We start from the raw sequence: 72,089 nt of genomic DNA, 5'->3' as shown, positions 1-72,089 counted from the left end.
CCCGCCCAAACTTCAAACACAGCCACACCCACCAATGGATCAATAAAAAGGGCCTACACACACAAACCATGAGCCTTTGCAACAGACTCACTGCTGCCAGACACCACAGACAACCTACAGCACCATACTACAAGCTTCACCACACCTTACACTTGCACACCTTCACACAACCACCTTCACAAACACCCACTCATCACATTCACACTAGTGGTGGGCGGAATTCGCGTAATCGCGTTACGCAAATCTCCGCGAAACGGTAAAAAATCTCCGCGAACACGCAGAAATTCCGTGAACACGCGGAATTGCTTGTTCGAGATACTTTTTTCCTGTTCGCGATCGCTGTTTGCGTGCTCGGGGTGAAATATCTCGCGAACACGCATATTGAGAACACGAACAAGCAAAAAATTTCGCGAAATCGCGGAACGCAGATTTTTGGGCAATTTCGCGTTCTCCGCGGAACGCGAAATTACCCAAATTCCGCAAATTCCGCGAACGGAACGGAATTTACCGCCCAGGCCTAATTCACACACACACACACCTGCACAACCACACCCACACACCCACAACCATCCACACACACCTCCCACCATCCACACCCACACCGCTCACCATGCCCACCAACAAGAATCCAAAGTTCAGTAACCGAGAGTTGGAGGTCCTTGTCGATGAAATCCTCAGAGTCGAGCCACAGCTCTTTGGAACATTGGTCAGACAGACCAGCATTGCAGCAAAAACAGCCATGTGGCAGACCATCGTCGATGCTGTGAATGCTGTTGCGGACACCAGAAGGACCAGGCATGAATTCCAAGCCAGGTGCTACGATCTGCGGAGGAGGGTCTGAGCCAAGATGCTGGAGGAACACAACCAGGCCAACGCCACTGGAGGAGGGCCCTCCCGCAGACCCGTACACTACCAGCCCTGGGAGGAGAGGGTGATGGCCATACAGCCGGTGGAGGCAGTCGAAGGATTAGGAGGACTCCGAGACCCGGGTGAGTACACAAACAACGCACCTCACATGGGGGGAACGTCATCCACAACCAAAATCACTAACAGCCAAGCAACCACCCCAAGCTATCGCATGACTCAACCACACTCCATGAACACGCACATGCCACTGGCGCCACCATGGCCCATGCACCCAGCTGGACAATGTCAAGTCACAGGCCACAGAAGACACCAACACATGACACGGTAACCCGGATGGCAGGAGGGTGGGCCCCAAAATTCACATAGTGCAACTCAGAAGCAGACAACAATGCCCTCTGCCCATATGGCCTAGGTCACAGCCATACAAACACTGTGTCCCCACACAGGAAAGACTCGCCAGCAAATGGCGGACGCCTTCCATCAACACATGGGGGTGAAGGCACTGTTTTGCACATGACAGCAGCTAATGAACAGCCAACATTGTGAAAGAGTGGCAGCACACACCACCACAGCAGCAGCGCAGAGACAGACACTACACCCAATGGGTGCCTGGAGATCAGAAACAAACTCACATCAACAAGCCAAGGGCCATTCAAAGATCTGCTAACAGTGTGTGCCCAGGAAGCTGGGCTGAGGTGACAGAGGGTGACACACAGAGGGAGGGAGAGGGGGACACAGAGGGAGGGAGAGGGGGACAGAGAGGGAGGGAGACACAGGGAGACGGACAGAGGGAGGAGGCTGACACATGGAGGGAGGGAGAGGGTGACAGAGAGGGAGGGAGACACAGGGAGACGGACAGAGGGAGGAGGCTGACACACGGAGGGAGGGAGAGGGGGACAGAGAGGGAGGGAGACACAGGGAGACGGACAGAGGGAGGAGGCTGACACACGGAGGGAGGGAGAGGGGGACAGAGAGGGAGGGAGAGGGGGACAGAGAGGGAGGGAGACACAGGGACACGGACAGAGGGAGGAGGCTGACACACAGAGTGAGGGAGAGGGGGACAGAGAGGGAGGGAGACACAGAGAGAGCAAATCAGCCGTGTGGTGTGTGGGAATGTCTGCTCGTCAGCAGGTAGACTGCGTGCATGTAGCCAAGGGTGGCCAGTGCCAGAACCCCCCCTCTTCCCCATGGCAAAACACAGGGCCATGTCACAACCTGTTCACGAGCACAACGACAGCTACCTGCATTATATAAGTGTGTGGATCCACTCCATGTGCACATGTACAGTGCTACACGGAAGGCGCCAATGCATGGCTCGCCACACCTGCCCACTCCACTGCTGACTGCAGTCACACTTGACGCAGCAAGTAAGACTATGCCACACATAGTTAAAGGGGCCAAAGTGGTGCCCAAGGGACACACCCATGCACAAGTGCACTGTGAGTGGAATGCAAGACAGATCCTAATTCCAAGAGGAAATGTGCCAACGTTGAAACATGGATGTTGCATGGACCAAAATTAACATTGTCTCTCTCACACACAGGTCAACGTCGTGGTTCACCCCCCAACACTGGGGGGGAAGACTCACAGGACCCGGATCTGCAGGAGCCCGATCCCACCGGCAGCGACGACTCTCACCACTCTGTGGACGACCCCGACCAACCTGGCACCTCTGGTGTCCAACCACCTGCAGCACCTGCGTCAGGTACAACGGGGCAAACCACCACCCCCACTCCTGCCACATCCCAGGAGACACCCAGGATCCCTGCCCCACCACCACAAAGCAGCCAGGTGGGACACGGTGTCCCGGGCACCCAGGAGGAGGCAGGCGACAACGCCAATGCCACCCCTCAGGAGTCCCGGAGACCCGATGTGCCCACAAGGGCAGGCCAGGTGCAAGTGGGCAGGGGTGGTGGGAGTGGAGGACGGCGGAGGCGCCAGCCTGACCAGTTGGCTGGGGAACCGGTATATTCCCATGTCTGTAACATCCTGGACACATACCGGCAGGACACCACGGGCATGGCCCAGGTTGTGTCCACCCTCAATGAGATCAAGGGGACCCTCGATGAGATAAAGACCCAGCAGGCCCAGCAACATGCGGAGCAACATGCCTGTCTACTGCAACACCAACGGAGGATGGAGGACAGACAGGCTGAGCAAGTGACGGTGTTCCAGGGGATTCACAATACACTCCGTCGGATGGCCGACAACATGGGCAACCCTCCCTGTGCCAGAAGGCGTAGAACATCACCACCCACAGTGAGGGATCAGGAGGAGGAGGAAACATCCGATGGAGCATCCCAAACATCGTCACGGCCTGCTTCTGAGGGTCCCCGCAGGAGGCCGGGTTGTCCACGGAAAGGACCGTGAGGGTCGGCGCTACATCACCATCTCCCAGGACACCTGGCCTGGCACCTGGCCCACTGGAGCAACAGCATCACAGCATCAAGAGACATTCTCTGCCACATGGCCTTGCTGGTCACTGTCTGACCAATGTGGACAAAGACTGTGGCATGGACTCTGAGGATTTCCAATGGCAAGGACACCAACTCCCCTACTGAACTTTGGATTCCAAACTCCCGGAAAGCCCCTCACGTCATACCCCCCCCACCCCCCCACAAAAATAAAAATTCACACCATGAAGAGAAGATGCCTGCTGGTTGCATTATTACCTTACATGTGTCTTGTAAAGTCTAAACATGCCTGAGTTCTCTTTTGACTTCAACCATCCACACCCTGGGGCCTGAGTCTGGCACAGGACACACGGGCCACAGTGTATTAGGCAAGACAGACATGGAGCACCATACACACCCGTGATGGGCCCAACCAGCTGAGAGGGTGGCCGCACAACCGTGCTGACAGACACATTGAGTACAGCAACAGTCATGCGCAGAGGTCAGGGATCCAGTCCAGTGTCCTGGGGGGCACCCAGGTATGTGTAGACAGGTGGCAGAACCATGTCCTGCAAGCTTGAGTCCGGTGGATGCAGAGAATGGGGGCCTGGCCAACGTTGGATGCATGGGGATGGCACATGTCACAATACCCACACAGTCATGGACATCATGCATAATACACAGTCTCAGCCCACACACACAGCTTGCATCTTGCTACTCGACACATAGACATATAGCCACTATCAGGGGAAACCATGCCAGACATGCTGGATGCACCGTGGCAACACACCAGCATTGACTGAGAAGAGGCACCTTGGAGGCATAGGGACACCTTTATTGGTCATGTTTTCGGGATTGCAGAGGCAACTTGAAGTACACATGAGCACTTCATGTGGAGTAACATGTGGGTCCAACACTGGCACCCCCCTTCTGCGGCACAAATGCGTGATAGCCATGGAACTGGCACACAATTGTCGGCCAACAGCTAAACACCCACAGCTGCTCACGGAGAGACTGCCATACACCATTGATCCGCTGATGTAGAAGTCCCACACCATGTCAAGCCAATGCAAACCGTATGTGTCCGAGGGCAGTGTTACACACAATGATGCCATCATCACAATCCACTATCCCATCACTGATGACTATCAACCAGTCAGACCATCTATTCAGGTGTACACAGCTGCATGTCGTGTCCCATGGTGATGCTACATGGCTGCAGAGGAACCAAACATCGACAGGGGCAGTGTGCATACATCGTGAACAACTGCCACACCCAATACACCCCTGATGAATCCCTTACCCTAAGGAGACTTCCAAACTTGTCCGTGCGTGTAACGCTGAGTCAGCACACGATGACGTGTCCATGAGGAATAGCAGTGCCACAACAATGCAACCAGCAGACGGCATGCGCAAGTACCTGGGGATGAGAGACACACAAGAAGTCAGCCACAAAAAGCACAGCCACTTGCATGTGCATGTACTCGACACATGTATGGATGACAACATGCTAGGTCACAATTATGACTGGGGAAATACAACCATCACTGCCACCATCACTCCAGTGACACACCCACACACACCTCTGACTCACGTGCCATACATGCAGGTGGAGACACACATCACAACACATGCCACACGTGGAGCAATGTGTGCACACTCAGACACTGGTACTCACCACTAAGCAAAGAAGTCGCGTATGAGCCGAGTCCGGATGTCCTCTTGCGGCTCCACATCCTCCACATCACTAGCCCCATTGCCAAGCCCTTCGTCCTCCACGGGTGGATGGTCCTCGTCATGTTGATCCAGGATGAGTGGCACAGCTTTCTCAACTGCCATGTTGTGCAGCATGCAGCAGACCATGAATATTTTGCAGACCTTAGCAGGGGCATATGGGAGCGCGCCGCCGGTCTTGTGGAGGCACCGAAATCGGCTCTTCAGCAGGCCAAACGTCCTCTCTATCACTCGCCTTGTCCGGCCATGGGCGGTGTTGTAGCAGAGCTGGGCCGGCGTGATGGGGTTGCGGAGAGGTGTGAGCAGCCATGGCATGTTGGGATAGCCAGCGTCCCCTACATGGGAAGCACATGGACATCGTTAGAACTGGTGAAGCGGTCGTGCTGGTAGGCTATGCAAAATACAGGACAGACAGACTGTACCCACCAACAACACATGCTCGTTCGTTGCGCAGCTGCATCATCATTTCAGGCACCCTGCTACGCCTCATGATGTAGGCATCGTGTGCTGATCCTGGAAAACGAGCACAGACATGTGAAATCACCATGTTGGACAGACACACCACAAGGGCATTGATGGAGTGGTAGTGCTTCCGATTGCGGTACGCTACCTCCCGTGCGTGTGGTGGTACCAAAGCTACATGTGTCCCATCTATGGACCCAATGACATGGGGCATCCCTCCCAGGGCATAGAATCCACGCTTGACCCCAGTCAACTGTTCAGGGGTTGGGAACTTGATGAAGTCATCCAGGTGAATCGACATGGCCTCTAAGAAATCATGCAGCACACGGCAGAACATGCTCTGGGACATGCCACCAACATGAGCTATGGTATTTTGAAAGGTACCCGTGGCTAGAAAATGTAGGGCTGCCATTACCTTCAGCTTGGGTGTCAGTGCCGTAGGATACCTGTGCAGCGGTTGCAGGTGTGGTGCCAGTCTCGCCGTCAACTCCAGAATCAAACGTTGGGGGAAGCGGTAGCACCGGATACGATCATTCTCCCGCATGGCAGCCAAGTCCGGAATTGATTGGGGAAGAGGCGGCGCTCTGCAGGAATTTGGAAGTGACACGGAAGAGTGAGTGCCCCACAACAACAAATAATTTGTACTGAGCACATGTTAATCTGTCTATACACATATGCTACATACGGAGTCAGGTATGTGCCACATGCCCTAGACACGTATGGCTGCCAGGTGACACTCCTACCAAGACCCAGCTACACACAGAGATTGAGAACCTCCACATGCCATGCCATGGGATTAGCTGTGTCCCAGTGCAAGTGAACAGCCAGACGCAACACAGGAGTGACATACACCCACACATCAGCAGAAGTAGGATGCCGATTGCAGAGACTGGTAGCGGAACACTAGAGCCACAGGTCACATGACATTACACTAGGACAGCCCACACAACTTGCCATGAAGGTGCACATGTCATGACTCACCACACCTTCATTGAGAGGATGCAGACATGTCCATGTCCTTGTCACGCTACTCCGTGTCCCATGCATACATACGCACCTCACATCCGATACCACATGTGGCATGGTGTGCGGAACAGTGTCCAATGTCAATCTACACACATACACATGTTGGTTGCTGCAACAGCTGCAGCTTTTGAGGGTGCTCCAACATCAACCTAATGGGAAGCCCCCACACATACATGACATAGTCACATCGTGCACCGTGGGTAGTGACAAGTCAGGTGTGGTAACCCCTGTACCGGGCATCAGGGGACACTTCCGTGTGTTGGTGTCCGTGCCATGCCAGTGACGCTCATCCCAAGTGTGCAGTACGACATGCACACATGTCAAAGGAGTCAAGGGCATGCCTGGCACACATTGCACCGTCACACATTACATCTGTACACATCTCATCATACATCTGGTGCCTTCTCGACTCAGGAGTAATGTGCCACATCACAGCCTGTCACACCTGTGCCCCACACATGTAGTAATGCACAGACAATGCCTTGATGTCCATCCATGGACAAGTATGTCCGCCCTATTCCTTCCTGTGTGCTGCCTGTCACCACTGTGATGTGTGAAAACCGCCGTACTGCTGCTAAGAGGGCCTGTGTACGTGCCAATATCACTATGGGAGTGCTGCCGTATGTGTACCCATCGTGATGGTGAGCGTACAGGCATGTTTACGGTCCGTACCACTACGAGTACGCATACGCAAGAACACCCATAGTGATATGGAGCGTACAGGCGCGTGTACGGCCCTACCACTATGGGTGTTCTTGCGTATGCGTACTCGTAGTGGTACGGACCGTACACACGCCTGTACGCTCCATATCACTCTGGGTGTCCTCGCGTATGCGTACTCGTAGTGGTACGGACCGTACACACGCCTGTACGCTCCATATCACTCTGGGTGTCCTCGCGTATGCGTACTCGTAGTGGTACGGACCGTACACACGCCTGTACGCTCCATATCACTCTGGGTGTCCTCGCGTATGCGTACACGTAGTGGTACGGACCGTACACACGCCTGTACGCTCCATATCACTCTGGGTGTCCTCGCGTATGCGTACACGTAGTGGTATGGACCGTACACACGCCTGTACGCTCCATATCACTCTGGGTGTCCTCGCGTATGCGTACACGTAGTGATAGGGAGCGTACAGGCGCGTGTACGGCCCGTACCACTACGAGTACGCATACGCGAGGACACCCAGAGTGATAGTGAACGTAGGCACGCGTGTACGGGCCGTTGCTATGCATTTGAGGTGCCCTAGGGCCCCGGAACGCGCCGTACCTGTGTGTGAAGCTCCAAATTACATAGGGGACACATGAGGGACAAGTATTAAGGCCTACATGCATGCTGGTTGTCATGGAGACCAAGTTCACATTTTGAATTTATAAGGCAGCCAGGTCCCATGAGGGAGCACTTGCCTGCACATCTTTGTATTCCACGACCCAGCTGCTGCTACTGATTCCCTGGAACCATGTCAAGGGCTGTTGAGAGGTCACAGCCATTCACCCTGGAGGAGAACATGGCTTTGGTGGATGTGATCCTCCCACGGTACCCCATGCTGTATGGGCGACCAGGTTATCAGGTGAGTGCAGTGTCCACTGGCACAGACTGTGTCCCTTTTTAGTGACTGTGACTTCTGCCATTGTGTCCAGGTGTGACACACATGCTATGTACTGTAGGGGGGGTCCCAGGGGGGGGAATGCCTGATGTCTCCCAGCAGTGCCCTGAGACAGGAGGGGTGGGGGCCTATCACTCCCAGCAGTGCCCTGAGACAGGAGGGGTGTGTGCAGAGTCCTCCCAGCAGTGCCCTGAGACAGGAGGGGTGGGTGTGATGCACAGTGTGAGCCTGGATCATTGATTGTGTAGTTGCCCTCATTCCACCTGTGTCCTTTCAATGGCACGTACTGCTTTTGGCCTTCCCCCAGAGGATCATGTCCCTATGACAAAGGTGCAATGCGTTGGATGCATACTATGCCTTGTTGTAAACAGCAAATGTGTTGTAATCTGTGTCCCTGTGACATGTGCCAGGTGTATTGATGTAGTGTCACTTGTCCATCCTCACAGGTAGACGCCTTTGCCAAGGAGCAGATATGGCTGGACGCCGTCAGCGCCGTGAGGAGTGCGGATGGTCGGAAACGGCGCCTGTCCCAGGTGAGGAAACGCTGGCAGGATATCCGGTGCTAGACGCGGAGGATCGCACGGGTCCTGCTGGGGGACTCACCTGAGAGCCATAAGAACCGCGGGCGCCGCCGTCTCTCCCACATCCAGAAACGTGTGCTGGCGGTGGTCTTTCCTGACTTGGACAGGCGCCTACAGGAGATGCAGCAGCCGGAAGGGGGTAGGTACATGTGTGTGTTTGTTGTGTTTCACCAGCATTTGTAAGTGCACTGTTCCATGGATACACTTCCAGGGTTTATGGTGCTGTGCAGATCCTGTTACCCACAGTGTTGCAGGCCTCTCCTGCCTCCCTTCCCCACCTTGCAATGTGTTCACTGGTCTCTGTGTAGTCACTCCATCACAAAGTTATGTAGCCTGACACCTTCTCCAAGTGTACAATGCCTGCAGCATCATGTGTGGGGGTGGTGGTTTAGTGACCTTGCCTGTGCCCTGTCCAGTTCTGGACTTGTGGGTTCCATGTAAGTTGGCACTAATGCTGATTCCAGACATGAGAGTTAATCATTCGAGTGCGAGGCCTTCCAGCAGGCATCTCCTGGCCACATCTCCCCCAAAGACTCCTTCATGACCGCTCTGTCCCTGAGCCCCACAGTGACACCACCCCGCAAGCGGTCAAGGAAGTCCACGGTCAGGGTGCTTGAGTCCCCCCCCTGTCCACACCCTCCCCCAGTGGCGCTGCGACCCATCCCTCTGACCCCCCCCCTCCTTGGGGCCTGTGGTTCCTTCGGGTGCAGGGGAGTCCCTGGAGGACCCTGCCGAGGTGTGCAGCGCGCTCCTAGAATCCACCTTTGGCCCTGCCCCACCCCCTGTGGTGGAGTCCTCCATCCCTGCACCCACGTCGCCTACCCTTCGCACTCCTGTCCCTGCGGTGCCTGTTCATTCCCCCCACTTGATGCCCTCACCCCTGTGGAAGACAACGGCTTGTAACTGTGCAGGCAAGCTAGGGGACACGCATCCCACTGTGTCCCCCATCCAGCTGTGACTCCTGGACTGCCCTATGGGCTTTGTAAATATTGAACTTTCTACATACCAGTTTTTGGATCATGCTGAATAAAGCTTTTTATTTTTTGCCCTTGGAACACTCCTGCTTTGCTGGCATTGCTGTCGGTGGGGCTGCTACATGGTTGTGGGTGGTGTTCATGTGTTGGGTGTGTGGGAAATGTAGTAGTGTGCTGCTCATAGGGGGGACCATGGGATCTGTGTGCCATCACACGGTGTTAGCTAGCTTTCTCAATTCATGTAAGCAGTTGCTGCATGTTGCAATTGTCCCAAGGTGTTTTCCTTCCTCTGTGTACCCTGACTTCTTCCCTGCAGGGTGTTCCCAATATTTAGCGCCGAGCTGTGTGTACATTAGCTGGGTGTGTGACGGACTCCTTCAACTTTGCACATGCATGCTGAGCCATTCTCCACCTGCATCATTCGTGGCATCCTTGGTAGTCATTGTACTTGTGTATGTGGACTATTGACATGACTTCATGTGTACATGTTATCTTTTTGGCCCTATGCATGCGTATACTCCCAGCCTCGCACACATGTGGTACATGTACTGCAGGGTCTTTGTGCACCTGACTGACATTTGTGGGCATGGTATCTGTGGCTACTCCACCCTTTGCGTTCCATGGGCACTGCTGGGAGTGTTAGGCACCCACCCCTCCTGTCTCAGGGCACTGCTGGGAGTGATAGGCCCCCACCCCTCCTGTCTCTGGGCACTGCTGGGAGGACTCTGCACACACCCCTCCTGTCTCAGGGCACTGCTGGGAGTGTTAGGCACCCACCCCTCCTGTCTCAGGGCACTGCTGGGAGGACTCTGCACACACCCCTCCTGTCTCAGGGCACTGCTGGGAGTGATAGGCCCCCACCCCTCCTGTCTCAGGGCACTGCTGGGAGTGATGGGCACCCACCCCTCCTGTCTCAGGGCACTGCTGGGAGTGATAGGCCCCCACCCCTCCTGTCTCAGGGCACTGCTGGGAGGACTCTGCACCCACCCCTCCTGTCTCAGGGCACTGCTGGGAGTGATAGGCCCCCACTCCTCCTGTCTCAGGGCACTGCTGGGAGGACTCTGCACACACCCCTCCTGTCTCAGGGCACTGCTGGGAGTGATAGGCCCCCACCCCTCCTGTCTCAGGGCACTGCTGGGAGTGATGGGCACCCACCCCTCCTGTCTCAGGGCACTGCTGGGAGTGATAGGCCCCCACCCCTCCTGTCTCAGGGCACTGCTGGGAGGACTCTGCACACACCCCCCTGTCTCAGGGCACTGCTGGGAGTGATAGGCCCCCACCCCTCCTGTCTCAGGACACTGCTGGGAGGACTCTGCACACACCCCTCCTGTCTCAGGGCACTGCTGGGAGTGATAGGCCCCCACCCCTCCTCTCTCAGGGCACTGCTGGGAGGACTCTGCACACACCCCTCCTATTTCACAATATATACGCTCATGACATACACGGATGTGGGTACGCTCCATGCATTCGAGGTGAGGGTACGGGTCGTACTTACACTGTTGGGGTGGGGGTACGCTCCATACGTACGCGGGTGGGGGTACGTGTCGTACTTACACTGTTGGGGTGGGGGTACGCTCCATACGTACGCGGGTGGGGGTACGGGTCATACTTACACTGTTGGGGTCGGGGTACGCTCCATACGTACGCGGGTGGGGGTACGGGTCATACTTACACTGTTGGGGTGGGGGTACGCTCCATACGTACGCGGGTGGGGGTACGGGTCGTACTTACACTGTTGGGGTGGGGGTACGCTCCATGCATTCGAGGTGAGGGTACGGGTCATACTTACACTGTTGGGGTGGGGGTACGCTCCATACGTACGCGGGTGGGGGTACGGGTCGTACTTACACTGTTGGGGTGGGGGTACGCTCCATACATACGCGGGTGGGGGTACGGGTCATACTTACACTGTTGGGGTGGGGGTACGCTCCATGCATTCGAGGTGAGGGTACGGGTCGTACTTACACTGTTGGGGTGGGGGTACGCTCCATACGTACGCGGGTGGGGGTACGGGTCATACTTACACTGTTGGGGTGGGGGTACGCTCCATACGTACGCGGGTGGGGGTACAGGTCATACTTACACTGTTGGGGTGGGGGGTACGCTCCTTGCATACGCGGGTGAGTGTACGGGTCGTACTTACACTGTTGGGGTGGGGGTACGCTCCATGCATACGGGGTGGGGGTACGGTCCATACATATCCGTCCCCACGCTATGTGATGCTTGTGCGGCCTGTACCCAGGCCTTTGCCACGTGGGTACGAGCCGTCCCGCCATTGTTGGGGTGACGTAGGTGTGGGCGTGGTATGACTCGTACCCACGCTCTTAAGGCGTGGGTACGGGACATACCTGTCTGGTTATGTTGCCGGTTCGCGTCATCAAGAACTTCCGTTGTGGCGGTCGCTGGCTTAGCTGGACACGCCCCCACCCCCTCGTAGTGACCAGGGCCTGGGAGTCAGGTATGTCCAGGGCATGTGTGCTGTGTGACTTTGGTGGGGGTTTTGTGGCCTGCCCCTGGTCCTGCAACCCCCCCCACTTTCCCCCCTCCCTTTGTTGTTCTGACCTTCTACGGCATATGCGTCATAACCTGTAGAGGAGGTCGACTGCTATGAGGGCCGGAATGACAAGTAGGTTCGGGTCCATGTCTGTCCGTCACGTACGGGTACTCCTTGTTTGCGTCGTCCTGTCTGTCCGTCGCGTACTGGTACTCCTTGTTCGCGTCGTCCTGATTTCCCGGCAGTTTTTGGCTGCCGGATAATATTCACCGTGCGGGATGACGTCGGTGCGAATCGTAATTCCTGGTTCGTGAATGGCAGGCTGCGAGCGTCCCGACGTCAGGTCGGCGCTTTCCCGGATCGCATTTGTAGGTTTATTTTCGTCGGTCGGGGTTTTGTACGATTCGTACGGAAATGGTGTTTCCGTGCGAATCATAATTCCATGTTTGTATATTGTTACGACCGGGTACGCGTCGGACGGAGAATATGCTCCGTCCGACGGTTCGTACCCGGTTTTTACAGGATCGTGATCGGCGCCTGTGTCTTTGAGCGCCCCAAATGGTTCTATAGTTGTAGGGCCTAATTCCGGAACCCCAGTTAGGATAACTACGTAATCACACGCTTCTGGGGGTAGATTAATGTTCCTACGTTTTTCTGTGTGCGTTTTATCATCATTATGTGTAGGTATAGTGTGAAGAACCGGTTTTTTAACTACTGTTTCATGTGCCAAAGGAGACTTTGCACTGGCTTAACCTACGTCAGTATTGGTAAAGTTAGGTGTAGAGACCTTAGGTACTGAATTTCTGCTTTTTTCCCTTTCATTATCAGATGTTTTTGATGTAGGCACTTTGAAAGAAACAGCTTTATTCGATTTTAAAAACAAAACCATAAAAGCATACATATATAATGATACATTCTTGATAAAAGACAATAAATTTTAAAAAGACAAAATTCGTACCATAAAAGGATAATCTAATTCATGGAGATCCTAAATCTTAAAATAGTTTTAAGAAACAATGACACAGAGGAAATAAGAAATTCATCATCTAACATTTGCAGTTTGACCAACGCCACTCTGCATTGCCTCAACCCTAATTTTTTTAAAACCGGTCGAAGCAAACTTTTCCTTGGTTCTGAGTAGTATTTACAGAAAAGGATGCAGTGGAGGGATGATTGGGCAGAGACCTGATCACAGGGGCAAGGAATAAGATCCTTTGACCAACAATTCATCTCAGGATAGGTAACTAATCTAAAAAAGACATTTATCCTAAAACGGGTCAAAAGCATTCGAGAGTAACAGCTAGAGACTAGTTTCAAGTATGGCTGTATACCTTGATTTTGGATAAGTAGTTGATTAGCCATAACAGAGCTCTTACATTTCTCTGAATGCCAGCGTTTCTCTGTTAGAAGGTGCAGGCAGGATTTCTTGAGATTCTTTCTTGACAAGTCCGCCATGCTCTCTGGGGAGTCAAAGAATTCCGGGTGGCCCATCTCGATAAAAAAACTTTTGAGATAATTGAACCAGGAAATTTTCGAGGCCCCATCGAGACTAAGACAGTCCCTGATTATATCCCTGTTCAAGCCTGTCTCGATTCCAGACCAAACTTTGTGCCACAGCAGAATGGGCTCCAACTTAATAAGGTCCGATATGTATAGTACACCCAACTCTTGGTGACAGACATAAGAAGAAGTAGTCCTGGGCACTGCCAGTAGAAAGCGAAGAAAGGCATTCTGGCAAGTCTGAATACTCGAGGTATTCACAATCCCCCAGATTCCTGCACGGTACAGTGCTGTAGATACACATTTAGATCTATAAATATCTAACAGCACTGATACTGGGCGGCCTCCTACCTTGTTTGAAAAGAGCTTGACGGCCCCTATAGCTCGTGAAAGTGCTAATTTTCGTGATTCCCCTGCTGCTATCCAAGTACCCTTTTTGTCAAAGTTAATACCCAAATAGGAAAAGGTATTAACAGTCATAATTTTTGTATTATATAAAAAGGAGTTACAGTGGAGGTTCTTCTTTTTTGTGCAGCACATAGTAAAGGTTTTGCTTATGTTAATCTTTAGACCCCTATTAGCCATATATTCCGAAAAATTGCTAATCGATCTTTGAAGACCGATTTGAGTCCGAGCCATAATTACAGCATCATCTGCGTATAAAAGAATGGGGATGTAAGAGTTGCCAATTTTAGGGTAATCCTGCTTATCTTCCAGAAGGTGAGATGCAGCTGAGTTAATGTATAAATTAAACAAAAAAGGGGCTAAAATACAGCCTTGTCTCACTCCCTTACCTATGGGGAATTTGGAAGTGCAGTCCCCCTTGTCCCCAAAACGGACCCTGGCACCTGCATCTCGATATAATTCTCTGATGAATATTAAAAGGTTTGGGTCCACACCCATGTCCTGCATAATTAGCCATAGTTTGTTGTGATTAATGCAATCGAAAGCCGAACTTAAGTCCACGAATGTAAGGAATAGGTTCTCATTTTTGGCCTCGACGTATTTGGCTACTAATAGTGCTAGGTTCAGACCTTGCTCAGTTGTTCCCAAACCTTCCCTAAAACCATATTGGAACTGGGAGAGAATACCTCTTTCATCTGCCCAAGTTTGCAGTTTATTGAGTATAACTCTCCCCGCGATCTTCATGAATGAATCAAGTAAGGAGATCGGTCTGTAACACTTAGGTATATTGCGATCTCCTTTCTTGAAGATGGGCACCACGATGGCTTCCTGCCAAGTCTGTGGAAAGCCCACTTTTGTAAAGCTGTTAAGAACGTTAGTTAAAAGAGGAGCCCATAACTTATTATTAGCCTTAAATATATCCACGGGTATTCCATCCGGTCCCGGTGCCTTTCCCGCTGGGCTCTTATCAATGGCTGTCGAGACTTCTTCCAAAGAAAAGTCGACATTAATTGGATAGGGCAGAACATCCTGAGATGTTGAATTTAGCCTCCCTTCTATAACTACCTCAGGGTCTTCTTGATAGAGCTCCCGAAAATAGGTCACCCAAGTCTCTTCTGTGATGGCTATTTCAATGGAAGCTGATTCATTATCAGTAAAGAAAGGAGCATTTACAGCTTTCCAGAAAGCAGTATTATTTTTGGAATGGCAGGCTTCCCGAAGGGTGTGCCAAGCATCCTGTTTAATTTGTTTTTTCCTTTTTTTGACTGCCTGTTGGTAAGCAAATCTGGCAGATCTAACTTCATCCATTACCCTGGGGACTCGCTTAAGTTGGGTCATCAAAAGGGCATGGGTCTTGCTACACTCTCTGTCAAACCATCTCTTACTTCTATTGGCCCCAGGATGCGAGGGTTTTGTAAGTAACTTTCCAATTTCCTCAGTAATACTAAGGAATGCATCGATCGCTTTGCGAAATTCTACATTCTCTGTGAGGCAGATATTAAATTCCGCTTCCTTGGAACAAATTAAATTTCCAAGGAAGGTCACTGGTTCCACTTTGTCCCATTTTAAAGTATAGCCATTCTTCCTGGCAAGTTTTAATCTATAATTATATAGGTTCTGGACCGTAGAGTCGGTAGTACTTTTACCCATCGGAATGGCAAAGGACATACTTAGTGGTAAGTGGTCGCTCATTGCTACCTCGCATAGTTCAAACGCACAAATGTGGTGAGAGTATCGTTTGGATATTAGGAGGAAGTCAATGACTGAGTTACAGCCTCTTCCTATAAAGGTAGAATTAAACGGAACTGGTGGTGAACAAAGTTCATTTGCGAAGCCTAAGTCCAGGGAAAAGAATATGTCATTTAAGTGGTTTCCCAGAAAGGTATGAGAAAAATGAGCTGAAGGAAGGCCTTCCCTCTCCCCCAAATCGCATATGTTTTGACCACTAAATGAACATAAAGTGTAATTAAAATCGCCCAGCCAGATCACACAAATATCTGAGGGTTCATTTTCATCTATATCATTTAGGGTCTCGTGTAGTTCTTTTAAAGTCGAGGCCCATAAATCTTTTGGGATATTATTATAGAAATTTATCAAGTTTATATGTTGTTTGCCTCCAAACGTTATGTGCAAGACTTGATAAAAAGCAGAAACTGGTAGGAAAGATATCTGTGTTTCCGTTAAGCAATTTGAAACATAGGTGCATAGGCCCCCTTTATTTCTCCTTCTTAAAGTGTGTGTTGCTGGCGTATGGTATGTGCGATAACCATTCATATGAATGGGATCTATTGACCAGCATTCCTGGAGGCAAATGATCGAATACTTTTTTAGGAAAGAAGTACAATTTATGTCTCTTAGCCTAAGAGACAGGCCTGCAATGTTCCAGGACAAGAAAGTAAGAACAGAACCTGTATCGCCCTCTGGCAAAGAGGGAGCAATAGTAGTTTCACGGGGGACGGCCCTTTCAGATGTTCCTCTGTTAGGTCGTGTGGAATTGTTAAGTATCTCTTCACCTGCGGTGTTTATAGTGGTAATTTCAAAGTTGTCCCTAGGGGAGTCTAACAATTGTACGGGCCATTGATCAAACAGTGGTGATGAAACGTCATCATTTGCAACCTCCCCTACAAGGTCAGATACATGGGGTTTTAAGGGTAGTCAGTCGACCATATCTAGGCAGCTGTACCTATTTGTTCTTGGGAAGGACTCCAACCAGCCCTGTTCTGTTGGGACAAGCCCACCTCTTGCACGGTTAATATTAAAATTGCCTCTCCCTACCTTGATCCACATATCGTTATTTGCTTGGTAAGGGTAAAAATAAGCAAGGGGTAATAGAGTAATGTTGGTGTGATGCAGTGAAGGTCGTGCCTGTAAGATATATTTTACAGCCTGTATGTCGTTAAAATTAACAACAATACAGTCCCCCGATGTATCTTTATTACTTCTGCCCACCCAGCTAACTCTCCGGACGAACAAAATCTTAGCATGGGTACAGGGAGGGAGTGGTCGATTGGTATTGAGCCAATGCATTGTTTTGCTCTTTAGGTCATGGTAAGACTCAGTAGTTTTTTCATCAAGACTAGGTACCCCCGTCAGTACTACATATGGTGCAGATTCTGGTGGAAGATCTATGGTGGGTAATTTATAAACATTACCATGGGAGTGATCAGTTCTGTTCACCTTTACATTTATATTCTGTGCCATAACATAGTCAGCTTTTGCATTGACATCAGAGGATTTCTGCGGGGGCATGACTCCTGTGTGTGGGTTTTGAGTACTGCTGGTATTTGTGATATTTTCAATGCAAGCAGTAGCCTCGCCTTTGCCCCGAGATGTTCCTGACAAGGGGGAGGAGATTATCTCTTTATGATTGCTTACAGTGTTAACAAGAGGAGGATATTTACAATGCTCTCTATGTGAATCTGTTTTCATCAATTGATTAAGTTCCAGATTTGTTAGAGCAGTTTGTTCTAATTTCTTAAGACGCTCCTCTATCTTAGTGAGTCTATCCAAAATTGGACGGGTTGAATATTCAAAGACTTCCCTTATTTTTAGAAAAAAACCATCATCTATTTGCCTGGGTAGATCTAAAGTAACTTCGGTCAAGGGTGGGTCAACAACCCCCAGGATATGATTAGGTGGAAGTTTGACACTTTTTGGTTTGGTCGGTCTTGGCTGATTCCCCTTTTTCCCACGCGGGGCAGCCTTCTGTTTTGGCTTAGCCCCTAAGATTGGGGCAGGGGAGGATGAAATAGCCTCAGAAGTTGCGTGTGTTTGAGCTCGGGTAAATACACCTTCTGGTTGATTAGTTGCAACATCAACAGAAGTAGATTCAGACCTGATAGTGCTTCTAGTGCCTTTGTCCCTTTTCCTTTCCGAGGTTAAGACCATAGAAGAGTCAATACTTTCCCCCTCACTAATCGTACAATTGGTTGAAGTAGAATTTGTATTATTGGCCACTGGTGTAGCAACTAGAGCAATTTTCCCTAAAGAGGAACGTTTGGCATTAAGAGGATCCAACGAGAGACGACGCTCTGTAAGATCAATTTCACGTTCTAATAAATTAGTAGCTCTTACGATGAAATTGTCCAAAGTTCCTGCCATAGAGGTGCCGGCAGCGGTACTCTTGGTCCTGGGCATTCCTCCCGCAGTTTTCATAATGGTTGCCTCTATCAAATCAATTACAAGCGTGAACAGGGGATGGCCCAGCCCAGCGTCTCCAGTCTCGAACGGCCTCAAACGGCCCGCTCTTTGCCCGGTCTTCGCCCCGGCTCTCGTCCCGCGCGCGTCCCGCTTGTGCGCGGGAGTAAACTGTACTCTTGAGAGTAGGGGCCGGAAGAGGAGGAGCCGGGAAGAGGAACCAGCTGCGGTGACCAGCGAGCAGCCTGGTCCTCGCAGTCCCGGCTCGGCGCAGTCCAGGTAGGATTCGGTGTCCCCCAAAGCAGCGATGCGGTCCTTGAGTCACCCAGCAGATTCCAAATGCAGCGATCCGTGGAAGTAGAGGGCAGTGGCAGACCCACGAGCGGCTCCCGCGAAGCGGGGGCCGCGAGGCTTAAGTACTATCAGGGGGAGGAGCCGGGAAGAGGAACCAGCTGCGGTGACCAGCGAGCAGCCTGGTCCTCGCAGTCCCGGCTCGGCGCAGTCCAGGTAGGATTCGGTGTCCCCCAAAGCAGCGATGCGGTCCTTGAGTCACCCAGCAGATTCCAAATGCAGCGATCCGTGGAAGTAGAGGGCAGTGGCAGACCCACGAGCAGCTTTCGCGAAGCGGGGGCCGCGAGGCTTAAGTACTATCAGGGGGAGGAGCCGGGAAGAGGAACCAGCTGCGGTGACCAGCGAGCAGCCTGGTCCTCGCAGTCCTGGCTCGGCGCAGTCCAGGTAGGATTCGGTGTCCCCCAAAGCAGCAATGCGGTCCTTGAGTCACCCAGCAGATTCCAAATGCAGCGATCCGTGGAAGGAGAGGGCAGTAGCAGACCCACGAGCGGCGCCCGCGAAGCGGGGGCCGCGAGGCTTAAGTACTATCAGGGGGAGGAGCCGGGAAGAGGAACCAGCTGCGGTGACCAGCGAGCAGCCTGGTCCTCGCAGTCCCGGCTCGGCGCAGTCCAGGTAGGATTCGGTGTCCCCCAAAGCAGCGATGCGGTCCTTGAGTCACCCAGCAGATTCCAAATGCAGCGATCCGTGGAAGTAGAGGGCAGTGGCAGACCCACGAGTAGGCACTTTGTTAATTGGGGCTGGTACCTGAATTACCTTTTTTGACTGGCTAGTGTAGTCATATTTTATCTCTTTCTTCAAATCTATAAGTTGTTTTTCTATCCCATCTAATCTTACTTCTATAGGAGTGAGTAGGGCCTTAAATATTTTTGTCAGGGATGGTATAAGTAGATCTTCATTCCCTATACTTATACCTGTACTATCAGCTGTTGGACTATCTGATAGAATGTCAGCTAGGGAATTGTCTATAAGAATGTCATCTGTAATATTCAGCGATAATACTTTGGGGCCAACCCCTTCTTTCCCAGATTCATGGCCCTGAATTTTCCCTACCGCTCTTGCATTAACTGTATCATTTACATTACACTCCCCTATCTCTACAACTTTGGTGGTTTTAATAGAGGGATATTTTTTGTAAGTCCACTTACTTTTTTGGGGGGGGATTGTTCCCTCCCTTTTCCCTCTTGTTAAGATATTATTACTATCTGCCTGGATATCTAGCTGTGGGGCTAACAAGGTGCTTCCTGTGGTTACCAAACCCTGCGAGTCAAGAACACTACAGTCTTGGAGATCAGAATGTGCACCGATAGAACTATGGACCACCGCGTTTATATGTGAAATGTTACAATTGCTTAAAGTATTATCAGGGGTTCGGACTGGGGTTCGAGCTTTAGCAATGTGACCCATAGAGGACCTCTTAGCTAAAGCGAGGTCTTGAGAAACCCTTCTCTCCATAAGGACAATACCCTGGTCTAATAGTGTGTTGGTGCGTACTATAAAGTCGTCTAATGTTCCTGTTAGTTTCGAGCTACCTGCCACAGCTTTAGTACTTCTTGTTTCGCGTGAAGTCATATCAATATGATCTAAATAACAAATACACGAAATTTGGATCTTTTCAGCTAACAGCTGTGCCAATAACAATAGTAGCAATGGGATCCCTTTTAGAAGAATGATGGTGTTACACCAATATCTAATATCCTCTAGACAATTCTTACCACATTGAAATATAGGCACTAGTGTAGAAACAGTCCTATAATAAGAACAGAATATTAAAATAAGCTTGCTTACAATGTCCGAAGATCATATGATGGAACGACCAGAGTCCATGGCCCAGTCCAGTCTCCTCGGGCCTCTGAGGGCCTAAGAGGGCCCGCCCTTTGCCCGGGCTTAGCCCGGCGTGTCCCGCGCGTGTCCCGTGGTACGCGTTTCCGGTGCAGATTTAAAGCACCTGGTCTGCTCTGGGCATTGCCGGCGATATTCAAGGTGCCCCACTGCCTTATGGGAGATGTAGTCAAGTTACAATGACTACTCGCTGATCACGGTGCGAGCGTTTCCCGAGAAGCGGGAAACGCGAGGAGTAGCTGCTTGTGGCGTCTGGTGGAGTTTTTGGATTCGGCCCCTTTTCCAAAGTTCTGCTTTGGCCACTGCTTTCACGATGTATCGCGGCAAAAAGAGAAAGTTCCCCAAAGGTTGTTCCTTCCGGTGCAGATTTAAAGCACCTGGTCTGCTCTGGGCGTTGCCGGCGATATTCCAGGTGCCCCACTGCCTTATGGGAGATGTAGTCAAGTTACAATGACTACTTGCTGATCACGGTGCGAGCGTTTCCCGCGAAGCGGGAAACATGAGGAGTAGCTGCTTGTGGCGTCTGGTGGAGTTTTTGGATTCGGCCCCTTTTCCAAAGTTCTGCTTTGGCCACTGCTTTCACGATGTATCACGGCAAAAACCCCCTTGGATGTGTTAGGCACACCCACTTTATTTGCTAACTCACCAGCACAACAACTTACATGTCTGGGATTCATGTGATTCAAAGGTACCATCAAATAGATTCCCACCTACATCCATTGCCCTTCAGGCACTTCAGTGGGCTGCAAAGGAGTAGTGCAAAGGCATAGCGTGCAAGTTAAATCCCTTCTCATTATTCACAACCGCAATTGTGAGAAATTGGACAGTTAGTTGACTGGGGTGACAACCCAAGCCCTGTCTGAGTAAACCACAAAAGTCAGTAAAGTAACCTGTGCTTAACCTTCTGGTAGCTTGACAGAAAAGTAGTCAGGCTTAAGTTGGAGGCAATGTATAATGTATTTATTAACCCTGGGCATAGTGGGCGTAGTGGGGCTACGTGGAGCATCGTGTAGTGTGGCCAAATCTACGCACACTCATGCGCTCCGCGTAGCCCCACTATGCGCTGCTCGCCTCCCGCCCGCCCTCATTTTAAAATAAGTAAAAGTATTTTAAAAGTAAGAGAAATGCCATACCTGTGGTGCGGCATCCCGGGGGTCCCTCATCCTGGTTGACGGCAACTTCTTTTCACAAATGCGCATGCGCAGACGCCTGCGAATGCACATTTCTCGTGAAAAATGCGCATGCGCGGATGTCCGCGCATGTGCATTTGTGAGAAGATGTTGCCGTCAACCAGGAAGAGGGAGCCCCGGGACGCTGCACCGCAGGTAAGGCATTTTACTTACTTTTAAAATTCTTTAAATTATTTTAAAATGAGGGCGGGAGGGAGGCGGGTGGTGGGCAGCTCTGCTTCGTCGTGGCGTGTGCGTAGCGCTGCCTGCTACGCCTACTCCGTAAACCACGAAGCAGGCAGCGCTACGTACACTCCGTGGGCGGAGCGGAGCACTACTCCCGAGCTTAGTATTTATGTAGCACTCAAACAGTAATAAAGTGAAAACACAACAGAAGACAAATCCCACCCAAATGTAAAAAAAGAGAGTGCTTTTTAATAAATTATTCGACACCAAAATTCCAAAAATCCAATCCGTTGAACTGGAGTTACAATATCGTAAAGTTTAAGGTAAAAAATAGCTCCTAAAAGATCAAAGTGCCAACCACTGACATCTAGTTGCTTGAGACCGGGACAAAGACAAAAACAGTGGATTGGGCTTGGTTGGTGCTTACCTTCGGAATAATATTCCAAGAAGACAAAATTCAGTGGGACAAGGCTGTAAGCAGTGTTGAAGGAGAGCGTGTCTGAGGAGGAGGCGTTGTTGTCGGAAGGCTGCTGAATAAGTTGCGATGAAGATTCTTTTGTTCAGACTTTGGGGCACATTTATTATCTCCTTTGTGTCCTTCTTTCACCACGCAACATGGTGCTAGAGCGATGAAAATTAAAAATTAGATTTATGAAGTCTTACATTAATCTGCGCCAGGGAAGCATTACCATGGGTGTTGAGTGGGTGCTCCCACACACCATCCATGGATTTTGATGCATTCCCAGATTTACCATAAGTGGTAGCCCTAGGAATGCACCAAAAACCTTTGGCTTCCCAGGTGAGGCAAAATGAGGAGGAATATATATATATTTCTCCTAAGTTCTCCTCTTTCTATGTGTGCTACATTCTGCAGCACACAGAGAAAGAGGAAAACCCCTCAGTGGATTGTTTTTGTGCAGGAAGGTGCCCCTTCCTGTGCAAAAATAATCCTCCTCAGAATGCCGACACCTTTGCACCATGGTCCAATGGTGCTTGCACTAGTGCTAGGCAACTAAAAAAGGGGTGGCAGTGCAGAGGAAAATACAGGAATGCGCTATATTGCCTTAAATATGGCTCATTCCTGCCCTTTCACTGTCACGCAGCACAGCAAGGTGACTAGCTGAGCTGCACTGTGTCACTTGGCCATAAACATGGGCCTTAGCATCTTTTTTGGAAGTCGATAATCTCAAGGGGATGAGATTCCAATGAGGCTAGATACCCCTTGGGCAAAGGACCTTTGAAGAGATTTTGCAGCAGCAGAGAAGAACATAGCGGGAGCTGCCGCAAAGTCAGGCCAACCAGCGATGCACCTTGGGTGGATAAACCTACATATTTGTCTTCTCTCAGAGCAGTTTTTAGCAAAACAAGTTTTGGCTTTTGGCTATTTGTTCACTATTAGCACCACCAAAAAAGGTCCAGGACTGGAGGGGCTTCACTTGGGGTGGTTAAGATTCATGCAGGCTGGGTCCAGGTGCAGGATCACGATAGCTAGAGACTTTTATATCCATGAGGTTCTATCAGGAGGCCAGACAACTAGACCTTGGATTCACTCTTGTAGGTCCAAGTGTTACAGCAGAACAGGGCTAAAAAAGCAGAACAGGCATCTGAGGGTGCAAGGCAAGCTCCATGCAGCAAGACTTGTGAAGTGCATCACTGGCCACAGCAGTAGGCAGTCCTCTGAGAGTCCTTCCACAGGTCTAGAAAGTGAAATGAAGAGTGGGTGTGAGGGTACTATTTTTATATCTGTGCCTTCTTTGAAGTAGAAGTATCTAGATATTTGTCTTTGAAGAGCAAGTTGACTTCTTCCACTGCCCTCCATGCTGTCCTTCAACAATTTCAGTCCAACAGCTGAGCAGTTAGACAGCATGGGGAGATTAAAGGCTAGATAAGATTTCCTTGAATACAGGCATAAGTTAACATATATTTGTATTTAATACTAATATTTGTATGTTGTTTAGTGTTTTGGTATTTTTGGATGCTTGATTTGCTAAAACAAGACAGGCATCAAAGTATGAGTGCATGTTTATTGGGTAAATGTTTGTGGAAATATAGCATTTCACTACTCCATTTATTCACAAAATAAATAATGATAAATCACACAAAGATGGCCCAAAAATAAATATGTAAAAATACAGTTGGAAATGGTAAAAAAAATAAAGAAATACCATAAAACCGAAAGCCCTATTCACAATTGAATACAGTGTCTCAACTTCCAGAGGCTGTGAGAGGCAATGCTATTTGGGTACTCCTCAACAGAAACCTAATGAGTAAGAAAAGCCTCAACCCATTGCTGGGCTGGTGGAGCAGGATCCTATTTTCTGAGGTCTTCAGCACTATTGAGCTCATCTTTAACCCGTCAGAATACATCTTCACACTCCACATCCCACATAAATTTGAATATCTCTCCTCAACATGTTTGTAAGACAACGAGTATCCTGTTTGAAACCCACATCTTATCTCAATGTGTCTGAAAACACCTTGGGTACTGATCAAATAGTTCCTGTATCCACCTTTCTTCATAAACCACCATGACGTGTTCAATTTTTCCTGGTATCAACACCATACCAGATAGTAACTGGTAGAACAAACCCCCTTTGGTAGCAACATATACATTTCCTTGAGTTCACCTATGTTTGAATTCCAATATGTCCTCAAAAAACCTCTGGTGTCCTGTCTGGAGGTTGTAACACACTTCCTGGAAAAAATCGTTCAAGCAGTTACCCTAGTTACCATTGATATCTTAGCACCAGACCCCCGAATAACCAGAAAACCTTTTTGCCGTCTTTTACTTCTATGTATTCTCAAATCAATTCATTCAATCACCATTCACTACATCCTGTTCTCCCTTAACTATTACACAGTCGTGAGGTTCCACAGCTCAACAATTCATTTGCTTTTCTTACTTTGGCACACTTTTGCAAAATATCCTTGCTTTTTGCACACCCTACACACGGCATTCTTGACAGTACAAGGTCCCCTCTCCTTTGGGATGTGTATTGAAGCCACAACAGAACCATATGATCTCCTGATGGAAAAAGGATTTCCAGATATTCCAGCCTACTTCTCACTTCTCCTTCGCACCACACACAGTGTAAGATTTTCCACAATATGATTCTCTGGCTGAAATGTGCAAATTCCCAATGCTTTTGGCTATGCAAAATGTATCTTCAAGAGATGGATTGTCCATAGACAAAGTTTCTGTTGAGTACTTTTGTCATAACAATGTCTTGAAAATCAGCTGATCAGTGTACTTTCCATAATTGACTTTCTGCAATAAGTTGATGAAGACCTGTAACATACAAATCTACAGTCTCTCCATGTTCTTGTATCCTTCTGAACGATATGTGTCTCAAAACTACAAAAATAACCTATGCATCAGTACACCTCTTGAGTTTAGTAACTGTTTCTTGATATAAATCAAGCTGTTCTTGAGAATCCAAAGACATCTCATGTAGGTGTCTGAAGATTGATTTCCCTTTGAATCCCAGAAATGCAACAGGAGACTTTTTTATTCAGCACTGAATTACAGTGCACCAGCAGTTTAAAGTTATGTCTCAAATATTTTCTCTACCATAAGAACAGTGATCAGGGGCAGCCTCAAGCATTGCGAAGGAGCTCACTGTCTGCACGATGAAACAATAAACCACACCAACTCTGAAAGGAAAAAAGCTCGTACCTGAGGGACCTGGGGCCTACTTATCTCATGCCAACAATGAGTGTGAGAATTAGAAAATGAGCAATGGCCAAAGTGCCAGAGAGCCAGGGCAGAAGATGGTTGCAGCTCGGTGAGATTTCAGCGGCTGGGGGACATAATCTGGCAATATCTATGGTCTGAGGGGGCCAGCAACCAGCATTTGCATAGCCCAAGGCAGCAGCATAAAAAGGAGAAGCCTCAAAACGACTTTGAAGTCAGGAGGCAGAAACAATCTGGTGCAGTTTTTGAAGCTACCGGATCCACCATCTTGATTTGGGTCGTGCAGCCAGGGGGATAAACCGTGCTCAGGATGAGTGTTTGTGAGACTCAGGGGTGGTCTGCCTAGCAGGTAAGAAGGCGGGAGACTAATTGACCAAAGGGAGTGCTCCGGCCAGGGTGCGATGCACAATTGGCCCTGTGGCACAACCGAGTGGCCATAGGCAAGCGGAGCCACCTGTGGTGGCGAGGCAACCAGGATCGAGAGAAAGCAGCAAGGAATGGTGCTAAGTGTGGGGGTACTACCTAGGAAAGTGTCACCCATGATTAGAGTGGAGCCCCTCTCAGGATTTCTTCTGACCTGGCACCACTCCCAATGATGTGAGAGAGAGGAGAGGAGACTCCTGACCCTGGATATTTGCTCACTTAGTGCAAGAGGGGCATTAAGTGCACATGTGCACCCTGCAGAGCGACTCTGTTTCAGATCGTATCCTGGAGCCCCCTAGGTCCGTACATGCCCCACCTTCAGCTGCTGGTAGAGAGAGAAATGTGGGAGGGGGAGAGGCAGAACCTGCCTTAACACCTTCAGTGATGTGGTGGGGATGACCCTGCACAGGGGCACCCTGGTTGTGCTAGCTTGAGTATAATTTGACAGCAATGGGTAGAGCTTAATGACACACCAGCACCTGTGACTTATATTGGAATGGTCACAATGGTCTCCCCACTTAGCGGTGAACTATATTGTCACTTGGAGATGGGGAACATGCCGGATGACAATCAAAACTCCACTATAATGCATTCAAGTCGGCAGGTGTAACAGATGCTGGGCCCTCTGTGAAGACAGCACAGTCATGCATACTGATTGCGACGGGAGAGGATGACGCCAATTTAAAATCCCTCCTTCGGGGCATGCAGGGCAGCTCGGCATTCGTTGAATCTAAAATGAATGCACTCGAGTTCAGAATAGACACTATAATGCATAAACTCAAGACGCATGATACAAGTTTGCACATATCTAACATGAAGGATACGGTGGCAGGCAACGGAAAATCCCTTTTAAATATGGAAAAGATCATCAAAGTGATAGCTGCCAAAAATGAAGACCTGGAGATGAGATCACAAAGCAATCATATACGTTTTGCAGAAGTTCTTGAATCTCTTAAACTGAGGGAGAAAGGAGGAATATGTTAACTGGCTGCTCGTGATCCCATTTTAGAGCAGACACTTTCTCCCCAATGTTGTTGGTGGAGAAGGCAAACAGATCTCTTGCTGCTCGGTTACTCCCCATGGCACCGGCCAGCCCCATTATAGCCCGACTCCTCAACTTCAGACACTGTGGCACAGCCCTCCACATGGCCAGAGAGAAATGCACATTAGTGTTTGAAGGGAATGCAATATCACTTTTCCTGGACTTCACAATTGCTGTGCAGGAGGGAAGATGAAAATTTACTGCTGTCAAACAAAAGATTCAACAGGCAAACATACAATATGTCATTGTTTATCTGGTGAGGCTGTGAATCTCTCACTGGGGGAAATCGAAAATATTTCAACCACTGCAGTGGGTCACTGTGTTTCTGCACAAACTCACATGAGTAGATTGCTGGCAGACGCCTTCACATGGTAACTTGGGGTCATCCCCCAGTCGACTGATCTGAACTGATCCAAGAATAGTGACATCAAGATGTTGGGGTGGAGCTGACCTTGGAGGGGACCCACATAGCTGAATCTGGGAGCGGTGATTACCCCAATATCAATGACTAATGGAGGGCTTATAATTTTTGAGATGGCGCATGAATGTGTTGGAGGTGTGGCTGGAGCACCTGTTGCAACTGGGTGGATGCTCAGAGAAACAGACTGCTTGTTAACCCTGAGGTCCCTGGCTGTTGCCCCCCCCCCCAACTTACTAAGTAGCGGACTGCTGGCACCTGATGGAGATGCATTAGATTCTCACAGCACCTTCAATACTAGTTGCACGTGACTCTTTGGCTTCTGGTGCTACCGAAGGGGGTACTCCCTATACATGTTTCACGTGATTGGGATCATATTGAAAATGTGTTTCCTACTTGGATTTCATTTTTGGTTTATGCAGGGTGGGAGTGATGACCTGGTAGAATTAGGCTTCGAGAGTGGGGTGGGGGCACTTATTCAGGCTGGGTTGCCTTGAGAGAGGGTATGTATGCAGCAACGGGATGGCAGTGGGACATACGAAGCAGTAGATGTGCAGGTCATGAAAGTAAACAGATATGCATACCAGTCACATATAACCATTCAGCTATGAAACAGAAGAGATATGGGACTACCTAACCATTGTTGTGCACCTCCAACTAGAACTAGTCCCAGGAATTCAAAAGAACTCTTCCCTAGAGTCCAGGAAAGTACACGTTGAGAATGTCCCTCCCCTTCAGGCAGTGTTTCATCCATACAGTGGGTCCTTCCTTTAGCTTCCATAGTTAGCTCTTCTCAATGTTGTCTCCCTGGTGTAGGGGAATAAAAGTGGAGGTGAAGAGTTCTAGAATGTGGATGTCTCTGCCCAGTGCAGAGATGCTACATCAACTCTCCACCTCTGACAGGTGCCTTTTAGAAGCAGCCCACAGAATGTTCCACCCCAACACTGTATCCTGAGATTTCCCAAGACAGTGAAATCTAGTTGCAGTTTGCACGAGCTCACCCTGGAACTCCAAATTGGGCTTCCTACCTCCAATACCTGAAAGTGAGTCCATAGCTCAGTTTTCACCTACAGTGAGAGTACAATAAAACAGGAAAGACTTACAGTAAAGTACTACAGATTCACACTCTTTTCCCCCAAAAAGGTCTCCCTTCTTTTTGCACGCCCAGTTAAACTATGAGGTCAGGACAGGGCACAAACAGTGTATTTATTGTCACATCTCCAACCGGCTACCTATGAAATAGGCTGAGTTAGACAGTTTTTCTATTCACTCAGCCCACACATGTATTCATGCATGTTCAAATATGCTCTTGTGTAACCAGCATAGACGCACTGACCACAGTAGCATAGTAGCAGGTCTTATTGCAAAAGGTGTGCACTGGTGTTATTATTCATATGCATTTTAGCTAAAGCTTGCATTTAGTGAGAATAAGTTGGTAAGACAGCAGTCAAAACTTAACAGGTCAGAACTCACTTCCTCACATACAGTACCTACATATCTGTATGGACATAATTTTTCTCTTTTTTTTTTTTTGACTCCCTGTACTACAGAGCTCGACTATCCCCAGGTGGTCTCAGGGGGACTCTTCCCCAAAAAATGCTTAAACAAGTGCTTTTTCAAACATATTCCAGTACTCTCATGAAGTGACAACTAGGCCTGAACGCTGAAACTCCGCAGATGTGTTACAGGTCGCCGAAGTATAAAGAAACTGTAAGAATATGGTTGCAAAATGGATTTTTTTTTCGAGAACATTAAAAAAAATGTCCAAAAAGCCATAAGCAGAATAGGTAACGCAGAAAACAAATTACATGTGGCATATCATTTAAAATAGCAGTACATTTACAATTCTACATTCATTTCTTTTAATTGTTCTACACTACCCTTTCCAGGTAAGTTATCAAATGTTAGTGTACTGAACTGACAGCAGTACCACTGAATTTTCTGATTTACACAGATACATATTTGAATGATTTGGGGGCATATTAGCAAGGGCAATATCGCCGCTTTAGGAGGACCTTTTCCTGCTAAAGCGGCGATAATTCTATTGCCCTATCAGCAAGCTGTCGCTAACAGCAGTTAGCGACATCTTTCTGACGAAAGCTAACGGTTTGGGTGCCGCTTTGCATGTCAGCGATATTTATCGCTAATGACATGCAAAGTAGGCGTTCCCGACCAACAGACCTGGTAAACAGCCGCTAACAGGCCTATCGCCTATTAGCAAGGAGGCCCTGGCCCCGGTTAGCGACGTGAAAAGTCGAGCTAACCGGTGTCATCGCCGGTTCTTTAACACCTGCTATTTTCCTAACTTAACCATACCTGACGTGGGGGGTGGATTATGTTGATACAACCACAGGTTCGTATCAGCAAGGTTTTCCCCCTTCCCCATGCAACATCGCTGGTTTTGTCACGATGTTGGCCCTTCCCTCCTGCTATCGCTGGAATATTTATCGCCATAGCGCTAATTGTTGCTAATACAGCGTTAGCGAGGCGATATATTCCAGCGATAGCTGGCGATAAAAAATTTCACTCTAAGCACGCTCTGCGATATTTATCGCCGTTTGTTGCTAATATGGGGGCATATCACCAAGCGGCAGCGATAATTATCGATGGCCACGTGTAGCGTGTGAAATCCTAACGCCGTCTATCGCCTGATACTATCGACCGATTAGCGCACTATCAGCACCGCGCATCGCCGAGGCGATAGTAATCCAGGCAATTGCGGCTATAAACGTCAACATCGCAGGATTACCTGCGATAAAAAAAGGAGTTAGACAAAAACATTGCTGATAGGGAGATGTGGACTCAGCATAATAATCCACCTCCCATGATAAACATAGCCAAGTCAGAAAATTAGCAGGCGTAAGGAACCTGCGATATAGCCGGTTAGCGCTAGTTTAAATGTCGCTAAGCCGGGTAGCGATTTCCTTACTGATAGGGAGAACCTCTGTTAGCGATTAATTTTCCTGTATTTAACACGGGAATGCCTACCTCGCATCTCATTAGCGATGCGAGGCGAGGCGAAAAGATAATGGGCGCTACACCATGGATTCACACGTTAGCATGTCCAGGGAGTTAAAATTATGCTGCTTTTCGCCCGAAAACGGACGCAAAAGCGGCGATAATTTTAACGCCAGGCCTTGATGATATGCCCCATGGCCCTTTGTTCCTAAGCATCACTTTTCGGTTTATGAAAATTCACATCTACACGTAAATGAATCAAATATCTCATCTGCATTCCCGAACAATACCCACGGTTTCCTTAAGAAAAGCTTATCATTTATAGGGGACCAGTAAATGGTACAGCTGGCACTTAGTCATACACTGCATTGCTGTAGTAATAATCTAAAAATACTGAGATTTTACTGAATTGTATACATGTATGCCCCGCTTATCACAATTCATAATTTTGAAAATAGAAAGAAGGAGAAACGCAGCACACAAATAAATGTTAGCGACTCTCCATCACGTTGGAATCCTGCACTACAATTAGGAATGGCGTTCCAAGGAATGGCAGCTATGTATATTCCTACAGTCAGAAATCAGAATAAAGGAGGTACTGCATAAATGCGAAGACTTGGTCATGTCAGGAAAATGTCAATGTAAAAAACAAAAATGTATTTGATCTTCGACTTCAAGAAGTGCAAAGTCAAGACACACTCCTTGCGGGATTATCTGTTGACAACTCTCTGAAAGAATGAATGTGGATTGGCATAGCTTTACTGCTCTCTCAATGCAGCATGAATAATAGATGACTGTATTGCTTGAGAATTTCAACATGAATACTCAATCATATTTCGGAACAACATACATAATTTCAATTTCTATATTTCTCCTGAAAATTATATGATATTCCATTACTGAATCGGTTTAAGTTCCTATGTAACTTTTTGGTATACAGTCAGCTTCCAAAGGGCACATTATATGTGGGATGTGTTTGGCCTATACTCCCTCTCCCCTGCAGTTACCAATATCTCAAATGTCATTAAATCAGTAGGAGGTATTACTCAGGACTATTAAGTAATTGGGAATAATATTGGGGAATTGTTTCCGAATCAACATGATTCTCTGTTTCCAAGCTTCTTGCAAATCTTAGGGGGCCAGTAAATCCCACGACCAGCTTCATTGGGATAACAGGGGCACTCATAACAACGCCCTAAGGGGCATATTTATCAGCACTTAGAATTGCTTTGTGTTGCAGCATTTCCTTGTGCCATGGATGTGTATATTTATAGGAGGGCACACCATGGCGAATGGACCGAAGATGCATAAAAAATTCCAAGGCAGTGGTGTAAAAGATGACACAAAGTGCAGTAATACAACTACTACCTACATGACGCAGAGCTGATATGCGTGTCACAAACCCACAAATCAGCACTACATCATGCAGGAGTGCATTGCGTGGCGGGAACATCTGAAAAAGACACCGCAAATCAAACAACAGTACCTCTCAACTTAGAGAAACATGGAAGACACCTCAACAAGCCAGAAGGGCAAGAACCCCAAACCAGATGAACTTCCAGCATCCATAGGGAAAAGGAAGTTACATTTCAGCGAGGAGGAGAACCAAATCCTATTCACTGAGGTGACAAAGAATGAACACCTCCACTTTGTCACCTCAAAATTGCCCTTAGGAAAGAAGGATGCCATATGGTAAACCACAGATGTCAAAGTAAACAGTGTAGCACAAACAAAGGGGACTCTACTGGCATGCACAAAGAGGTGGCGTAACTTCAAGTCCTGGATCAAAGAAAAACTGGCCAGGAAGCTTAAGGCAGTCTTGCGGACCAGAGAAGGACATGATGTTTAGGTGGAGTTTGTTTGTCAATTTTGCACATCCTCCTCACCAGCAGAATGTTGAATCGGTTCCGCAAAGAACCCCCTATTTGGCATTTCACAGTGGCGTGCTGTTGCTGTGCTGCTTAGGGTCCAGCATTGGAGTGGCTAGGCCTGTTTGCAGACTTCTTTGTTGGGTAGCTGTAGTGGAGAAGGTCATTTGTGACTGTGGGGATGCGGGTGGCTTCCAGATACCAGCAGACTTTGCTTTGTAATGCATACAGCCCATGTTGCAGAAGGCAAGTTCTATCTTCCTCAGGGGGAAATAACGTGCCCGTCTCATGGCAAAGGTGCATGCCATTTCTGGTGTCATGTTAGCTAGGGAGACAATTTTAACAAATGTGACTTGCCACACTGGACTGCATGACAGCTTGACACAATTGCCAGATATACTAGGTACTGCCCATTGGTATGCCAATATATGTAAAATGTATAGCATATGGCCTGCTTGCCAAACTTAGGCTAATGACTATACATGCAGTGAGGCCTATGGGGCTGCAAAAGTATTACAATAATGCTATTGCCACTCTGTCGTCAACAGATACATAAATTACTGAGTAATGCATGCTGCGATCCATAGCACAACTGCTTGGCCACAGAGCACATTCCCTGACATGTTTAGATCTACACTCACAATTGATAAATACGCACCCCTACATCTCCTCAAGGGCATCATTGTAATGGGGCCACTGTCATTCCATTCTACATAGGTCTGACATGGACACCTCTGATGGAGGCTAAGTCACCCCAAGACAGGATATTTTCAGCTATGCATCAGGTAAGTGGTAATATTGAGGGAATGTTTAGATGTCATAAAAACAACTCACACCCCTGTGGCAACACATGTTGAGATGTCAATTGTACCTTTTCATGGGTTGTTCCAGGATACAACAAATGTTGAGATGTTACTGTCACTGGTAGCACTTATCTGTTGTATTTTGAATGGAGTACTGCAGTAAACACTTAACCACACCTATGTAGACACTACATTCACTTGAACATGCCTCCTTGTTTTTCTTAACATCTGTTGGCACATGTTGTGTTTGCTCAATGATTCTAGTGACATACTGGCAGATGATTTCTACCTCCTCAAACACATCACACTGTTACAACTATCAAGCTAGCCTGGCTGATGAGGGGTGAAACCCCCAAAACGGTCCCAGGATGATTCCCGTCCAGGGAGGATCTGGCCTGGCAGTTTGTGTTGGATTGTTTCCATGGGGAGCATGGTCAAGACTTATTTGCATATGGCTGGGTTTAAACTGGAATGGCATGGGGAGCAAAAAAAACGATGGATTTAGGCCCAGATCTCTGTACTTGGGTGAATGTTGGACATTGTTTTACATTCTGTCCATCAATTGTTCTTTTTGGATCTGGGAGATGATGCGCTCCTCCTCGACTGCCTTGCTCAGGTACCATCGCACCCGCTCCCACCGATCCGTCCGATCTCTCGGTGTGTATCCCTGGCTAACATGTCACCCTGCAGCCAGCATCATCGGTAGGAAATGCTTCACCAGCCAGATGAAAGATCCAAGCTCTGTGGCACTGAAGGTTCTACCACTCCCTGACATCTATACCTAATTTACAAATAACCCAATTAGGACAAACACAAAAAAATATAAAGACAAATAAAATTCGGTAAATATCCCGTTACCGACCGGTATTTAGCTATTTGGGATGTAGGAGGCATAATTCAGGATTCGGTAAATTACCGAATCGGTAAAATACCGAATCAGTAAATGCCGAATCCTGAATGTAGGGAGCACTCTAAAGAATGCAAATTAGAATTAAGAATTCGTTATTTACCACCAAATACAGGTTGGTGATAAATAACGAATACCTTGCAAAACGCAATATTTTGCTGATGTAAGAGTGCCATGTGGCAGACATACATGCCCTTAGGGCATGTATGTGCGCCACATGTGCACACATGCAAGAATCAGGGGTGCAACAGGGTGTCAATGTGACACCCTGCCACCCTTGTATATGCTCCCCCCATTACCGAATCGGTATTTACCGAATCGGTAATGGTGACTGGCTTCCCATTGATTCCTATGGGCCTCCAGGCCCATAGGAATCAATGGGAAGGTATGCCCCATTACCGAATCGGTAAATACCGATTCATATTTACCGAATGTTTCCGATTCGGTAAAATTTACCAAATCATTACCTACATCACATTTACCGATTCATAAATACCGAATCGGTAAAATTCGGTATTTATGAATCGGTAAATGTGTTGCTACCTACATATGGCCCTAAGACACAAAAAGTAGACAATATACAATCTAACAGGGGCAGACCATACACAGACTACATATCAAACAGACAAAATCGCATCAAAACCTTTTCTCTGATACAACAGCAACCAGCTCCCTCCAACAGATAATAAGAGAAAGTGAAAGTAAATTTTACACTTCCTAGTATGTAGCCTGACACACCCATTGCATTATTTCCTGGGTGTAACCAGAACGTTTTTGACATTTGTGTCAATTTTTTTGATGCATTGTTACGCAAATGTACATTGCGTTATGCACTGTGCAGTTGCACTTATTCAGCTACACTAAGGGCCACACAATGGTGGTGAAGCACTGATGACCTGCGCAACAAGGGGGCTGTATTGGTTCTGACTCCCTGCAACAGAGGTGATGCACCTATTTTGATCTGCGCAACAGAACAGGATCTATAGAAGAAGTGTGGCTTCTTCTGGAGCAAACACCTTAGCCCCAGTCCAGGACGGGGTTGGCACCATGTTGCAGGGCAGTTTGATAGATGGAAGAGTCCAGGTGCTGAAGCACGGTGGTTAGAAGTCTTTTATGTCCCTGAGACTTCATAACAGGAGGCCAGGCAGATTGTCTTTGGAATAACTCTGGGTTCAAGGGATGCATGTGCAGTCCTTAGCACCCATCCAGGGGAACAACTGGTAGCAGGGCAGCACAGCAAGGCAGGACTCTAGAGACGATTTCTCCAACATCTATATTCATATTAGTTACCAAGGTATACACCTGGATGTTAGTATGTAGATACACAGGTTCATCGTTGGCCTTCTGCCCAACTCTTGTTGGTTCCCAACTACGCACAATTAATCTCTTTTCCTACGATGTGTCCAGGCCCCTTCCTTGTGATGCATCACTTATTCAACACACACATAGAGAAGCACAGAGACAGACTGGCTCTCCCATACTCCAGTGCATGTCCCATCCAGCTTGCGGCTTTGCTGGACTATCAATCGCTTTCTGGTTGAATTTCAATGCTCCTCATGTTTTCCCCAGACAGCCATGACCTTACCTTAAAAAGGAAATCAATATCCTCCGTGTCATGTAATGGTGAAGGTACTTCTGCACTCAGTAACCTCATATTCAGTGACCAGTATTTTAATTCCTTTGAATCATGCTACCACCAGCATACTGAGAATAGCGCCCCCTGAATGCACTGCGTGATGTCCGTTGATTTACATTAAATCAGTCTGAATCAGGTTAGTCCTTTTTCATGAATTGAATGAAAAAGGACTAACCTGCTTCAGATTGATTGAATGTAAATCAATGAACATCACGCTGTGCATTGAGGGGACACCCCCCACCCCCCAGATCTGCAAGCACAACTTCATTAATTTGGGAGTTAGAGTAGAAGTTATTTTTCAGAATCCAGGTGTGCATGGACCACTGTCTTGCACCACCAGCATACTGACATGCAACACACACACTTAGTCTGTGCACACTGTGCAGTGCTACAGCCCCTTTGTGCTCTATTAGAGTGTGTCACTTTCAATACACACTATCAGCACACATTAACTATGTGCACACTGTTCCACATTCCAACCTATGTGTTTCGTTTGTCTTGCACAGGCACAGCCTGCTCATGATTTTCTCACGCATACACTTCTAGATTAAACTGATGTTGGGCAGGGGTGAGTGAAGCACACAGCAGCAGAACTTTAGAAGACATGAGTGAGCCAGTAGGCCTCACTCCAGTGAATCAGGGTAAAATGCTCATGTTCACTACCACTTATCACTACATAGTATGTTGCCATCCCCCATGTTTGTTCTGTTTTCGTATAGGCAGTAGCCTATACCAACCATGAGGGTAGGTCTTTGTGTTGTCCCTCTTGGTCCAACAAGACTTCAATCCATGACACAGGACGGTGTCATTTTGCCACTGGATTCAAGCTAGCCTGGCTGATGACGGCTGATTAGCCAGAGGCACAAGGTCAGACTGATTTGCATATGGCCATGTCTCAACTGGGGTGGCAGAGTGAGATAAAGAATGATGATGGATTAAACCCAGATCAGTTGACTGGGGGTGAGTGCTTGCAATGTTCTACACTCCGAACATCATCCCCTTTCGTTTCACAGGACTACATCATGGCACCAACGCATATTCCATATTCTTCAAGGGAATATACCAGCATAAGTGATCCAGACAACAATACAGTTGGGCACTCAATACAGGGGTACACAACTCTTACTATGCAGGGAAAATTTTCTACCCATCTCCACCATCTTACTTTACTTAATACATGTGTGTATGTCCAAAACCATTTGTGTTTGCATTTCAACACACATGTTTCACACATTACCCGTCTCTGTCTCCCTGAAGTGATGTGATGGTTGGCAAACATCTCCACTATCTTCCTTTTCTGATAAATGCCACAAATTACTACTTCAGCAGCTTAGTATGTTTTGATACAGGACTTTCAGCCTCCTTGCATTGCTCTGCAAAGGATGGTATATGTTTATTGTATAATGTGTGGCCAAATGCGGACCTTACATCAAGCAGCCCTGGAAAAGTGTAAGATGTGTGCTGTTTTGTAGATCCGTACACATGGTGAATGCAATACTTGCAAATTTTATTTAGATATCAAGACCTGAGTGTAGGCCTTTGGCCATGACAGATGTCTCCAATGATCTGTGATGTTATATATGTACCAGAAAAGTGCTGCTACTCTGTACGCTAGCCAAAATGTGAAACACATCATTTCGAAGATTGTCTCACGGACTGACTTACTGGGAGCTTTGTGATCCTTGCCACATTTAATATGGGCCAATCCTGCCCTCTCCCTTTCATGCAGTGCACTACATCACATTGGTTTGCTGAATTGATTTGTTCTGAGTTGGAGATCTGGCCCCATGTTTATCAACAGCTCAGGAATTAGAATGTCTACCTGTGGATTCCTGCATCTAGTTGAGAAGATTTTACTGACTATATAGAAGCCTTGACATTCGTGCATGCACCACACAATGGAAGAGTTGACAGCACATTTTTATTGTATGATAAGTTGACATAGTTTCTGTCATTTTTGACATTAACATGTTATTGAGAAAAAACATAAGCCACAATTTGGTCCTATTTCTGCGGACCTGCATCGTGTGCTCAATGTCAGCATCATTTTCATTCACCTCTTTCGGTTCAATTGGGATTCCTGCCTTATTGTCCCACGACCCATTGGTTTGCAAACACGTTAGGCAAAATTTAACATACTAGTATGATCTTGCAGAACATAGGAGCTGAGTACACTAGTTTTCCCCTGGATTTAACCAGGCAGTGGAACCGGTACTTTAAGGGCCCCAAACATTCATTCTACTATATTCCTTGTTTTGGTCAGAGCAGAGTGGAACTTATTATGGCCCTCTGTCTGGGGATTTTGAAATAGGCTAATGAGCCACGGCTGTAATTCATATCCTTGGTCACCTAAAGATTTATTTACCAATAGCCAATGACTTGGTACATTGTTATTTAAAATGATTATGTGTGTTATGTATGTGGTTAGACTCATACTCATTTCTTTAACTTTTACAGATATGTCTCAAGTACTGTTGACCATTGCTTTACACATGTATGTTCAGCTTGTATCTGTCATTGCACATATTGTCAATGGTGTGAAACACACAACACATCAACCTGGTATCTTTCATGTTTAGCCAGAAGATTACTATGATGGGTACACACAAACCTACATTACTCATTGGGTGATAGTGTCTTGCATCGGCCATCTTTGTGACAACCGCTACAGTACACAGCTGATTGTTGCATATCTCAATCTGAGTGAGACTACATTTTGTAAGGGTGTCATATGTTTGAAATTGTGCATGTGGATTTATGTTTTGTACACTTTCCACCCTATGGTGAAGTTTTGCACACTACACAGTTACTTACCATTGTAAAGTTCAATGAATTAAATGGTACTTGTATGTTGCAGCACTGTAAGGTGAAAAACATATGATGTTATGTTAAAGTTTATTTATGAATCGCAATGTTTACCCGAAGGCATCTTGGTGCTGCTTCAAGCATTAAAGGAGGATGATTAGACAATGAAACAGTAGTTGTTAAAAAGTCAGGGGTTTAAGGTTTTTCTGAAAGTCCAGTGATCAGAAATAGATTTAATGAGGCATTAAAGACAAAGCCTTACCCTCTGCAGGAAGCAAGTCCATAGCTAAGGTTTGTCAGATTTTTTGTGCTCCAGGTGCGCAATTGTCTGGAAGGGCAGTAACATTTAAAGCATTGCTAAGGTATTCTGGGACTTTTCCCTATAGAGCTTTATGGGTGATGCAAAGGGTTTTAAAGAACATTCTGTGGTGGATCTAGTTGAATGGTATTTGGGAAGAGTTTAAAGCATGCAAATAGCAGTATTCTGCATGACTTGAAGTTTTTTCAGGAAATGTTTTTGGATATTCAGGTAGAGAACATTGCAGTAATCAAATTTGGACACGATAAGATGGTGACAAATAATTTTCATAACTCCTCTGGAGATAAGGTAGTATTTTCTTCACCATTTCTTTTTTGTTAGGAAGGTGTTTTTATTTTTTTATTGTTTATTGAGGTTTTAGGTGAGCATGTACATCATACACGGATAGCATCAATCATCATATACAAATCAGAAAAACAATGCAACAACACGTGGCAAAAGGCATGTAAATCAAGTAAATGTCATGTGATTATACCTGCAATGAACAATAGAGTATCATGCGCACTATCATATACACCATATAGTTAATGTGCAGTATTATCTGAGGGCTCATCAGTTTGATACGGTCCGTAAGTATTGTAATAATGGTTCACATATATCCGTAGGTCTAGATGAGGAAGGGAGTTCCTCCGCATAGAGAACCAATCGGTCTCGGCAACTCGCTAAGTCTAGCAGCCATCGCGCAGTCATTGGTACCGCTGTGCTCTCCCAAGTCATTGCCACTCGCCTTTTGGCCATTAGTAGAGCCACTTTCACCAGTTTGCCCACAACCCCCTTCACAGAGGGCACCAATCCCTGCAAACAAACATGTGGGGAACATTGCAACTATAGATTAACCATTTTGGATAATGTTCGGATCACCCCCGCCCTGAACTGTGCAACTTTGAAGCACTCCCAGAACAAGTGCCAAAAGTCAGCATCTGCCGCACCGCATCGCTTACATAGGTTGTTGACCCGCAGCCCATATTTACATAACTTACTGCGATCATGGTACACTTGATGTAGATATTTGTAATGGATTATGCGGAGATTACCATTCGGGGTTAGGGCCCTCGTGAGCTGACAACAGTATTCCCAGTCTGGTAGTGTCAAAGGCGGATCCAAGCAAGCATTCCATGACTCTAAGCTTCGGTTGTGGGGCTGAGGCCTCTCTTCCCCAGCAGCGGGATATAGCTTAGTGAGAAGGTTGCGCCCGTAAGCAGGGTGTGGAGAGTTTGCAGTGGTACAGGTTCCGCAGAGAAGGTGTGGTAATGAGTTTGTAGCGCTTTCTTTAACCCCTTCGCTGCTAGGCCTTCCCCCCCCCTGTTCTAAGCCTTTTTTTGGCTATTTGGGGTAGTGCGCGCTTAGGCCACTGTAACTTTTAGACCACATAAGGTATCCATGCCAAATTTGCGTCCTTTTCTTCCAACATCATGGGATTCTAAAGGTACCCAGGGTTTGTGGATTCCCCTGGAGGGGTCCCAGAAATTATCCAAAATATAGCAATGTTTTTTTTGGGGGGGGAAAAATGGGAAAAACGGGCTGCAAATGAAAGCGTCTGGGTTTTTCCCTGCAAATGTCATCAAAAAAGGGTTTGTGGGGCTGAAATCACCATTTTCCCAGCTTTTAGAGAATGACAGACTTTTGTCAGAAAACCAACATTTTTTACACAGTTTGGACATTTGTCTGGGACATAGCCTATTTTTGCTTTTTTTTGTGCTTTCAACCTCCTTCCAGTTAATGGTAGAAATGGGTGTGAAAGCAATAATGGATCCTAGAAAGCTATACATTTTGAAAAGTGGACAAAATTCTGAATTCAGCAAGGGGTCATTTGTGTAGATCCATCAAGGTTTCTTTATAGAAACTAACAGTTAAATATAGGAAAAATTGAAAATTAGTTGAGAAAAACAGCCTTTTGTGTCAACGTTTTCACCGTTACATCCGCTGGACATTTCTGGTTGTGGGGATATATAGGACTTGTAGGTTCACTAAGAACTAGGGGTGGGCGGAATTTGCGTAATCGCGTTACGCAAATCTCCGCGAAACAGTAAAAAAGCTCCGCGAACACGCAGAAATTCCGCGAACACGCGGAATTGCTTGTTCGCGATACTTTTTTCCTGTTCGCGATCGCTGTTTGCGTGCTCGGGGTGAAATATCTCGCGAACACGCATATTGAGAACGCGAACAAGCAAAAAATTTCGCGAAGTCGCGGAACGCAGATTTTTGGGCAATTTCGCGTTCTCCGCGGAGCGCGAAATTACTCAAATTCCGCAAATTCCGCGAACGGAACGGAATTTACCGCCCAGGCCTACTAAGAACCCGACGAACCCAGAGTCAAAAACTGAGCAGCAATTTGCAATGGCTTTTTTATAATGTTCTGGGTAAAAAGCAATTATTGTGGGAAAATGTATACATGGAAAAATCGGTATGAAAGACACCTATGTATTTCTGAAATGGGAACAAATTATAGAGTTTAGAAACAGTACATATTTGCACTTTTTCGAAATTGGGAATACTCATACTAGCATAAGCATTAGCGGTCATTTTTCAAAGTGACTTCTTTTTTACACAATGTCTTTCATTTGGAAGGCAGAAATGCATCAAAAAGCAATAGGTACCTAACTTGTGTGGGTAAGCATAGTGCCCACGACAGGAAATGGCTCAAAACCCAACGTGAACACACCACATTTTCTCAATGAAAATGTACCCTTTTTTTGCGAAGTGTCTAGCTGTAGTTTTTGAACACTAGCTCTGCCGGCACCTAGGGAAACCTAGCAAACCTATACATTTTTGAAAACTGCCTCCCTCCAGGTTCTATTACCCAGAATCCCTTGCAAACCTAACAAATTGTCAAAAAAACACATTTTCCCCACATTTCTGTGGTGGAAAGTTCTGGAATCTGCGTGGATCCACAAATTTCCACCCACCCTGCCTTCCACAAAGTGTTCCAAGAAAAATGATACCTCACTTGTGTGGGTCGGCATAGTGCCCGCGACAGGAAACGGCGTAATACGCAACGTGGACACACCTCAATTTTGCAGTGAAAAATTACCCTTTTTTGGCAAAGTGCCTATCTGTCGTTTTTGAATCATAGGTCTGCCAGCACCTAGGGAAACCTAGCAAGCCTATACATTTTTGAAAACTAGACACCCAGGGGAATCCAGTATGGAGTGTCTTGACTGCCTCCCACCAGGTTCTGTTACCCAGAATCCCTTGCAAACCTAAAACATTTAAAAAAACAGATTTTCCATACATTTCTGTGATGGAAAGTTCTGGAATCTGCGTGGATCCACAAATTTCCACCAACCCCGCGTTGCCGGCACCTTGGGAAACCTACCAAACCCACACATTTCTGAAAAGTAGACACTCGGGGACTTCCAGGGAGGTATGGCTTGCCTGGATCCCCTAATGTTGCCTTAACCAGAATCCCCTGCAAACCTCAATTTGGCGGAAAAAAATACCTTTTTTCAGACATTTTTGTGTGGAAAAGTGTGGCATCACCAGGCTCACACAAATTTCCTACCACCCAGTGTTCCCCCAGTTCTCCCGATACAAATGGGGCCTCACTTGTGTGGGAGGCCCAAGTACCCGTGACAGGCAAGGACCCAATACGTAGTAAAATCCACTTGGTTTTGCAAGGGGGTCACCTGGGTTTTTGGCCCCCATCTTCCCCCCGGGTGGGCAGGAAGGCTGTCATTTTTGCAGGGGAGGGGGTGGGGCATGGCCATGCCCATGTTGGGCAGCCCCCACCCTAATTCAAATTTGCCTAAAAAAAATCCCTGATGACTAAAGGGCTTTTTGCCCCCCTGGGGGTGCAGATTGGGGGCTAATGCCCCCATATGCCTCCCAGGGGGAGCAGAAAGCCTACTAGAAGCCAGGGATATTTGTGGGCAAGTTTTAATTAGGGTGAGGGTTGCCAAAAACGGGCGTGCCAATGGCCTCACCCTAATAAAAATTTGCCCAAAAACGTTCCTGGCGTCTAGTGGGCTTTTTGCCCCACCCCGGGGGGCAGATTGGGGGCTACTTCCCCATCTGCCCCCCAGGGGGGGCAGGAAGGCTGTAATTTTTGCCGGGAAAGTGGTGGGGGCATGGGCATGCCCATTTTGGGAAGCCCCCACCCTAATTTAAATTTGCCCCAAACTAACCCTGGTGTCTAGTGGGCTTTTTACCCCCATACGGGGAAGAAAGGCAGTAATGCTGGTGGGCGGGTGTGGGCATTGGCGTGCCCATTTCGGACAGCCCCATCCTAAAAATAATTGCCCAAAAAAATCCCTGTCATCAAGAGGGCTTTCGCCCCCCCGGGGGGGCAGATTGGGGGCTACTGCCCCATCTGCTCCCCGGGGGGGCAGAAAGGCTTTAATGGTGTTGGGGAGGGTTGGGGGCATTGGCATGCACGTTTCGGGCAGCCCTCACCCTAAAAATGAATTGTGCAAAAACAAAATCCCTGGGGCTTAGTGGGCTTTCTGCCCCCCGGGGGGCAGATTGTGGGCTACTGCCCCATCTGCCCCCAAGGGGGGGCAGAAGGACTAATTTTGTGGCCGGGGGTGGGGGCATCGGCATGCCCATTGTGGGCAGCCCCCACCCCTAATTAATACCGCATAAGAAAATCCCTGGTGTCTAGTGGGCTTTCTACCCCCCGGGGCAGATTGGGGGCTACTGCCCCTTCTACCCCCCAGGTGGGCAGAAAAGCTGTAATTGTGGTGGGGGTTGGGGGCATTGGCATGCCCGTTTCGGGTAGCCCCACCCTAAAAAAAACGGGGCAAAAAAAACTCCCTGACGTTTACTGGGCTTTCTGCACCCCCCCCGGGTGGGCAGATTGGGGGCTACTGCCCCATCTGCCCCCAGGGGGGACAGAAAGACTAATTTTGTGCTTGGGGAGGTGGGGGCATCGGCATGCCTGTTTTGGGCAGCCCTCACCCCTAATGAATACCTTATAACAAAATTCCTGGTGTCTAGTGGGATTTCTACCCCCCGGGGGGGCAGAAAGACTAATGGTGCCTAAATAATTATGGGGAGAGCAAAGGCCCTTGCTCAACGGGCTGCTCTCCCTCCCTGGTGCCTAGTGGGTGGATACCTGCTTGGGGAACGCTCTCCTGAGGTGATCCCCAAGCAGGATCCACTAGGAAGGGGTACCATTGGAAAGGGGATATTTTCCCCTTTACAACGATACCTCTCCTGAGTTTCTACGTGCTCAGGTCAGGGGCTGAGATAGCCCCCTGAGCACGTAGAAACTGAACCTGAAATGAGCCTCTTTCGGTTTCACTGAAATGATGTCAGCGCTACGTGCGTGCCGATCGTCATTTCAGGGAAACCAGGGGGGGGGCTCGGAGCAGGGGAAGCTCTTCCGCAGCTCCAGAGGCTCTTTTAGCATAAAGGGAATCCCTCTGGTGCCCGCACCAGAGGGATTTCCCACGCGATGTTTCATGATGAGCTGGACTCGTCATGAGCACACGACCACTGTGTGCCATGACGAGTCCAGCTCGTCATGAGCATCGAAGGGGTTAACCTGTGAAAGAGGAACGTAAATAGTGACATTTTATTCTGTATGTAGTTGAGATCGTCATGTGATAAAAAAGCCCTCCAGAAACAGGTCTTGCATTTTAACTATTCCTACCTGGTGAAAGGCACGCATGGCACCCGTCTCATGTGTCACCAACAAATCTGAGAGAGGAGAGTACAATGGTAGTTTACCGGCCATGCGGCCCAATGCCTGCCATGCGTTTATAGTGGTGTCAACTGTGTTAATTTCTGTGCGGGGGGTCTGTCTCTTACAGTGTGTCCACACAGACCCTAAAGTGATAGGGTGGGCGTCTCCGTCGCTACATGCGGGACGAATTTATGCGCACCGATCCAATAGTGTGCATATTGTACATGTGTGCATAAGTAATACAAATATAAGTCAGGTATGCTGAAGCCCCCATGTTTGTAGTCCATGGTAAGCGTGTTCCAAGACACCCGGGCCTGTTTACCCCCCAGACAAGCTTAAGGAGCAAAGAACACTCGGTATTAAAAAAAATGCTGGGTGAGCGGAATTGGTATGTTGCTAAAAAGATATAAAAATTGTGCCAGTACTACCATTTTGAATAACGTGATACGGTCAGTCAGGGACAGTGGAAGTTTCACCCAGTTTTCCACCTGCTGCTCCAGTTTGGTGCACGCAGGGCGGTAATTTTCACGTATCACCTTGTCAGGGTCTCTGTGCAACCATGCCCCCAACCATTTCACAGGGTCCAAAGACCACTCAAGTGGCTATTCCAGGTCATGGGGCGTGGTGCATTCCGTGAGTGGTACTATCACCGATTTGAACCAGTTTATCTGCAGGCCGGAGAACAAACCAAAGCGGATAAATTCCCACGGTACTGATGCCAGAAAAGTGCGGGGTTCCCGTATAAATACCAACATATCATCTGCATATAATGAGATGCTAATTGGGCAGTGGGCAAATCTAAGGGCCGTGGCCCGATGACGCTGCCTGATGATACAGGCAAGAGGTTCACGGGTCAGAGCGAAAAGAAGAGGAGATAGGGGACATCCCTGACTCTTTCCCCTGGTAATACAGATGGGGTCGGATGTGCTACCCTCCACTCGAACACTCGCCATGGGATTAGTATACAGCAGTGTTATCCAATGAATAAACATAGGTGTGAAGCCCATACGACACAATATGTAAAACAAGTAGCTCCACTCGATAGAGTCAAATGCTTTAGTGACGTCAAGCATGACAGCTGCTGCCTGCAGCCCGTGGTTGAGTTTGTGAAACATAGCGAAGAGAGTACGCAAGTTCTGAGATGTCGAGCGAGTGGGAATGAAGCCAGACTGGTCCGGGAGGACCAAGACCTACATTAATGGCTGGAGTCTGGCGGCTATTATTTTGGCCAGTATCTTGGCGTCAGTGTTTATAAGTGAGAGTGGCCGGTATGAGTCGAAAGTGTGAGGTGGTTTGTCCTTCTTAAGTAGGGTAATGATCAGAGCCTCCCGTAATGTGGGCGGCAGTTCACCAGAGTCATAGGCCTCAGCGTACTTTGCTAATATGTGGGGCAAGAGCTCCTCTGCGTACTCTTTGTAGAATTCGCGAGGGAAGCCATCTGGCTCGGGCCTTTATTATTTGGGAGAGACTTAATGGCTGTGCGCACATCCTCTTCAGTGATCTGCTGACAGAGTAACTCTCTCTGTTCATCAGATAACCAGGCAATGGCAATGGCAGAGAAATATGCATCCATATCGTCAGTGTCAGCCAGCCTCCAGCTAGTGTATAATGATTCATATGTGAGTCTGAACTGTTGTAAGATCTCCGGGGTAGTGTAGTGATCGTGACCATTGGCATCACTTTAATGGTATAGAAAGCTGAACATATGACCGCTTTTACTTGGTCACTGTAAGAGAGTTTATTGTCAACCTGGATTCCTAAATTTTTTACTTTATCAACTGGGACCAGAAGAGTGCCCAATTCTTGTGGCCACCAACTAGGTGACTAAAAAAAGGAATCTTCACTGAGAGGACACCCTTGGTCTTTCCCGACTTTAGCTTAAGGCAGTTTAATCTCATCCAGACACTGATGGCAGTTATACAACTATTGAATCTAATGTTGGTGTTATCATTGCTATTGGTCAGAGATACAACTATTTGGATGTCATCCGCATATGATGGTACTTTTTGGTACCATCTGGGCATACAGCCTCGACAAACCTCAGGACGCGTAGGATGATGCATGCCTGATCTCGCCTTGGATTTGGCATCCATGACCCCATTTGTATGACTTCCTTACCTGAATATGTAGGTGACCATGCCGAGCCTATGGGAATGCATGACATCAGCAGATGAGTAATGAGCCTTGCTTTTAAACCTTCCAAAATGTTAACTTCCACTGGAAGGCACTAACCTCCATGTCATGTTTGCATACGTATCTTAACACATTTCTTCCCTGTACATGTGAAAGGTAAACCCCCCGTCCTTGATGCTGTATCTCCTCTCCCTCCACCCTTCACCTGCAATACCTACTGCAAAGGCTTTAGCAGTCATTTGTGCAGCAGAAAGGGATGCCACATGCACATTTTATACACCATCTTGTGAATGGGTGAAGAGAGTTAAAAAAAAAACACGCCTTGGTATAAATACTTATGTGAAGCTCAGAAGCATGGTTGTTCCACTGTTAACCTTCTTCCAGTTATTCGTCCTCTCAGTAACTGACAAGAGGCGTGTCTTCCCAGAACTGTCCCTCCCTTTAAGCAGTAGTCACAGAAGCTTCGCAATCCTTTTTAAACCAGTACAACTGTACTCAATGACATCTGAAAGAGGCATTTCCATGACTACATACTCATAAATATACATGTTCAAAGACTGTGGCGTTCCTAAAATAAAGATTAATAGGGGTTCTGTTAAGAATAAAGCACACAAACAATAGCTATACACAGGCAATGCTCAGGGCTGACAATCACCCTTTGTTAGCTGGAGAGAGCAACTTGACCACTTACATTAAAACAAGGTCACGTCTCTATTCTTCAACAGTAGGTGGTGCCCCCTACAGATAAACAAAACGTATTTACGTGATAAGAGCTCCCTGTGAAATAATGTATACAGGCTGCATGTTAAAATACAAGATATAGAAGAACCTTCGAGCCATTAAAGTTAATATTATAAAGTCACTGCAAGCACTTCAAGCGAGAAAACAAAAACACCTATGCCCAGGAGGTGAGAAGCTGTGGCATGACCTACACAGCTGCCGACTTCGAACTTGGGGAACTGGGTTCAAGTCTCAGCGTCAGTAAAACCGTGCGTTCCCTCCCCAAAAAAATGAATGTGAATACGTGACATGTATATAAATGTTGTATGCTAGTCACTAAAACAATCGCAAGGAAACAAAATTAGGAATATTGATACAATAAAAAAACAAAATGCTACACACCTTGTTGTGGAAGAGAGAATGGTGCGTGCGCCAAGGAGTCTGTGGTGCTGTGAATGACTTCTATAGATTCTCAACATGTTTTCAAAGAAGTCAGTTCCGTTATAAACCAGACGCCAGATGGGAGGAGGGCGGAAGGGCCATCACACACTGTAAAAGAAGGAAGCGTGAAGCTGCTTCTACATAGTATGATGAGCAACAAAAATGTTATTTTTGTGAAATCGCTGGGGAGGGAACTGAGGGCCAGATGTACAACTGATTTTTGCGGTCGCAAATGGGAAATCGGCCCTTTTGCTCCCGCAACATTGGTCTGCCCTATGTACCTACTCTCAAAATAGGGTTTGCGACTCGCTATTAGGAAGGGGCGTGCCAAGGACGTCCCTTCCTAATAGCGAGTCATACTTCAATGTACAAATGATTTGTAACTGCAAGTGCTGCATTTAAAGAAAAAACGGCTTTATTTAAAAAGCGGTCGCAGACATGGTGGCCTGTTGACCCCAGCAGGCCCCCATCCTTGGGAGTGCTAGCCATTCACAATGGGGTCGCAAAAGGCACCTGCCTCATGAATATTAATGAGGCAGGCAATTTGCGACCCCATTATGAATGCAAACAGTGTCTTAGACACTGTTGTAAATTCAATTTTGCAAACCACAAATTGCGAGTCGCAAAACAACGCAATTTGCAAGTCTTAAATTGGAAGGGTCGTACATCTGGCCCTAAGCTGACAAAGGAGAGACATTTAGAAAAATGCACTAATAGAAAGAAAGCATTTAAGACAAACACAACAAAGCCCGAATGGCAATACATATACGTGCTTAAAGTCCATACATTGATTACTTCATGTCTTGCAGACAGCGCAAGCACTGCCTAAGTTTGATCTAAAAAGGAGGGGGGAAGTCAAGCGCTAACAATTTTGCCAGCTTCTGAGTGTAAACATTTATTTTCTCATGGGTTCAGTGGTAAGGTGACTCCTTGGTGAATATAACCCTATAGTTGATTGTTGTGGTTGTCTTCTTCATGATACCTCCATGAATGACCCACGGGGAGCAGGTAGACTGCTTGACAACTTTAGGGTGATCATATACCTTTGTCCCCTGTGCCACTCTTATTTTGCTGCAGGTGATGACTTCAACACTATGTGCAACGGTTTCAGGGCTGCTTGTTCTTCCTCACCATCACCTTGTATCAGTTTAACTTCCTGTTTCTCTTACCACCACCAGCTATGCTTTTGATGTGCTCTGCTCGCACAAATGTGTGATGATTTTTCTTTTGAGCTAGTTGACCACAGTTCCTTAATGTCTGCCTAGTTTAACAAGGCAACTTTTATTCAGCAAGATGAGCATTCCAGGATGTGCTCCTTATGTGGCTTGTTTGTAAAAATTTCCCAAACTGTGAAGGAGAGCCTTTTGTGACTGCAAGAGGGTGTTTCCGCAGGATTTTTGAGATATTGAAAGGATGGAAGCAGGCAGTAATTATAGCCTATAATTGTTTTAAAGTGCAAGTATGGCTACCACATTTTTAACTAATGTGTTGGCCACCTTCCAATGGTAAAACAGTGATGCTATATCGGCAACAGCATTCCATAAAGATCTCCTAGTTTAGAGGAAGTAGTAATATGGAATGCGGTGCTCTGCAGATGAAATGACCAGCAGGCAAGCATTCCATTACCACTGCCTGCATAGCTGTAGTATCCTTTTAAGAAACATTAAAATAAAAAGAGGATAAGCAAAGAAATGATAGGGAAACTATAAAAGGAAAACATTCAATACTAAAGGACTGGCCAACCAACTGTAATACTAAAGCTCACTCTATTTTTGGGTGGATGTACATCTGATCAGAAAATGGCACCATACACAGGGCAAAATATCCAATGATGAACATTGAACCATTACCCCATGCAGTTTGCTGTCATGGATGGAAGCAGAATCTAAATGACGCTCAAACAGACCAAAGGCACAACAGAGCAGACTCACAGGCCCACCATGTATCTATATGGACATATATTTGAATATATACATGTATGTATGTATGTATTATTTAATGGATATTTATTACAAGATCCTGGTAGACATCTAAAAAAGAGAATCTAGCAAGAATTATTACTGTGAAAACCTTCACCCTGTAGAGTCAGTGTTGGACAGGCCACACGAAGGGCTTGCTCCCTCCCCGCACGACAGGGCCCGAGCTCCGGCCCACCAGGCATAATCCACGAAAAACACCTGTACCCCGTCTCCCGACGGATCTTCTGCCCTCGGACCTCTACTCATCACGGGGCCCAGCCCCACCGGCTCCCCCGGCCGGTTCAAGCCGCCATCTTGGGCCCTGCACCACGAGGCCGCGTGGCCTCGCCCCGACCCTAACCCCGGGCCTGGCCGGCCCCGACATCCCGGCACCACCATCCACCCGGGAGGTGAGCGGACCACTTGGCAGGTCAATGGGAGGACGAAGTGTCAAGAGCTCTTCCCCCGCCAGGTGCCGATCGCCTCCAGCTCCCCCAGGCGCTGGCTCCACCCCCTGCTGGGTGTCTGGACACCTTCACCCCGGGCCCTCCGACCTCCAAGTGCGAGGGTCCGGACATCAAAGGGCGCCTGCCCTATAACTGGGGCAACTCCGGAGCAGGAAGGCAGTTGTATCCTGGAGTCGAGAGACACCGAGAGAACTCAGCCTTGACGGACTACTGGCGCTGCCGTAGCCCACTCTTGTGAACCATCGTCCTGCCTGCTGGCGCTGCCGCGGCCTTCTACAACATCCATCCTCGTCGGGACCTGCTGGCGCTGCCGCGGCCCGTTGTAACGACCATCCTCACCGGGACCTGCTGGCGCTGCCGCGGACCGTACATCGACCATCTTTCCGGGATCTGCTGGCGCTGCCGCGGCCCGTTGTAACGACCATCCTCACCGGGACCTGCTGGCGCTGCCGCGGACCGTACATCGACCATCTTTCCGGGACCTGCTGGCGCTGCCGCGGCCCGTACCAACTAAGCTCGAGGATTGTGAGCTAATCATCATCTCATCCAAACTACCTGACTGGTAGACAGACTGTCCCGCTACCCCTTACTCTGCTTTGAGAGACTTGAATCGAGGGGACCCCTGAGTCCAGACCTCCTTGTACCATTCAACCGTACCTTAAGAAGTGCTTATAAAGAACACTGAACCTTATCCGTGTGTGGTATCTGTCTGTGGGGGGGAAGTTACTTGTCTGTACGATCGCTGGAGACGGCTCTCCCCGGAGACCTCTCCTCCTGACCCCGGCCGACCCTCCCGGTCCGTCTATCCTTTCTAACATTGGTGGCCAGCGGCGCGATCCGAATCAACGCGTAATCGTACAGAGAGTAGCTCACCCCACGACAACAACACGATGTCAGCCAAAGATAGCAACTCCACCGAGAAATTCCAAATGGATAAATTAGAAGAATACAACCACCGCGAACTGAGACAATTCTGCATAGAACTTGGCATTGCTACCACCGGCCTGAGTACCAAAAATGATCTAAAGCAGGCCTTGAGTCGTGGACAGAAACTGGGGTCGCCGGACCCTCCGACCAAAGCAGCATCACACCAGAGGGGAACGCCACGGCTCCCGAGGAGCGGGGAACGGGCCTCTCGCAGGAGGAGATCCGAGAAAGAGAAAGAACCAGATTGCACGAGTTGGAAATGGCACGACTCAAGATGGATGGGGAACTCAAGTTAGCTGAACAGAAACTCAACCTCGAGCACATGCGGCTCCGAGATGAACGAGAAGAGAAGCAGAGACAGAGAGAGCTGGAGGAGAAAAAAATAACGCTCGAGCACGAGCGCAAACTGGCGGAAATAGAACTTCGGAAACAGAATAAAGAACTGGGGTGCCTGAGCGACCACACACCCCGGGGCCAATCGAGAAAAAAGTCCACATCCCCAAGGATGTTGTCCGCGAGTATGTCCGAGAAGACGACATACAACAGTGGTTTAAAGCCTACGAGATCGCCATGACCTCCCACCGGATCGACCGGAGTGATTGGGGAGCCGGACTCTGGGGGAGGTTTATCAACGAGGGGCGCGATGCCCTACTGCAGCTCCCAGATCACCAAATGTCGTCCTACGACCACATGAAGGCTGCCCTCCTCACCCGCTACGGCCTCACACCCGAGATGTACCGCCAGAGGTTCAGAGATTGCACCCGGATCCCAGGTACAACTTGGGTAGAATACGTGAACTATTTCAGCCGTGCCTTCGAGGGTTGGATAAAGGGGAGCCAGGTCACCACCTACGAACAACTCTTTAACCTGATGGTATGGGAGCACCTGTCGAACAACTGCTTCGTCGAGCTCAGGCAGCACCTCCTCGACAGTAAGCTGACTGACCCCCGGCAGCTCGCCGCCAAAGCTGACCGATGGGAAAGCACCCGAGTGGGCCGGAGGGGGCCACACGAACAGAACAGAAACAACCAAGGCCAGCACCGTCCTCGGGGAGGAGGAGGGGGCCAGGGGCGAGGGAGAGACGCCTTGCCCGCAACACCCGTGGCCAGCACCCCGGCTCCGGCCGGTCGGGGCAACCCCCCGTGGCGTCCTGGGGTCCGAGCCAACGTCACGTGCCACCGATGCCAGCGAGTCGGCCACTACGCCAATGACCCGAGCTGCCCGCAGAACCAAACACCCAAGCCCCGCCAGGTAGCTGCCGCCGCCCTGGGGGAAGAGCGATCATTGGAGGAACCAGAGGAGTATGAGCCGGCCCAGCAAGAGTGGGAACCGGCCGCCATGGTCCTGGCGTGCTTAGGGGGAAGAGACATGGTCCCGCGGGCTCCCCTACCCGCTAACACAAGGAAATACAGTCAGTGGGTGACCATTAATGGACAGCGAGCCGAGGCCTTGCGTGACACAGGCGCCAGTGTGACGGCCGTCCGCTGTCACCTGGTGAAGCCCGAGCAGATCCTGCCGAACATTCTCTGCCCCGTCCGCTCGGCAGACAACTCTGAAAGTATGTGTCAAATGGCCTGCGTTCCATTCGAATGGGGAGGGGTCTCCGGCCTGTTGAAGGTGACGGTCCGGGACGATGCCCCCGTGGACTGCCTCCTGGGGAATGACCTCGAGAGTTCCCCGTGGGCCACCGTTGAGAGAAGAGAGCACCTGGGGATGCTGGGCCTCCCGGACTGGGCCTGCATAACCACCCGGTCCATGGCTGCCCGTGCCGTCCCTCGATCAGAAGAACCAGAATGGCCAGCACCTCCGCCCCCAGTCGCCCCAGTAGAAGACAACGACGAGGCCAGCCTCCCAGACCCGACGGCCGAAGGGGACGCGCAACCCCAGGACCTTCCTGACCTGGCTCAGTGGCGTCAAGAGGGGGGGCCCACCCAAGCCAGTTCCGCCAGGAACAAAAGACCTGTCCCTCCCTCGAGGGACTCCGCCAACAAGCCAGCGCCCAGAACGCAGGGGACTCCACCGGAACTCACTGGGTCTACTGGGATAACGACCTGCTATACAGCGAGCAAAGAATCGCCGAGCTGGGGGCCGGTCGAGTACTGGTGGTACCTCTCCGCTTCAGAGACTTTCTGCTCAACCTGGCCCACGATGTCCCCCTGGATGGACACCTGGGCCAAGATAAAACGTACAGCCGCCTAGTGACCCACTTTTTCTGGCCGAAGATGAGGAACGACGTCCTGAACCACTGCCGATCTTGCCCCACATGCCAAGCCAGCGGGAAGAGTGGTCGGAAGCTGAAAGCCCCTCTGCAACCCTTCCCTGTGGTCACCACCCCGTTCGAGAGGGTGGGGATAGACATCGTGGGGCCTCTGGACCCCCGCACGGCACAAGGACACAGGTTCATCTTAGTACTGGTGGACCATGCCACCCGCTACCCCGAGGCGGTGCCCCTACGGACCGTGACAGCTCCGGTGGTTGGCCGGGCCCTAATGGGGATCTTCTCCCGGGTAGGCTTCCCCCGAGAAGTCGTCAGCGACCGAGGCACGAACTTTATATCCAAATACATGAAGTCCCTCTGGCAACAATGCGGGGTCACCTACAGATTCACGACCCCCTATCACCCCCAAGGGAACGGACTAGTGGAGCGTTTTAACCGCACCCTCAAGGGGATGATTGGGGGATTGGAAGAGCCCCTCCGTCGCCAGTGGGATGTACTACTCCCGTGCCTCCTCTTTGCCTACCGCGAAGTTCCCCAGAAGTCCCTCGGTTTTAGCCCTTTCGAACTCCTGTACGGGCACCCTGTGCGAGGGCCCCTCAGCCTAGTAAAAGAAGGTTGGGAGATGGCCCCCCTAAAGACCCCTCCAGACGTCTTCAAATACCTCCTGGCCCTACGCAATCAGACCCGGCGCTTCAGAGAGATGGCCAAGGCGAACCTCGAGGCCAGCCAGGAGGACATGAAGAAGTGGTATGATCACAATGCCTCCTCCGTTGAGTTCGAGCCTGGACAACAAGTATGGGTGATGTCCCCCACCGAACCATGTGCCTTGCAAGATAAGTGGACGGGGCCCTTCAAAGTGGTCGAGCGCAAAAGCCCCGTCACTTACCTCATCGACCTGGGGACCTCCCGGAACCCCCTTCGGGTCCTCCACACCAACCGACTCAAACCACACTTTGTGCGCTCAGAACTCAGCCTCCTGATGGCTACGGACAGTGGGGCAGAGGAAGACTCCGAACCCCTCCCGGATCTTCTGAAGACTCGGGAGAATGACGGCTCCGTGGACGGGGTCCGGCTCTCTGACGCCCTCACTTCGGAGCAACGCCAGGGCTGCCGGAACCTCCTGCTGCAGTTCGCTACCCTGTTCTCCCTCACCCCCGGGGTCACCCCTTGGTGTTTGCACGACGTGGACACCGGGGACAGTCCCCCTGTCCGACACCGGGCCTACCGCGTACCAGATCGGGTACGGGCCTGCATACAGGAGGAGGTGGCCAAGATGCTCACAATCGGGGTCATCGAGCCCTCGGACAGTCCCTGGGCCAGTCCGGTTGTATTGGTCCCCAAAGCCGCTGCCCCCGGCACCGCACCTGAACTGAGATTCTGCGTCGACTACCGGGGCTTGAACGCTGTCACCCGGACCGACGCTCATCCGATCCCCCGAGCAGACGAGCTGATCGACCGGCTGGGGGCCGCCCGCTACCTCAGTATCTTCGACCTAACAGCGGGCTACTGGCAGATCGGCCTCACACCCAGGGCTCAGGAACGGTCAGCCTTCTCTACCCCCGATGGCCACTACCAATTCAAGGTCATGCCCTTCGGCATGAAGAATGCCCCCGCCACGTTTCAACGCCTCGTGAACCAGGTCTTGGCGGGGCTCGAAGAGTTCAGCGCTGCCTACCTGGACGATATCGCTGTATACAGCCGCCACTGGCCCGACCACCTCCGTCACCTCCAAGAGGTCCTACAGGCCCTCCAGCGGGCCGGCCTCACAATTAAGGCCGGCAAGTGCCAAATTGGCCAAGGGTCTGTGACCTACCTTGGGCACCAAGTGGGAAGCGGGCTGGTGGCCCCGCTACAACTTAAGATTGCTGCCATCCAGTCCTGGCAGCCCCCCGTCACCCAGACCGAGGTCCGAGCCTTCTTGGGGCTCACCGGCTACTACCGGCGGTTCGTGAAGGACTACGGCAGCATCGTGGGGCCCCTCACGGGTCTCACGTCCAAGAACCAACCGAAGCGGATTAACTGGACCCCCGATTGTCAAGCGGCCTTCGAGAAGCTGAAGGCCGCCCTGTGCACCGCCCCTGTGCTCCAGGCCCCCGATTACGGTCGGGAATTCGTGGTACAGACCGACGCCTCCGACCACGGCATCGGAGCCGTCCTTTCTCAGTTAAACCCCGAAGGTCATGACCAGCCGGTGGCCTTCATCAGTCGACGTCTCCTGGCCCGAGAACAGCGCTGGAGCACCATCGAGAGGGAGGCCTTCGCAGTGGTGTGGGCCCTCAAAAAGCTCCGGCCCTATCTCTTTGGTACCCACTTCCGGGTACAAACCGACCATCGACCCCTGCAGTGGCTGATGCAGATGCGGGGGGAGAACCCAAAACTCTTGCGCTGGTCCATTTCCCTGCAGGGAATGGACTTCACTGTGGAGCACCGACCAGGCCAAGACCACGCCAACGCGGATGGCCTGTCCCGCTTTTTCCGCCTCGACGAAGAGAGTCCCCAAGGAGATGGGTGACTCTCCCCGCCTTCAGCTGGGGGGGACGCATGTTGGACAGGCCACACGAAGGGCTTGCTCCCTCCCCGCACGACAGGGCCCGAGCTCCGGCCCACCAGGCATAATCCATGAAAAACACCTGTACCCCGTCTCCCGACGGATCTTCTGCCCTCGGACCTCTACTCATCACGGGGCCCAGCCCCACCGGCTCCCCCGGCCGGTTCAAGCCGCCATCTTGGGCCCTGCACCACGAGGCCGCGTGGCCTCGCCCCGACCCTAACCCCGGGCCTGGCCGGCCCCGACATCCCGGCACCACCATCCACCCGGGAGGTGAGCGGACCACTTGGCAGGTCAATGGGAGGACGAAGTGTCAAGAGCTCTTCCCCCGCCAGGTGCCGATCGCCTCCAGCTCCCCCAGGCGCTGGCTCCACCCCCTGCTGGGTGTCTGGACACCTTCATCCCGGGCCCTCCGACCTCCAAGTGCGAGGGTCCGGACATCAAAGGGCGCCTGCCCTATAACTGGGGCAACTCCGGAGCAGGAAGGCAGTTGTATCCTGGAGTCGAGAGACACCGAGAGAACTCAGCCTTGACGGACTACTGGCGCTGCCGTAGCCCGCTCTTGTGAACCATCGTCCTGCCTGCTGGCGCTGCCGCGGCCTTCTAATACATCCATCCTCGTCGGGACCTGCTGGCGCTGCCGCGGCCCGTTGTAACGACCATCCTCACCGGGACCTGCTGGCGCTGCCGCGGACCGTACATCGACCATCTTTCCGGGACCTGCTGGCGCTGCCGCGGCCCGTTGTAACGACCATCCTCACCGGGACCTGCTGGCGCTGCCGCGGACCGTACATCGACCATCTTTCCGGGACCTGCTGGCGCTGCCGCGGCCCGTACCAACTAAGCTCGAGGATTGTGAGCTAATCATCATCTCATCCAAACTACCTGACTGGTAGACAGACTGTCCCGCTACCCCTTACCCTGCTTTGAGAGACTTGAATCGAGGGGACCCCTGAGTCCAGACCTCCTTGTACCATTCAACCGTACCTTAAGAAGTGCTTATAAAGAACACTGAACCTTATCCGTGTGTGGTATCTGTCTGTGGGGGGGAAGTTACTTGTCTGTACGATCGCTGGAGACGGCTCTCCCCGGAGACCTCTCCTCCTGACCCCGGCCGACCCTCCCGGTCCGTCTATCCTTTCTAACAGTCAGTAACAAACATCAAAATCATTCTGTGAAAAAGTAATCTGACATTTAATGTAACCAAATAACTGTATGTAGGCATTAAAATAGAGAAATACCAATCCACCCTTAAATGCCTTTTGAAATCAACATATGCTTTTCATGCATAATGCATTTATAATGACTTTTTGTAATAAAGACATCAGATCTACAGCAATAGAAATATTTTTAGCTTACCGTCCAATTTATATATTGACAGGAAGCACACTTAGTCGCAATGGCAAAGGAGTATCTTTACCGCCAATGCAATGGTCCACCCAACAAATGTATATTCTCTGCCATGACCAAACTTTTCAGGCAGCCCTTACTCTGTCGGGACATCAGAGTAATGGATACATGTCCACTAGCCCAATTTAGATTGATGGACATGTAGCCATTTTTTAATGCCCATCACTGCCAGGAAAACCTTTGTGTTAAGGGGCAGTAAAAAACTAAAAATGCCTCCCTTGCCATAGGAGATGTCTTCCTTGATGAGAGGGGAACTGTTATTTTTTTATTTTCAAAAACAAATTCCCACTAAGTGGTTTTGTAAATAAAAGAAGTTTTGAAACTTTACCATCAGTTTACTCTGTCATGTTTGATAGAACCTGATAGCAAAGTTCCAATTACATTCACCCGTGGGCATCTTGGTGCTGAATAACAGATTTTTTATTGTTACCAATCTCTATGGTACTCATTTTATTGACCTCAGAAGGATGGAAGGCTGAGTAGACCTGCCTGGATTTTGAACCTGTGTCCACAACGTCAAAGGCAGGCCCCTACAATCGATGCATTAGTCTACTAAGCCAACATACCCAGCTTAATCCGGTAGACTGAAGCCTCTTGTACTGAGTATAAACTTTCCCACAAGGGAACTATCAGGCATACAAACTTAAATTACATAGTATGCAAATTTACAGTTGGCAAATCTAAATACTATCCCTAAAAGGGCATAACAAGGTATTCTGCTTTGTGCATTTACTGGTATGTATGTTCTGCCAAAATTAAAGAATCTTAACAAGGATTGTAATTTTTTCATGGTTTTCTGGTGGTTACAAAAGAGCACATTTCTCTTGAAAATGTGATACCAGGCTCTTTCCCTCATTTATTTACTTGAAATCCTAAAAATACGACACTGAGAAAAGCAATTTTTGATTTTTTGAAATTGAAATTGTAACCTTGCTCACAAAATCACTAAACAATGCGATGTACTCTGGCTAAGTGTATATATAGGTTATCATCTGTTAAATATAAATCAACATAAGACAATGCTTCTCGATCAATATCATGTAGAATTCACATTACTTGGGCTGCAAACAATCCAGAACTGTTCTTATACCTCTGAGGGACCTGTCAGAAGCGGCGATGTGAGCCCAGCATTGAGAACACTGTCAAATGTTTGCTTTCATGTGCTATGATTTGGAAGAAAAAAATACTGGAATTTTTTAAGGCTGTTTTGTGTTTCTTAAGTTCTATGTTGTTCATTAAAGCCCAACTTTGAGAATTTTGATTTCAAATGTGTGCATGTCTGTTTAAATGTCTGCAGTCTAAAACTATTTGATAGGAGTTATCTGGTTTAGCTACTGGAAATAAGGGATGATCTTTAGGAGATACACATGGTTCAACTATGCCCTGGTACTCTAATTGTGAGAGAATTTGTCTCACAGGAGCTTTAGTTTCATGTTTAATTAGGTATTGTGGTTGTATTTGCGGGTTGGGCCTAATTGGTATAATATGGTAATGCAAATCCTTATCCCAGCCTACACAGTTGTTCTATGATACAGGGGCCTGTGCAACAGCCGATTCTGTGGCATATGCTTTTTTGACCTCTTGGGGGAGAAGCACAGAGAAAGACGGTAAAATGATCTCTTCTTCTTGTGGCGCTGTTCTTAAATCTCCGGTGGCCAATCGAACTCTTCTAGGAGAATGTCATAATTAAGTGTTACATTTTCCCAGAATATTATCCAAATGGCATAGAATATTTCACCCTCAATCTGTATGTTTAATTTATAAAGTCTCTCTGGTGGGGTGATGCGTTGGACTGGGTTTTTAACTTCAATGAAGGTGTTAGTTGCTTTTGCATGCAGAAACTCTTGAAGGTTGTGGTGAACTATCATTCTCAATTTATGTGCCATATCTAGCCAAAATTCCTGCAACATTCTTCTTTTTGAATTGGAGATTTGTTTTTTGAAATTTCTCTCCCTTTTTTATGCTGATGTCAGAAAAGCATTGTGAGTTCTTATTTGGTTTGACATACTCTTCTTGTCTGCTCTCTGATCGCCCCCTTCTCTCAGATCGTTTGTGTGATGAGTCTTGAAAAGATTCAGGAAGGACGTGTATCACTGTACCAATACTGATCAGGATGTTTTCTTATATCACGGTATAAATAATAACGTCTATCAGAGGTTTGTTTGTCCCAGGATTTTTTAGAAGACTCAAGTACTAATTCAGTATTGTCCTTTTCAGGAAAACCTTTAAACTGTTGCTTATACGGTCTGGCTCCCAAATTATCTCGATCTATTGATGTATAGGAACCCAGCCAAATGTTGTGTAATAGGGTGCCTCAAAACCAATTTGTGTGATCCTAAAATGTTAATTGTATTTCTAAGTCAATATAAGCTCTGTATTGGCCTGGTAAGGCAGCTTCAGTGTATATGTGAAATGTTTGTGTATTAGCCTCTATTGCCAGAAAAGTAACCCATGAGTAAAATACTTCAGTTCTATAAGCTTTGTAAGCCTCAACCATGAAGGTAACATCTCCAGCCCCATTGGGTAGCTCATGTAATGTTAAATGTGCTTTCACAGCAGGCCTGCAATTTGAAGGTATATTAATCACATTTGCCATTGTAGTGAATAAAATTAAGAGAGGAAATTACTATACTGGTGTATCCTTTTAAATATTCAAGCTTGGACAACCTACAGACAAAATGTAATGCCTCCTATAATGCTGAGGATGATAAGTCCCTAATACCATGGGGTCTCCATTTAAATGTGAATAGTGGACCTTCGGTACACACATGAACTATTCAGGAGACAAGTTAAATAATTACTTGACCTATGAGCGTTGGTTGCACCATGTTATACGGTTCCCACTAAAAAAGGTAGGATTACATATTAGGACAAACACATTTCTGAATGTAGGGACTGAGTCTTTCTACACCATCAGAGATGGTCGACCCAATTCCTAGCTAGCTCACAGTGCCTCACCCGAACCCCAAACATTCCTGGGGTGACATGTGATTTAGGCAACCTCGAACATGACACTCTAATCCTGATAGAATTAAAATCTTTTACTCTCATATTAGTTGTATTTTACTCGACATTATGTTAGCATTCATGTAGCTATTTTGAAATAGATCCTTGCTGTATTCATACATTATTAGTAAGTGCAGATGTTATGTAGGTTAGGTTGACATCTGTGCTACCATTTTAGTTCTCGAAGACGCCATTTTGTATTATAATCAAAACTGTTACTTGCTCATTTACGAGAAATGGTCCTTGGTAAGTTTTGTTTCTCCAATGTTGAAACTCGCTCATTAACGCATGCCATTTCTGTTACATAGAGTCCTCTCCCACCTGTCTAGAGGGGAGGATAGGCCAGACGACCTTGGATAGTAGATAACTTGTGCCAGGCGGTGGAATCTAAACTTATGTTCTGTACCCCGTTGTATTATGACAGCTACCAGTATTTTTCCATAGTAGGCGGGTCATTGTGGGCTCCGCAACATACATAATGTAACCTTATGCTTGTTAGAGTCAGTCCCTTGTCAGCCATCAAAGGAGGCTGATTAGATAGGACTCCACTGCAGTGTACTTTATGAATAAACTAGTTTGCTTGTGTTTTCTACTGCATAATTGACTCTTCATTCTTAGAAGGCTAGAGGAGGTCAAGAGTGACCCGGGTGGCCTTAGTTTGGTCACTTCCTACAATCCCCAATCATGGAATCAGATCATACCTCTTTTGTTTTTAATTGTGCATGCCCATGGTAAACACAAGAAACATATGAATAAAGTTTTCAATACATTTATAGAAATAATCATAGTCTTGTATAGAAAGAATGAACTGTGATTGATAGGCAGATAAAATAAAGCAATGTAACCAGCATAATGAACATGGTGTAAAAAATAAACAGTCCAACTATGGCAGTCTGATTTCTATACATTTTTACCTATCACTACCCCTACTCTGACGGCATTGTGGGTGTACCCTCTGCTCGATCTCTTAGGTTAGCCTAAACCACAATACCTGGATAACCTGGTCAGGAGTTTGGCTTGAAGTGGGCTTGGCAATCCTTCTTTGGTGGATTGGAGATCAGCCTCAGCAGAGCTACATGTCAATTACAGCCTTTGCTCCAGGACAGTCATGTCTGGAGTGCCCCGTTGCCCCTGAAGGCCAGTGTACAGTTTATATAATAAAAAAACACTGTGTTGGAGGTACAGCTCTGACGCAATGATAAGTCTAGATGTTAGAAGCCATCTCTGAACAGGAAACGCAACACTCAAATATTGTGTTCTGTGCTCCTAGCCTTGAACTAAGTGTACTGATTACATATCAAGAAAGGCTTTCTAATAACAAGCATCACGTACAGCATATTTTCAGAATAATATTGTGTGAGCATAAACTCATAAATTGCATTGCTAAAAAGATATCTGTTAAAACTTGCAAAATATAAAACAAAAATGGAGAACCGAACTGGGCCCAAGAAGGCCTCACAACACTGCTTTTACTATTGGAAGACATTCCAGTAAGAATGTGACTAGCTGAGAAATCGCTTGTCTTAAATCACTGGACTGAGATGCTTTTAGCTTGCCTTTTCTATGAAAAAACAATGTAGCAATCTAAACACAGACTGAACAGGGTTAAAGAAATATGGCAGACCCTGTCCAGATGGATGCATGAAATGTACTTTCTTTATATTTTTTTATTTTTCAACTAATTGCTGTATGAGTTTTGTTTGCAATTATCTCCTTTTGCTATGGACGGATATTGTAAAACCTGATTTATTCACAAATGTTTAGCAAGCATGGGTCTGCTCAAAGTTCAAAACTTCATCTCAGTGTCCATTAGTTCCTCATGCTGCTTCAAGGATCTAAGTAGGTCCAGTGTAGGTCAAAGAATATGTTCAGGAGTGTCCACCCACCACTGGACTACCAGGTCACGACAGAAGTTGCCCTTTACCTTTTGGGCTGCATGAGCTTCACTGGTTGTTTTACCTTCCTAAACCCTCTCTGCTTTCCCCATATCTGAACGCAGAGGAATCATGGAGTTGGCAGATGGGGCATTCATATTTTTTTGTCAGATGCCTTGCAGTTGTCAACCTCTAAATAAGGCACTGTGTCCCTTTGCCACTGTGGCACTGCTGGTAATTACCACATACAGGGAAATGTGACAACTCTTTAAGGCAATGTTGTTATCCCACAATATTGTTCATTTTTATGGCTAACGAAAACATCGGAAGGAAATACCTACTAATAACATTATTGCTTTTACAAGGTATTGTGTCATGTCTTTGTGTATGATGGAAAATCATTCGCTAAAGCATTTTCAAGCACAGCTGATGCTTTAAGTGCAGAAATAAATAAATCACAATTTTGAAAAGTAAATGTTAATGGAATAAAGGCGTCCATACAAAATCAAACGTTGTTAAATAATGTTTTCTTATTCATAGTGCAGTGAACAGAAGAAACATATTTAAGATTAAAATATCTTCAGCTCAAACATATTGCCACAATATTGTAACAAGAAGGCTTGTCATGTTGAGAAGCGTTATAAGAAAGCATGCTGTGTCTTCAATCTTTCCTAAAAACGTTCTTACTGTTAATGCTTTCAAGACCTCAAAAGCCCACGACTGAAAAATCGACTTCTTTAGAAGTTTAATAAGTGAAACTTTCATTGTTTAGGCTGACTTAGTTTAAAATAAAATTCACGTTTTTTCAACTGCTACAATGTAGAGGTAGTAATTGGTGAAATACCGAAAATCTGAAATGTGTGTTACCAATTAAAAGGCTGATCCACAGATTAAAGCCATTCAGGTTCCTTTTTTTAATTACAATTTAATTCCGTAGCAGCTTTACATATGTCGTCACCTACTTTAGCCGTCATCTTGCCGGCCCTTAAAACACTGTTTTAGGCTCCTGTGTATAGAAAACTATCCATTATATTATTTTCGAGTGTACAATTTCCTTTGCCAACAACTACTCAAGCACATCAATGGTTTCATAAACTTTTTTTTAAACCTATATGGTACTTCAATTGTGTACACTGCTATTAAGAAATAGGTGGGATGAATATTGCACATGCTAAACATGATTCCCTGAGGACACAAAGTAACAGTTACAATAACACTCACCTATTCTGAGTTTAAATATTCCAAATTGTTGCTAAACAAGTGGATTTTAGTACTTTGTGCACCAAAATCGCAATGTCCACCTGGAACTAAATATTGGCAGGTTTGACCTGTACAGCATCCATTTTAGGACATCCTCATTCTTCATCCATTAATTCATATCCATTCATCAATACTTCTCATCCCTGCTTCTCATTCCTACTTCTCATCTATCATTCATCATCCATCATCCTTACTACTCATACCTCATTCATCATGTATCACCCTACTCCTCATCCCTCATCCTTGCTCCTCATACCTCATACATCATCCCTACTCCTCATCCATCATCCCTACTCTTTATACCTCATCCATCATCCCTACTCATACTCCTCATCCATCATCGCTACTTCTTAACCATGAGTCATCATCCCTACTTCCCATACATCATCTATCATCCCTACTCCCCATCCATCCTCTCTACTCCTCATACCTCATCCATCACCAATCATCCCTACTCCTCATCCCCTATCCCTACTCCTCATCCATCATATATTAGCCATACTCCTCATCCATCGTCCCTACTCCACATACCTCATCCATCACTTTTAAATACATCCCCAAACACAGCTACAGTTCTGCCTATCTGAAAACAGGTGAAAATCATACGACTTTTAAAAAAGCCAAGTGAAGATCCTGACATTACAGGCATATACAGGCCTATTCCCTTTCTACCTGCACCATCAAAGTTGCTGGAAAGGTTTGTGAATGACCAACTCTCTAAGCAAATTGAGGTTAAAAAATTATTAGACCCTCGTCAGTCTGGCTTTAGATCAATAGGGCAGTCCTCGTACTTCTAGACGTGGTTGCAGCATTAGATATAGTCCTGCATGCCAGACTGCTCTACCGACTTCAGGAAATTGGCATCAGAGAAAAGGCTTGGAAGTGGTTGAAATCCTTCCTAGAGGATAGGAAGCAAGAGGTTTGGCTACCTCCCTTCTCCTCGTGCAGCCAAAATGTCTTGGTTAGGGTCTTCCAGAGGTCAGCTTTCAGCTCCACGCTGTTTAATATTTCTAAGATTCCCCTCCCCGAATTGGTGGAGTCTTTTGGGGCAAAATAATCACTTATGCTGATGACTCCCAGATTATGACATTTAACAAAGGGGTGCCAATTGAACAAGTGTAATATTGAGAAGACGAAGATGCTCTGTGTGGGGCATAATTTTGACAACAAGTTTGAAGTACACTGGCCAGAGGGGATGCAGAAACCATCAATAACCTGTGTGCGAAATTGTCCTTCCATAATCATATAATTCTGTGGTTGGCAAATGTTTTGGTATACTACGCATGCTCATGAAATTCCTACACTTTTTGTTGGTCTCAATGTGGATCATGGTGGTCTTGGCATTGGTCATATCCAGGCTTGACTATGCCAATGCCCTATACTGTGTTCTCCCTCAATATTTGTTGTGGAAACTTCAAACTGTACCGAATTCTGTTTCTAGGATTGTTCTCAGCTTACCTACAAGTGAGCACATTTCTCACCATCTGCGGAATTTGCACTGGCTTCCTATTCACAAGCAGATTATTTTTAAGACCTTTCTCCTTGTGCACAGATTGCTTTACCACTCGGGACCAGACTATCTGCCTTTGACGATTTACTTCTACAGCCCTCTGAGAAACTGTGCTCCTCCAGCATTTTCTTGGCCATGGTTCTGAGACTTTGGCTTGCCAGAGTTGGCTGGTGGTCTTTCTCTCTTTTGAGGCCAATGGGCTGGAACAACTTTCCTTTAGAACTCATGCATACGGAGGATGAAAGACTGTTTCAGAAAATGCTTAAAACCTGGCTCTTTGTCCAGTAAACAGTTGTTTCACTCTCTTCTTTGCCCTTAGTTTTCCATTAGTGCTGAGACACTCTCTTGAGTAGCTTCAGTGAATTCAAGGCTGTACAGCATTTCATGTTATTTAAGCAAGTGCATTTCTGTTTACAGACATCTGCAGGAAGCTCCAGTGATTTGGGGAAGGCAAGGGGCCCTCCACGTGGGGCATAAATCAGCACTTGGATGAAGGGACATACAGTTCATCAAAAAACCTTTTTTGGTTTCAGTTTCATATGTAGGAAAAAAACACATTTAAAATCAACACTGGAGACAGAGCAATCCAATTAATCGGAAACCGTTTCTTCTTTACTTTTTATTTGTGAAAAATAAAATGTTTTTGTTTGAGGTGCCTTTAGCTCTGAGAGCTGTATTTTTCGTCTCTTGGAGTCTGCAGATTTCAGGCCTGGCTGGGCTCTAGTGTGTAGTAAACCAGGAAGAGCAAGGCCTAAACAGAGGCAAGGTAAATGCAGATTTAATAAAAAATAAAAGCTAGCTTGCCTTTCACAATGTTTCAATTGCAAACCCATAATGTCAGCAGCATGCACTGTGGGTGTAACATCTATGATTTGCTCATAAATAACATACATTTATTGTTTTCTTACTATATTTAAAGTAAATATTGGGGTCCAGGAGAATGTTAGCCAATCAGGGAAACTCTCATCTTCATGTTTTCCTTTTTCATGTTAACACACTGCACATGAACGATGTTTATATCTCTTCTTCCCTAATTGCCTCATTTATTTTTCTTTTTAAGTACAACCTGTTGAGAGACTACGTGTATTGACTTGCATCAAACTATTAGCAGACATCACATATGCAAAGTATATCGATTTTATTAAACCTTAAATCTCCAGATTGTGATATTTTCCCAGCAGATTTCATCTTTTTGCGCGAAACAGTTGTATGAATATATTTAGTTGCCTGTCTATGGTATTGTTTTTTGTTGCTTTATATGTGGGATTATAGGAAAAGGTTTGAGTCAGCAATATTTACATTTGTTGGTGTTAAATGATATCTGAGCTATTTTATATACATTCTGTATTTTTATTTTTTTATTTATTTTTTATTTGGTACTAGAAAAATGTGTTCACACACAGCTCAGCAGACACATCAATCATTTCATCCTGCTAGATCAATACCAATCAGGCTTTCACACTGGGCACAGCACTGAAACAGCCATGACCCACATAATTGATGACACTCTAAAAATTCTGGATCAAAATTAAGCTTGTCTGTTAATCTTGCTCGGCCTATCCTCAGCTTTCGATACCGTCAAGTATGACAACCTACTAAACTTCCTGAAGCACAGAATGGGGCTATCGGGGTCAGTCCTAAAATGGTTCACCTCATTACTGCATAAATAGATCACAAAGATTCAAGGCTAAGCAATCCGCATCCAATCCCGTCCTAGTCATTTTAGGAGTTCGACAAGGATCTTCCCTCTCTCCTACTCTCTTCAACGTATTCATGGAACCACTCACCGACATCTTCAGCTCCTCTAATGTTCAATATCACATGTACGCAGACGATACACTAATCTACCTAAAAATCCACTCACCAGAAGACATCAAATTGCTCAATTTAATGCTTAAAAAAACCCAGACCTGGTTAGCTGAAAACCATCTGAAACTAAACGTCCTCAAAACAGAATTCCTCCTCATCGCTACCCACAATCAATCGACCATCATCAGTTTCTGGCTGAAACACCTCACAGCACTCAACGGCCAACCTCTTATCATTGACGCCGCTAAATCACTGGAGTTACCCTCGACAAAAACCTTAACATGCAGAAACACATCAGCTGCGCAACAAAAGGAGCAACTCATCACATGAATATCCTAAGAAAACTCAAACCCTTCCTCCCCGTAAATGACCTCAATTGTGCTGTTCAAGCTCTAGTACTCCCCAGAATTGAATATGGAAGTGCTACCCTTTGTGGGTTCCCCAGATCGAAGACGGCCCTCTAAGAGCCTCAATCAACTCAGCTGCCAGACTCATCACAGGCTCCGAAAGAAACCGCCACATCTTCCCAGACCTAAAAGCCCTCAATTGGTTCCCTTTTGAAGCTAGAGTTCAACTGAAAATCACATGCATGACACACAAGGCTATTCACCACAATGCTCCGAGCTACTTGGCACAGAAACTGGTACTATCTAGTGGCAATAAATACTCCAGAAGCGCCAATAACTTTCTACTAAAACTACAACGATTTTCTAAGAAGAAAACATACAATCGGGCCTTCTCTGCCCCTAGGATTTGGAATGCATTACCTCCTGAAACCAGACGGAATCCCTCCACTCTAGCGTTAAAAAAAGAAGTGAAAGCTATTCTCCTGCCCAAGTTCACATGAACTATATTTACATGCTGTCATTTTTGTATGATGTGCTCGGATCATAACTATTTTTCGTTTCTGTCTGTAATTTGAGTTTTATTTGCTAGATATGCTTGTAAAGCGCTCTCATACCCGCAAGGGTCTTGTCCGCATTATATAAAACCTTCAAAATAAATAAATAAATAAATTATAGGAAAAGGTTTGAGTCAGCAATATTTACATTTGCTGGTGTTAAATGATGTCTGAGGTATTTTATATACATTCTGTATTTTTATTTTTTAATTTATTTTTTGTTTGATGAGTTTTATATAGCACTGGCTAGACCCAGAGGTATCAGAATGCTTTACAAGAAGATCAGCGAGTTGCAAGTTACAAGGAATTTAAATAAGTTACACAGTGTTACACAATACGAACACAAGTTACTAAAGAATGGCAAATAAAGACACATAATGAAGTAACATTACGCAATAGTATGACATTATTAGCGAATAGAAACAAAAACATCCTAAGGTGCAAAGAAGGTAAGTGGGAGAAGTAAAAAAGGGTAAGGACAGTAGATAGTAGAGGTAAAGGTCAATTGGGCAAAAACAGGGAGCAGTCCAGTGGAAAAGAGAGACGTTTGAGGGTCGCTCAGATGGAGACCAGTGGGGAGGAGGAACGGACAAAGGTTGCCAAGATGGCGGATCCAGGTTGTGTGTGCCAATAAAAGACAATCCCAAAATGGTGGGGCACACCTGAATCAAGTCCAAAAACCAAGGGAGCTGAGTCCAAAAACCAAGAGAGCTGACTAGAGGGGGAGGCAGCCATAGCATCAAAGGAGGGAAGAGGGCTGGCCGTCCGCGTGCTCAAGTTCTGGGCAGCGGGTGCTACAGTGATCGATTCTTTTGGCACAGGTCGAGGGAAGACCGCTCGGGTGCCAGGGCAGCAATCCAGTGGAAGGGAGGCAGCAGCGTAGAGCCGGAGGGTGCTCCTCCCAGGCTCACAAGTTCTGGGCAGTGGGGGCAGCAGTGATTGCCGCAGGTCAAGGGAAAACTGCTCAGGCGCTAGAGCAGCAATCAGGTGGAAGGGAGGCAGCAGCGTGAACCCAGAAGGTGTGCCTCCCAGGCTCGGATGGGAGATGAGAGAGCTCAAAGTATCGCTGTGCCACAATTCTCACCGCTGCTACAACCCCAAACATTGGAAATAAACAAGACATCACATGTCCCAGTCGTCTCACGAGAGGCAAAGTTGGAGGGCTGGCAGTAGGGAAAGCAGCAGCAATTGAACCCGGATGCAGGGGGACGGCCAGAAGAGGAGAACCTCAGCCCAGCTTATCGACAGCCATCAGGAGAAATCAAGGAGGCATCGGCAACGCTGAGATAGGCTCCGCTGAACCCAGGTCATCCGAGACTCCAAAGAAAGTCCGGGGAGGAAGAAGACAAGCATCGGAGATGCAAGGAGAGCTGTACCCGATACCCAGCTGGGTAGGTGACGGTCACGGCGAGAAACCAATCTCCCCTTTTGCTGACTGGGCAGCTCCACCGGACATCAGCCATGCTTGCTCGGTCTCGGTATTGAAACATTGCTGGCAGCATTTAACAATTTGTAGGCAACATATTTGAGACCAATAATTAAAATGCTTTCAACACATCTGTTTACATTATCCTGACAATAACACTAACAAAATCAAATAATCACTCAAAAGTTCTTTACATGAATACCTCCAGTGCTTTTTGTCACTCTGTGAAGTGTGGTCAGTGCACGGCAGAAGTGTACTGAAGAACCATCAGTTACTTTAGTACTGTGAACACCACTCATCATCAGTGAACCCCAATGCTGCAGTGCACCACATCCTATTATTTCTAGACTGTGATGCACACATCCCTTCCCAATTCAACTTGCTCATGATGCATATTATCTGTTACTAATCTAGTACTGGGTCCAACGTCTGCAATCTTGACCAATTTTTGATAAATTATAGAGCCCCTAGAATTAGGCATAATGCTCTGAACACACATTATCTGGTTTTCTACTTTAGCACTAATGTCTACAACTCAAGAGACAGTGCTTAATTCTAGACGGGACTATACAGCAGCACTATCTGAAAGTCTAAATAGTCTCAAGCACATACCACCCACACCCAATTTATACTACTTTTCCACTCACTCAGCTCTGATTATGTAGTCCTTACAGCAGTCACCAAATATATCTTTAATTGCCCTTGGATATTGGTTTGATATATATACAGTAGCCCTCAAATATATTAACAAACACAATTGTGCTACAGAAAACTAGAAAAGCTCTTCTTCAGACAGCACAAACTAAGCAGATCTTTAAACATTGGTAGGCACACCAGAGCCAGCAAGACACCTAGGTCGTGATTTAAGCTTAAGATTAAGTGTGGTATCGTTCCACCCAAATATAATTGGCCTGGTTTTTCTGCACAACTATTTCAAAGGGCCAGAAACATTGGACCTAATACTACCAGCTCAAAAAAGTATGTGGGTTAGGCTGCACTAGAAGCCTGACCCTGTCCCTGGTAACTGCCTGACCTCTTTGTGGCGCACTGAGGAACATGGAAGTCTCATCCTGATGGAACACATCCTCTCTCTCCCTCTGCCACTCTTCAAATCCACCTCCCTGTACATGCCAACCTGTATTTACCTCCACTCTCATTTACCATCTGCCAAAAGCAAATTATAAAAGTGAGTATTAATCCACACAATGGTTAATTTCAAACAGAGTTTCACCCCAAAAAACTGGGTTGAACCATTGTTCCTCTTTGCAAAAGAATTAAAATGTAAAAGCCAGATGTAGGTGCGGTGATAAGTTTGAAAACATTATTTCCAGCCATACTTTAAACCCTTTATCCCACTGTCTACAAAACACCAATGTGCACTCTATAACCACAACCATACCCAGAAACCATAATAAATATTGCACACTATCATGCACTCAATACTGCAGCCCAATTATCTACCTGGATTGTGTTGCATATACGGAAAGGACCTCAGACCACCCAGAAATTTGACAAATTGACCATCCAATATAAAATGAACAAGACATGCAGTTCACCAATCTTTACAGATAAAACACAAAAGGAAGTCTCCCACAAATAATTTCTCAAATGAACATTGAACAAACTCTCTACTAACATTACACATATAGACTCCAATTTTCCGTAGACACAAATATTTGATGCAATTATTTTGTCGGCTCAAAAAGGACCCTAGAGAAGACACTAGCATGGTACAAGAATATCAGTAAGCTCTACACAATTGCCTATAACATAATTCAATAGAAGATCAGTGTCAGACCCCACACAGGTTTGGATTTTTACATTTACTGTCTTTTTTATGCCTCAGTGGGTATCCTACCATTCTTTCAGGTTGATGTAGAGTAGTACCTCTGCCACCATGGCGGTAGGCTGTCAGCTACATTTAGACTTCCACTTCTCCCTGACTGTTAACATTGCCTACGTGGTGGGGCCTGCTCTGCTATAAAATATGTCTACATAATGTCTGCTTCCTTCACAGCAGCGAAATTTGTTGAATGGGCCCCAGCTCTGCAAAGTATTTTTGTTCCAAGAAAATATATTCCCAAAGCAGGATTTATTTTTCTCCTGACCAAATGTCTCATACATGTAGGACATTTCAATCCTGCACCTGAAGGGCATTTAACATTTCCCGTGCCCATGCCTGTATTGCATGACTGACACTTGCTGGGAAAATGGTTGATGGAGCCTATCAGTGTTGTGGCGGAAAAGCAATCAAATCAGGGATTACTACTAGTAATGCAGTCGTTCCCCCAAATGTAAATAGTGCGTGGAAAACACAAGATTGTTGCCGTGGGCAGAACACTGTTTTTTGCTATTCTTCCTGTCCTGAAAAAACATAAATATGGCCTTTAGTATCGATTATAATACTGAAGATAGCAATTTTGTAGATAGTGCAGTTCTTATTAGAAGGTGTAGTCACACAAATAAAAAAATTACTTTCATACGAGCTAGGTACCAGTGGAGTGGGCAGATCCACTGAGGCCAAGACACAAGGGAAATTGAGGTTGGGTTCTCACATATATTGTGATTGCAAAGTTTATAATTTCAAATTCTATTTTGTGATTTACAAAGCATGAAATACATTTATAAAGGGATTTACTGAGCCAACATATTACATCATTTGCAAAAGTGTTAGTGACCCATGGATGTCATTTAGGGATCGCAGCTGTGACCCCTAGCATGCCCCTTGCGATCCCTGGCACTGCTTTTGTGACCCCAGGCCTCAGAGGTGACAAAATCAGTGCCAAGAATAAAGGGGCTGCTCCATCATTCTCTTTGGCTCATTTTGTATTACGCTAACAGTGATTATTGCATATTAATCTCTATTAATGGAATGGAAAACGAAGCATCAGGAGCTGGAATGGGACCTTTGTTGTCAGCTGAAGTAAGTAAAAAGGTTCTTAAACATATGTTGTGTACATGCTTGCTGGTGGAAGGTGTCTGTGGGATAGAGGGAGTGTTTAGGTGTAAGCGTATATGTTTGTGTGTGAGCATGTGTGTGGAAGTGAAAATGACAGTTAGGGACAGGTATTGAATTGATTGAGGATAAATAAGATTGAATGACAGTAAGTGAGTATAAGTGAGTCAGATTGAATGGGAATGAGAATAAGGGAGAGGAATTGAGTAAGCGGGAGTGAAAGTCAATGTGAGTAAGTATGAGTGAATGAGAGTCACAATGGGTGAGAGTGATTGTAAATGAGTGATATTATGCTTGC

Source organism: Triturus cristatus, chromosome 8 (genome assembly GCF_964204655.1).
Source record: "Triturus cristatus chromosome 8, aTriCri1.1, whole genome shotgun sequence".
Taxonomy (NCBI): domain Eukaryota; kingdom Metazoa; phylum Chordata; class Amphibia; order Caudata; family Salamandridae; genus Triturus; species Triturus cristatus.
Note: the sequence above shows the minus strand (reverse complement) of the source record.